Source organism: Siniperca chuatsi, linkage group LG5, assembly GCF_020085105.1.
Source record: "Siniperca chuatsi isolate FFG_IHB_CAS linkage group LG5, ASM2008510v1, whole genome shotgun sequence".
Lineage (NCBI taxonomy): Eukaryota > Metazoa > Chordata > Actinopteri > Centrarchiformes > Sinipercidae > Siniperca > Siniperca chuatsi.
Window position 1 is genome coordinate 31187153 of NC_058046.1, and position 55175 is coordinate 31242327.

Sequence of the window (55175 nt, forward strand, 5' to 3'; positions counted from 1 at the left end):
TTATTTTATACATACTGATCCCAAGGTGAAGAATGAACTTCCTTAGTTAATAAAATGTTCATGTTTCCACATAGGTAAGCTCCTTGTTGAAACACTCAGTAGGCTTTTGACTCAAATATTGTGCCATTTTATTTCGTTTTATTTTATTTCCATTTTATTTAATATTTAGCTTTTATTTTGTATGTAATTGGAACGGAAATGTGTTGCTTATTTTGATGAGCTTGACAGTAGGCACCTGTCAGTTTTCTGTGGAGAGGTGGACGCGCAGCAGAGGGCTCATCATGGCACCACTTGGACTAAAAGCCATTGTTGGAGAAAGTAAGTACTGTTTATTTTATCTATCAGATTATTTTTACTTTTGTTATACTACAATGTTGACAGCTGATGGTTATTATTCCAAAGCCGTGTATTGTGTAGGCATGAAGGGCTATCCCCATTACTAAACATTAATTGTGAGATATGAGCGCTGCTTGCATTATATAACTTTTACGATTATTGATCGATTGGACAATGCAGCTCCTGGTGACACTTGCGAAGTTAGATGCGCTAAAGACGCTCAGACACATCCGAGCCGTGCGGCTCGCCAAAAGGTAATTTCTCCAGATTGTTGTGTCAGTGAGATGAATTATACAAATATGAAGTTGTTCGCTGGTGTTCTGTTAGACTCTGATGGAAGTTTCTATCGTTCATTGACCCGTTGTTGGCGTTTGTCTGAAGTGTAAAAGCACGGAGTCCTGGTTTGGAGAAAATCCTGCCTCGCTAATCTTTGTCTGTGCGGATTAAGTGCTTTGACGAGGGGTGCAGGAGGACTCTCCGACTCTGACAGCCTCGGTAACAACTAAACAAGTGTTTCTGTCTACTGTCAGATGTATATCAGCACCAGTAAACTGCAGTCCATTATTAAACATTATGTAGTCATTATTTTAATGTAGCCATACATGCGTCAGTGATGTTTGGTCTCACATCACATGAAGCTCTCATGGGACTAAAGATGCGCACACTGGGAAAAAAAATCCAATCAACTTTATTGCCGATTTTTCTTTAAGGCAGATCATTCCACTAGAGTGAAAATGTCTTTATATCGGAACTTATTTAATGTTACACTTTTCCATTAGTGTTAGATTAAATGGTGCCTCTTTCTAATAAGGCACTGTGAGGGAGCTGGAAAGCTGGAAAGTTCGACACAACAGACTAATACAGGAAGATCACTTTTATGTTGTGCTTTTATTTTGGGAACCCCTACTAATCTCTCTCTCTTTGAGATCTACTTCCGGGGGCGTGTTTTCATGGACTGCACACGTGAGAATGCAGCCACAGGACTCCAGGGTTGCGGTAGAATAGTATTAATTGCTTAGGAAGGTTCCTAACTGAGTTAAATTACCCGAAGCTATTTAAGTGGCAGCCATGATAAGAGCTGTTTGAATTCTCGAAATGCTAAGGAAAGGTGCTTCAGTGCCTCCTTTCATATCTCCCTCCTTATCTAACTTCTTTGATCATGAAGCCTAATGTTACTCTTCTGTTGTTTATCAGTGAAGTGTATGAACTCCACTGCAGACTGGAGTCTCTGTTAGTTGACAAACAGATGCTTGTCTCCACACTGCGCTGCATTATTATAGACTAGACTGAACTGGTCATTGGTCACATCTCTCACCGGTGTCCAGGCACTGTCTCTGCCTCTTCATCTCCTTGCTGTTCTCATGCATCAGTTCTGTGTTGTTGACTGTGTAGTTGCTGCTTTGACATACAGTATGTTGGCGTTAAAGTTTGCTGTCTGCTGTAGTGTAAAATGTCTCAAATTGTTGTTAATAACTATTAGATACAACTTATCCTGGCCTTTCAAATTAATACAAAAAACATAAACAAACAAAAGCGTTTTGCTTGGTATTTCTTCAGTTTAACTGTAGACAATAGTCATTTGTATTTTGTATATGGAAATATTGGTAAGATTAAATTGTAAATATATATTTTAAAGTTATTGTGGGAGTGTCTATGTGTCCTTCGCTGTATAATGATGCTGGTAGAGACGTCGGTATGGGTGCTTTTATGCTAATTTATGCTTCCTTGCGTCCTCTCGCCACCCGTGACCCAGAAATTGTTCCCCCTCCGCCATCATGGAGGATCTTCCAATCCCATAAATACACCTCGAGGCGAGAGGAGGCTTCAGAAGGAGCTTAGAGCAAGGAAACACAGGTGTATCCTACGCAGAAGTCTTTTATAAAGTGACGTGACATTTAAATGCCACACCTCCACATGTGTACAGAAAATATAATAGAACACACTTAGATGGTGAGATGCAATATAACGCGCCATCACCTTGTGTGCGATAAATCTAACACTTTGCAATTAAATTATCCTATATATTTTGAAGTGTTGTGGCATCGCACAAAGTAGCAGTTTATTTTTTATTTTACAATACAATTGACATACACATATTCTTACGCAGTTATGTGGTGTATTATTGTGCAGATAACAATAATGCAAGTAAATAAATAGCCTAATTAATAATAACAAATAACACGTATACGTACATAAATTAGAAGATATAAAAGGAATATTAAATGATAATTAAAATTAACAACATTAATAATACTACTAATAATCGGCTGTATTAAACAATTTACATATATAAATGAACAAAGGCCTCTTGTATATGTAAGACTTCGTAATAAGCTATTACTGACGGCCTCATGGCACTGTATCGTACTTTGTTAATAAGATAGAAAGGTTTGCTAGGGGCTTTCTTATATTCATAGGAATCATTGCAGTAGAATCCTATAAACCTCTAATGACCCCTGTGTGTGGTAATTTGGTTAAACACAAGTATATTTAGGAATATGCACTTTGTAGATTTTGACACAGGTAATAAATACAGGATCCACCTTAAGGCCCTTCTCATTTTACTTGATTCTGTGCTTTAATCGTGCATATTCTCAGACAAATTTGCAATTGATTAAATTACCATAAACCAACAGACACAAAGTGAATACGGAGACTTAGGGGTCCCTGGGTGTCTGGAGCCCCAGGAAAGTTGCCCTCTTTGCCTGGTTGGTAATCAAGCCTTGTTGCAGGTGTCTGTCAGTTGAAAAAGGTGCATTTTCAATGTTTAAAAATTAAACGTTGAAAAAATTGATATGCACTAAAACAAGTGAGATAATCTCATTCTGTTTGCAGATGTTTTACTTTTTGAAGACATATATGTCATTATCAGTGAATGTTACATTAAATAACTTGATAGATATGTTTTGATAGCTGATGAGGGTGGCCAGTCTATCACATGTTCAGTACTGATGCCCTTATGCATTGGAATTTAAAGCTGCATTAATCAATATTGTTATATTTAAAATAGATCAAGGAAAGGAGTTGCTTGTAGTGACCAACCCACAGAGAATTATCACCAACTCTTTTTCTCTCTTTTTTTTTGTTTATTGGTGAAATAGAGTGTGACAAAAAAAGAGTGACACAAGATAGATAAACATAATGGACAGACATACAGACAATAACATAAAGCAGTTACAATGATGAATGTGATGATATGATAAGAGGGAGTAGAGATTAGGTTAGATTAAGTTGGGTATGCGTTTGTAGTGTGTGTGTGTGTGTGTGCATGTTTGGATGTTTGTGTGGTGATATGTATCAGTGTTTTGTGATCCTGGACAGGTTGGTGTGTAGAGTAAGTAATGTGTGGCAGAGAGAACGAAGGACATAGAATTATTGTTATAGTGATATTAAATATATGATGTAACAACAATATAATAATAATAATAATAATAATAATAATAATGATGAAATAATATGATAATAATATAAAATTTTCATCATTATATATAGTACAATATAATTTAACAATAACCATTGTAATAATTAACATTACATTGATACAGCAATGAGTAGTGAGGCTAGATCTGGCCACCGGAGAAGCGAGCAACAAGCTCCCCCACCCAGCCCCCCAGCAACACAACCGGAAGCCAGGAGGGTGACAGGAGGGTGTCTTTTTTTTTTTTTTTTCTTTTTGTTTGTTTTAAGTTTTTAGTTTTTAGGGAGATCTTGCTTTGAGCTGTGTCCAGACCCAGAGGAGGGCGCTGGCCTATTGCTGGTCTTCTGCCTTGTCCTGCCTTGGACCCCTCCTAGACCGTTTATCCGCTGAGGAGTGGCATTCTTTTTTTTCTTTTTTGTTTTTTTTTTTTACCTTGAAGAGGAAAGGCGGTAGGCCCCGGGTTGGGTAAGGAATGAATAATAAAACAAAGCGAAAGGAAAAACAAGAAAATAAAAATGTGTGTGTGTGTAGGTGTCTGTGTATGAATACAATGTGCTATGGTTATGTGTATCCAAGTTTTTTGTTTTGTCCTGTTTTTCCCCCCTCTCCTTTCCTTTTTCTAAACTATAATAAATAAATCAATATATAAATAACAAAATAAAATAAATGAATAAATAAAAAATAATAATTATGATAGTAATACTAGTAATAACTGCAATAATAATAGTAATACTAACAATGATAATATTAATAGTAACAACAATTAGAATTTGAGTAATATCACTGATAATAACAAAAATTTCTGATTTAAAAGAACTATAGGAATCAGTGAATGGATGAGAGAGTTATAGTTACCAAATTAGCTATTATGAATGTAATCAGATTCTAAAGAAAAAGGGGAGGATAGAAAAGAAGAAAAACTAACAATCCGTCTTGAGAGGGCCAAAAAAAAAAAGAAAATGTGGTGTGTGTGTGTGTGTGTGGGGATTAATAAAATAAATAAAATAAGTAAATATAAAATTATATAAATACAAATAAATAAATCCATCAGTATTAACATGTTATGTGCATGATTTAAGAACCCAAATACAGAACACAAGGAGGTGGTACTTGGATGAGGTAGTTTTTATTATATACTGCAAGCAGTCACTGGGGGATCTGAGCTCTTCCAGAGTGGCGAGGCTCCGGGGATGGAGACAGGGAGTGTAGGTTTTAGCTTGGCTTGAGTAGTGTGGCAGGCAGAACAGGGAGGGCAGCTGGCTTGTGTAGCGTGGCAGACAGCGGTCAAAACAGAGAACAAGTCCAAAAGCAAACAAATCCAACAGGGAGCAGGCAAAATACAAAAGTCCACAATACAGGCAAGGTCCAAGGAAACAGGGAGTCAGTCCAACAAAACTTACAGGTAACCAAAGTCCAGGATGCGTTACATGGGAACAACGCACAACCAAAATGCACATGACAAGGGCAACGACCTGACAAGAAACAAAGGAAAAACCCCGGACTAAATACACTAAGGTAAGGGAGACAACGAGACACAGGTGCAAACAATCAAGGTGGGGCCAACACAACTAGAGGGAAAGCAAACAAAGTTAGGAAGTAAACCCTCAAGACACACAAGGAGAGGAGCACGCTACAAAATAATTATGTGTGTACATATAAAATTGCTATATGAGTTATGTTAATAAAGTAGAAAGACAGGGAGGAGAAAAATTAACAGTCAAGCAAGGGTAAAGCAAGATGATACTACTAATAAATAAATATTGATGTGCCTATAAGGAGAAAATAAATAAAGAATAAATAAATATGCCTGTACGCATTGTTGGGTGTACTGTGATATTTAGGAGTTGGTTATCATGGCTGGGACCTGTGGTCATGTACATGGCATTGGTTTTTGGGTGAGTTCTGTTTTGAGTTTAGATGGTTTAAAAATGTATTCCAGGTTTCATATTGACCCTGTGATTGATATGAGAAGATGTTTTAGATTTCCAGTTTTGAAAGATTATTTTCTTAGTCATAGTTAGAGAAATGAGTAATGGGTTTCTGTATTTAATTGGGAGGGCGACTTGCGTATTATCTCCCAACAGGCAAAGTGTTGGGGACAATGGGATTCTGCAGCCCAAGATAGTGGAGACTCAGTAACTGCTATCCAAAGGGAGTGAACTGGTTGGCAGGCCCAAGTGGCATGAAAATAATCATCTGTTCACAATGCACTTTGGGTAGCACATACGATTATTTTCATGCCACTTGGGCCTGCCAACCAGTTCACTCCCTTTGAACTGGTCTCTCTCAAACCTGTATCTCTGGATTAGTGTATTGAATGATATGAATTGGTTGTTTTGGATTGGAGCTATCTAGCAGAGTTTCAGGAGCAGGACCACACCTCAATCATGCCACATCCGGCTTTCCAATAATTACCCACATAACCCTCTCCTCGTCCTCGCTCTCGTATTCTGCGTCAGAACCAAGACCAAGTAACATCGCCTCGAGCACACTAAGCTACCACTCTATAACGTGAATTACTAGAAGTTACTTCAGCCATCCACTTACCTCATCTTGAGAATGGACTCCATCTCGCTATCCCCATCGGACGATGAATTATTCGGATGGAGTCAGAATGATCACTTTCAAAGTTTCTGTCAGTCCAAGTCAGCAGACCCAGCATCAGAAGCTGAAAACCTCTCCACCGCCTCCATGCCTGAGATCCCACTTTCAGCAATCCTAAAGTTGTCCAGGAAGCGGGTCAGTCCAACAAGCCTCTTACTTACTCTGTATATTCCATGGTCTGTATTCCGCCCAGTTCATCTTTCCTCAAGATTCATGGACAAGCCACCTGACGAATCCTCTGCGTCACCCAGCCCACCTCCCTCATTGGAAAAAAGAGGAAGAGGAATTAAGATCAATCCATCGGCGTTGCTGCCAACTCCTTTCTTCTCTGAGGGTATACTGTAGCCTGTAATATTCACCCATTTTAACTCTGGTTTGGTCTCCACCAACTCCTGAGAAAAATATCTGGTTCTTTAGCTGCTAAATGCTCCACTATGCTCACCAGTTAGTCACTAACTTTATCTGTCTGCTGTTTGGTGCTGGGCAATTAGTGTACAGTCAGTTTATCAGCGCTTTTTCACTGAAAACAGCTGCCTGCTGCTGCTGGAAACGAGGTTGATGAGAGCCCTGAGACTGAACCAAAACTGCAACGTTGTGAGCCATAAAACCAAAACAATAAGTCTAAAGAGGCAAAACAGCTCTGCAGAGCTGAGAGGAACTGCAAAGTTGGAGATAACTCTCTGGGTTCATCACTATGAGTAACACCTTGTACATTACGCATTGTCATTTGATCCATTGTTGATTTAAAAATATTGATTATTGCAGCTTAAAATCATCAGGCAATGTTGGTACTGTAGACATAAGAAACCTGGGCTTGAGCCCTTAAGGAATTTAGGATTCTTACTCAAATAGTTGTTCAGTTGCATATTTACTAGAAAGAAGTGTGAGTTCCTGACTACCCAAATCCTTAGATTTTAGTATTATAATCTGGAATCTGTCCAGTTAGGCTGTAAGTATATCTGCAATCTACCATATCAACACAGACTGTGATTAACTCGAGCACACATAAAGACAAAAATGGTTGTTGCCAGTTTAGGGCTAGTTGGATTTTTTAAGTGTTGCTGTTTTTTCATACAACCTGGACACAGCAGTGCTTGTAACAAAAGAGTTACAAAAAGTTACAAAGAGAGTAACAAAAGAGTTTCCCCTCAGGGATCAATAAAGTATTTCTGACTGTGGCAGGGCTGGAAAGGTTACAGTAAGTCAGACAGTGTTGTAACTAATGTCTCAATGGACGGTAAAATCTCCTCTTCCATCATGTCTGCTTTTCCTGCAGTATGTTGCCATATGTAGTGTTTGGCAGCGTAGATTAGCTGCTCCCCTACATAGTTACAGCACGTTACTGTGATTTAATACAATATTATAAACCTGGATTAGACAGATCTGTCTTATTTATCCCATCTTGTTTATCCTGCCTGTGAAAGCTACATGTCAGGTGGTCTCCCATTATGTCATGGATACTTACACTTAATCCTGTTGACTAATTGGACAAACAGGACCATTCACTGATGTATACACCATTTACCATCATTACTAGCTTTCTTCGGACAGCAGGGTCTGGCTGACTGGAGAGTGTGGGATTTTAAATAACTTAAGGAAATGTTTTGTGATAAATCATTTAAACTTCTCCTTAAATCTTTGACAAAAATTAGAGAATTATCTCAAATGTAATATTATGTCATTTACAATTATTGTCATTAGCCACACTGTTGGCTCACTATTATCATATGGCCCCAATGTCATGATAATGTGCTTATGACACCTTAGGAGCAGCTCTTCAAGTGATGTCACCCTGACCTTCTGTAGAAACAGGACATGTTGACTTATTTTGGAGGATGAGTGCTTGTCTGTTTTTATCTCTCTGTGTGTGTGTGTGTGTGTGTGTGTGTGTATGTGAGCGAGAGATGCTGCTTGTCCGTGATGTCACGTCCGCTGACACAGAAACGGCCCACAAATAGTGATGGGGAGCAGTCGATGGGGTAAGAGGATTGGGAGCAGATTAGAGGCAGTGATTGCAGTGGACTTCTCCCTCCCAGCACTGAGTCCCTTCATGTTCAGTGTGGCTTAAATCCCCAGTGAAGGAAACTGGGACGCTGCTCATCAACACAAGTGACAGGATGTTATGAAATGCTGGATTCTGTCTTACAAATATCAGTTTCATTCACACCTCAGGAACGACTCATCTCCCTATGTTATTCTGTCTCTAATAAATTCTACATTGCTGATAATATTACAATGGGTATGGTATTATTTTGCTGTGTGATGATCCAGTTTCCTCATGAATGATCATGTTATTCCTTTGTCCCTCTGATTCTCTGCTGCTCGTGGAAAAGGATTTGCACAATCAGGGTGTCATGAGATTGTGTGCTTGTTTCAGTTTTTTCAGTATGTAAAAAGTTTTTGTCATCAAGGCTGTCTCAGCTCTTCCAAATCTGAGGCCATGGTTCTTGACCGGAAAAAGGTGGTTTGCTCTCTTCGGGTAGGTGGGGAGTCCTTGCCTCAAGTGGAGGAGTTCAAGTATCTCGGGGTCTTGTTCACGAGTGAGGGACGGATGGAGCGTGAGATTCACAGGCGGATCGGTACAGCGTCTGCAGTGATGCGGGCGCTGTATCGGACCGTTGTGGTGAAGAAGGAGCTGAGTCGAAAGACAAAGCTCTCGATTTACCGGTCAATCTACGCTCCTGCCCTCACCTATGGTCATGAGCTTTGGGTAGTGACCGAAAGGACAAGATCGCGGATACAAGCGGCCGAAATGGGCTTCCTCCGCCGAGTGGCTGGGCGCTCCCTTAGAGATAGGGTGAGGAGCTCAGTCACACGGGGAGCTCGAGTAGAGCCGCTGCTCCTCCACGTCGAGAGGAGCCAGCTGAGGTGGCTAGGGCATCTGATCCGGATGCCTCCTGGACGCCTCCCTCGGGAGGTGTTCTGGGCATGTCCCACCGGGAGGCGGCCCCGGGGAAGACCCAGGACACGCTGGAGGGACTATGTCTCTCGGCTGGCCTGGGAACGCCTCGGGATCCCCCCGGAGGAGCTGGAGGAAGTGTCTGGAGCGAAGGAAGTCTGGGAGTCCCTGCTTAGACTGCTGCCCCCGCGACCCGGCCCCGGATAAGCGGAAGAAGATGGATGGATGGATGGATGGGCTGTCACATTGAGAGCTCAGTATTCAGGTGTTTTCTGTGAACTCTTCCAGTGGGGACAAGATGATATTTGGATATACTTTACCAGCATACAGATATTTCAGAAATATCTTTTATTACAACTATTATAACAATACTGCCACATTATTTAAACTTTACATTATCCATAGAATAATTATTCCAGCTTTATTTGCAGTGTGACATTATAAACTGACATAATATTGTACTGCCATGGTGCATCTTACTAAATAAATTCATGCTTAAGTTTCCACAAACTAATTTCTTATTACTAACTAACTACTGACACAGTGACCCACAAATTATTTTTGCCCTGGGGCTCCCTGGGTTAATCCAGCTGTGCTGAAGTCAACATTACAATAGCCAGCATCGGAATCATAATCACATTTTATTACCAAATACGTTTAAATGAATGATTAAACTTTTGTGGTACTTATGCTATGGAAAAAATCAAATATGAGCCTGTGTGGCTCAAAACCCATTTTATAAAATGGGTTCCTAATATAATAATCTAAACTCAAACATCCACACACTAGCTTTGCAGTGCCAGGCTTAGCCTAGGTGGCGCCCTGGGCGAGATCTGACAATGGGTCCATTTACAAGTGCCCAACAATGCCACTACTGTAAATACTATGAGAAAGGCCACTTACATTAACTGAAAACTCCCTGTAATTATTCTGCTGACAGAATTTATTTTGACTATCCAGAGGAAATGTGGTTTGGAGATTTATTTTAAAGAAAAAAGGTCAGACACTATACAAAAGACCTTATTGTATATGCTTGAATCTGTGTGGAACAGCTCATACAAAAGTACAGAAGGCCATTTACCATTGGGGATTTAAATAATTAATGAAGGTAACTCCTGTGTGTAAAATTACGCACTGTGCATCAAGAAACTGGAGACTGCAGATTTGGAGAATTTTGAGACGTCTGAGTATGCGCCTAAGCCAAAAAGGCATGAAAATTGCTTGCTAGACGGAAATGCTAGTAAATATAATATAATAATATTGGCGACATGGAGGGCATTTTGCCTCCGCAATTTGCACGTATTGTTACGTTGTTTTTTCTTTCTTTTTCTTTCTTTGTTTCTCACTTTCTCTCTCCCAACTATGCACCCCTTCAGGACCCTGACGCCCCTAGCACTTGCTTATATTACCTCTGCCAGCAGCAGGCTCTGCTCAGGGGTCATCACACGTGAAACTTTGGTCAATCTAGCCTTGAAGATACTGTAGTTTTAATCGTCTAGGTTTTGGGATATCTGCTGATGAGACAGTTGCCACTTCCCCAAACAGTGGAGGTTATTTTTAAAATGACATTTGAAAAACTCAACCATGACATTGTAGAAACAATGTCGTGATAACTCAGGGTAATCAGTTTCAGTCAGTGATTATACTGACTGTATGATTGACTTTAGTGAGAGTACAGTTTGAAATTTACCATACCTGCAGCAAGAAAACAGAATTAGAAATGGATTTTTTTTTAAATCAGATTTTAAAAATGAATGTAAGTTACTGTCCATGCATACAGCATACAGCATGCTTTTGATGGTAAATCAACAGTGATCCTGGGTCTAACACTAAACTGTTCAGAAGGATTTTGTTATGTGAAGTCCAGGGTTTATGTTGATGTCTTGACTGAATCAAATGTCTCCTTCTTTACAGAGATAATGAACAATGTCATCAAGAAGGCAAGAGAAAAAGGAAAATGGAAGGTAGTGATCCTGTTATTCTGACCAAATTTGGCTTCATTCACCTGTGATCTTGACAATGAATATGAATAAAATCACTGAAGATATCACAATGAAATCCTTATAAAGGTGTGTGTGACTGTGTTACAGGTGCTGGTGGTGGACAAGCTGAGTATGAGGATGGTTTCCTCCTGCTGTAAGATGACAGACATCATGTCAGAGGGAATCACCAGTAAGTACAATCACCCACGTCACCTCATCTCACTTTGGTTGTAGCTTTGAAGTCAGTTTAATCACATTTAGTGCAAGTAAATCTCATTCAGTTCTGCTAAAATAATCTATTAACACCCACAACCCTGTGGAGGATTAATTTCTAGAATGTGTTCAATTGAAATGTTTATGGATGTTCATGCAAGGAAAGTGGAATAATGGTGGAGGAAAGAAACTTTGTTGAAACAATGGATCACATTAGCTTGTGTAGAGTATCTACTTCTTTAATGCCTTTATTTATGGAAGTGTCGCTTTAAAGGAAATGTTTGCTTTATTAGTGAATTGCGAAGATCGATAGCTCATATCTGTGCAATATCTGTGACAGGTGTTGGTAGGCATTTTTTCCCTTTGGACAGAGCCAGGCTTGCTGGTTCCCCCTGTTTCAAGTCTTTATGCTAAGCTAGGCTAACCACATCCTGACTCCAATTCCATATACACAGACATGAGGTAAGGGATAATGCCTGACAAGTTGTTCCATGGTTGTAATGGATGACGTGGGGACCTCCGCAGATTCCATTGGAGTCATGGAACATACAACTTGTTGGGTATTTTCCCTATTCTCAAGAACAGAGAATAGCATGAATAGTACCATGATATTAAAACTGTCTTTCCAGTGGAGATAACATTACATAGCACTCTCTCTCTCCCTTACACAGGCTGTCTCTCACCCCTCACTCTGTCACAGGCACACACAGATGTGCCTTCACTGTCTCTCTCTTACTCCCTAACTTTTACCTTAACTTTGACTTCTCTTCATCTTTCACTCCTTTCATAACATATCAAACACATAAAATTTTCTTGGTTCTCACTGAGAAGCTATTTATCCTTTTTCGGTTGTTGTTGGTGGTTACAAAAATAACCCTAGCTAGTAGGGCACCTCAGACATTTGGCACACATGCCCATTCATGGTTTAGGGAAAATCGGGCCCGATTTGACCCTTACTTACTGGGCCCACCTCAGAGAACGGTCCAATCAGATTGGAGTTATGATTTTTCAAAGTTTTGGGCCTGTGTTCCCATTTGGCAGCATTTCCCACTTTGTCCAACAGCTCAAATGGTACCACCCCCGACGAATGGCCGTGTACTTTGGTGTGGGGGCTTGTCAATGGCCCCTCCACAATCTCTCAAAGTGTCAAGTTTCTATGTACTTGCTGTCCAGAGTTATTACAAAAATGTTGGCAGGACATTTACCAAACATGACCACCAATTTCATGGTATGCCAAATGTCACAGTTGATTTAGGGAAAGGACAATTGGGAAACTTTCTGCCACAGCATGGTTTGGCAACCATGATCACCCCATTCCAACGTATTCCAAATGTCAGATTTTCTTCATTTCCTAATATTCTGACATTTGGCATATCATTGAATGGGGTGGTCATGTTTGCCAAATGTCCTGACTGCTGTGGCAGAAATGTTCCCAAATGGACACAGACATAAAGGAACTGAAAGGTCAAAAGGTAATTTCACTGGATCTTGACCCTTTTTACTTGAGCTAGAATGTTGCAACCTTTTCACACTAAAAGTTGGTGCTGCAGTGAAGAGCTGACATTCATTTGGGGGTTCTTGATGCATGTTTAGGCTCCCAAAAAACAGTACAAAGGTCAAAAGGTCACCAGGTTTCCTTATGTTGTTTTGTCATATTTACACATTTCAAATATGCATATTTTCTCGTAGAAAGGTCCCAGAGACCCCAGATTTTGCACACACAGTGTGGGAAGGGTCTAGAACAAGCCCACCAAATCCATTCCCTGGCATCCAGAAACAAATCTGTTTTATTTGAAATAATCAAGTGAGGATGGTGTGAGGATTGTTAAGTTATTTTAGTATGTTGTTGCCATGCCAAGATGAGTCACATCCATCTTTGTTTGGAGCCACTAGCATGTAGCAATGCTGTGCGGGCAGTGGGACACCCCTCATACATTTGAATTGGAAATTTTGATAAATGAGGGGCAAGTTATACCCAAATGTCAAATATTAAAATGTGCATATTTTCTTAGAGAATCGTCCAGAAGGACTGAAAGTTGCACCAAACATCCTATTCTGCACCTACATTGACCATGTAAAGTGCAGACTCTGTAGAACCTTTGATTAGCTATCTTCTTTCTGGAACATCAGACTTAAAGAGCAAACTATTATGGAGCATACTTCATTTTCACAATTTCAACAATACCTCATGACAAGTCTTTATTTTAGGGCTTGTCCAACAGCCACTTTCATGCCCAGTCTGAATACTGAGCAAATTTTCAACCAGAGTTCAAGGCCCATCCCCCACAGGGCTGCGCCCAAACAGGAATATTTATGACACAGCGGGCAGGACATCTGACAAGCCTGATCATCCTATATAAAAGTATTCCAAATGGCAGATTTTAGACATTTTCTAATATTTTGCCATTTGGAATACCTTTGAATGAGGTATTCATGTTTGCCAAATGTCCTGCCTGCAGTGGCAGCAAGTTTCCCAAATGTCCTTTTCCTAAATCAACTCTGACAATTGGCATACCTTTGAATGGGGTGATCATGTTTGCCAAATGTCCTGCCTGCTGTGGCAGAAATGTTCCCAAATAGCATTCCCTAAATCACATCTGACATTTGGCATACTTTTGAATGGGATTGTCAAAACTTGCCTGTTTGGAACAGGCCTATTGCTTGGCCTCCAGTATTACTGCTTCAACGCATATAAAAATGAATACTGTTGATTTGAGGTGTGAATGAGTATATACATATATATACACCAACAACATGAAAGAAACTAACATTCTATTATACACAGATATTAAAGGAGCAGTGTGTAGGATTTAGTGGCAGAATACCGCTTGCCTCACTCCCCCCCCCTTCCAAGCGTATAGGAGAAACTACGGTGGCTGTGAAAAACGCGAAAGAGCCAGTCTCTGGTTCTCTCTAGAGCCAGTGTTTGGTTTGTCCGTTCTGGGCTACTGTAGGAAACATGAAGAGGACCTGCTAGCTCTGTAGATAAAAAGACTCATTCTAAGGTAATGAAAACACAACTATTCTTATTTTCAGGTTATTTATACACTAATGAAAATATACTTATCAATAGTATATTCCATTTCTGCCATATTCTGCAAGTAGAGCCCCCGAAATCTTACACACTGCTCGTTTAAGTAGGCCTACTGTAATTCTGTGTCAAAATTTGAGTTATAGGTGCTGAGATAAAAAGTGTTACAACCGTCCCTGGTCTCCCCTATTGCTGCTTCAATGCATAGAAAAATGAATACTGTTGATTTGAGTTGTGAATGAGTATATACAACAACATGAAAGAAACTAACATTCATTCAAAGTTAAGTACTGTAATAGTTAATCTTTTCTCATTTCTTGAGGGCTGCACTTAAAAATAAAATACATAACAGAGTTTTAGAAAGAATGTGCATCCGAAAATAAAGTTGATCGATCGTATTGGGCTCTCAGATCGTTTATTTTCTGTGCCTTCAGTTTGGATCATTTGAGTGGGTATATTTGCTCAAAAGATTTGTTCTTATATGAAACATAGGCTAATGGTTTTGAACTGCATTTATACCTGTAAGCGCCAGCGGGGAAAATTTACCCCGATAGAGAATGCAATCATATTCGTCCTATTCATTTTGCGTGTTCAGATAAATGTTATATTGCCTTTTGTCTACTACTGTGCTTGATAGAGCTGTGTCAAGTCATAGGCTAGCCTTTAATTTGGATAAGAGAAAGAGAGTTATGAATGCAAAAAAAAAAAATTGACTTGCTCTATGCACTGAGTTAAGGAGAGGCTTCAGGACTGAGCGAAGTGTCCTGGGTTGATTGACAGGTCATCATCTGACAATGATCCAGAGCCTTTGTGAAAAGTGAATTTTTTTAAAATGACACAGTTGTGTTTTGCAGTCCCTTCAAGTGGTGTGTGGCTCCCTCATTATGTGTTTTTTGACCTGTGGAGAGTAGGAGTTTTCGACTGCAGTGTGGAACTATTGTTTAGCAAAAGTGGTCGTTTTTGTTGGGTAAAAATCTACTTTTCAATAAATATTTTTGTATGCATAATTGTTTGGATGCATGCCAGTCCGAAACAAACAAGCAGGAAGAACACCTTAGATTATTATTCTACATTATTATTATTATTATTATTATTATTATTATTATTATGATGTAGGCCGATTAAAAAAATCACAATCAATGCATTCTAATAGCGGATAAATTTTACACATTGGTGGTTTTAGGTATACCGCAACTCCTGGTTCTAGTGTTAATGAACACTCACTATTTTCAGTAGTTTTTATGCACCTTTAGCCATTTCCAGTTAGACCAATATGCAATTTCATCACATTTTATCCTGAGAAAGAATATCCACTCACACTAATCCATTCATTTTCAGATTCTAAGAAATGCTCCACTCCAGCAATGGAGGATGGTCACCGCTTCAACACCGGTGTATAGGCGTGTTTATTTGTGCTTTAGAATGTAACTGCTGTGAAACAATCAGAAAATAACGTTTTATTTCTCTGATTCATCGGCTTTGTTGCTACCGGTGCTCCTTCTTTTCATTCACTCTCTAGGTCGCTTGAACACCACTCTCTCTCTCTCTCTGTCTCTCTCTCTCTCTCTCAAGCAATACACCCGCCAAGTGTGAAGTCGATCGGATGAACGGTGGTGAAAAAAGGATAGGACATACATACAGACAGACAGACATAGATTCCTTTCTTGTCTTCAAGACCAGTGTAGGAGCTGTTTCCAAGTGTGACTGAGCCTGCCTGGCCTCTTAACGAGTGGTGCCATCATGTTTGGTGTCCTCTCTCTCACCCCAGGCTGAAGGCATTCACAGAGCATTAAGAAGCCTGCTTCATTTGGATATTTCACTTTTTTGTAATAACTCTGGACAGCAAGCACATAGAGACATGAAACTTTCAGAGATTGTTAAGGGGCCCTGAACAAGCACCTATGCCAAATTACACCCATGGGACCACTCCCCAGGGAGTTATTTAAAAAATATTTTTTGAAATGTGCATATTTTCTCAGAGAATGGTTCCAGAGCCCCCAGGTTTTGCCCACAGTTGGGCAGGCCTGGAACAAGTCAACACTACCACCTCCCCTCGGTGTAATCTTGAAAAAACAGATTGCACGTTTTGAGTAACACAGCTGAGGAACGTGTGAGGACTGTCTGGTTTTACACCTTCTGTGAATCTGGTGCAGATCGGAGATGGGTTTTTTTCTTGGGCTTAATTTGGCTAAATGATCCAAATTTGGGCCTAGAATGGGCGATTTTTCACTTTGGTGCATTTGCCCTCCAAATGGCAGAAATGCGTATGTCATAGCTGTCCTTCTATACTGTTGAGTTACTAAAAATTTATTCACACCTTCCAGTCAGATTTCTGAATTTCCAGTAGCCATGGTATAAATTGTTATAATTCTTCCCATCTAACTTTTACAAAGAAGAAAAAAAAGCATATTTCACTAAATGAACTGTTCCTTTAAGACAGCATAATTATTTCAACAAGAAAGAATAATGATTTGGATTGAACTGCAAAAAACCTTTTGTGCAGGAGTTTCACATTAAATAAGCACGTAGGTAATAGCACTGGCAATGAATCTAAAAACTCAACAAAGAGAGTAGTAGGTTTGTCTTTTCTCATGAATATTTTTTTTACTGACGTGTACCTAGTTTATAACATTATACTAGACCCTAATTATCTGACCTGTTGTATCCCTCCATAGAGAAAAACTGGCAAAATTAAGAATATACCACCCAAAGTTCCCTCCACTAAACATTTCTAAAATCAAAGAATATAACTTATTTTGTTTCATTTCAGAGTGTCATAAGGAGAAAAGTGTCACAGTTGGTCCAGAAAGCATTTTTATGAGACTAAACCCTGCTAGCAACTCTTAAACTAAAGGCTGAAATGATCACTACACCCAACAATGCAGACATGTTGAATGGAAGAAATAACACACTGACCTGACTTAACTATTAACTTTTACTGGCAATGATATACAGAAGTATTCAAAATTGTTTAGATGCCTACTTTGTCAAAGAACACTGAAATAATATTTCAAAACTTGATGTGATGAAGAGAATGACTGTATGTAGCTCTCCAGCGAAAACCTTAAAATGTTTTCTGTGGGTCAAGGACAGTTCCGTTTGTACAGAGATTCTGCATAAACATTAACACTGACTAATCTGAGGGCAGTGATGTTTCTACAAACTACAAGTCAGAAAGCATAGTTCTAATGTAATCAAGCTGATGGATGAGTATTGATTATTCTGTTTTCCTGTGCTCTCTAGTTGTAGAAGACATAAACAAGCGGCGTGAGCCGCTGCCCAGCATGGAGGCCATCTACCTGATCACACCCTCAGATGAGGTAAATCATACAGGTCCTGTATGAGCTGTTTATAATTCATTGGTACAGTACATACAGTCCCCCATTAATGTCTCATTGGCTTACAGTACAGTATTTTGCAATTTTGTCCAGCAACTGAGAAATACCACATTATTGTCATTTAAATACTTAAAAATCCTGTTCCAATGGTTGTCATGGTTAGTTTGCGTCATGTCATGTTATGATAAAGTAGGAAACACTGTGTTTTTATTCAGTATTTCTTTCCACTAACTTTTGAACAGAGTGAAGAATTGTCCAAACTGTCATTCCCTTTAACATTCACAATTCATAAACTTAAACATTGTTCTCTGCTGTCGCAGTCTGTTGAGGGTCTGATTGATGACTTCAGAGACCCGCAGGCGCCGAGGTACCGAGCAGCTCACGTCTTCTTCACCAACAGTGAGTAAATCCATTTCACACCAGCAAAATATAGATTCTACTATTTGAAATACACAAATCCAGTTTCATGTTAGGTGATTGTGGTTAAACCATAAGGGGCTGCAAAATGTTCTTCATGTCCCACTTTGTACGGCAGGCTTTTGTTAAAAATCTGTCTCCCAGCCAGTGTTCGAATCACACTGTGGCTTACATGAATGCGCCTGCCTATGTGCAAAAATATATTATCAATACATTTCAATTCATACATATTTAGCCTGGGGCAACAAAGAAACAGAAAAATGATTCACTGTTGCAATGTTTTTTTAAATCATTCTCCACGAGAAACAATAAAAATGCCAATGCACAGTGGACAGGCAATGGTTTACGTTACTTTGTTAAACAGGCCAGAGCAGGTTGGATAGCCATAGCAGGAATAGACAGCATTGTGTTTATTAGACACAAATTAGTGCTTCACTATTAGCCTATTATATATTTCAGGAATATAAATATACAGGAAGATTTACATTTATACAGAATAAATCCAGTGGCACTAAAAATGACTATATTAGAGCTCTCCCTAAATTTCTCAAGCGAGGCGTTCTCCCCCATATTTCGAACCCTGCTCCCAGCCCAGGATGAGACAACTGATGACATCATCAGGGCTATTTTTTTTTGCAGACTTGACAAAATTCCTCCAGAGCCACAGAAGACATTATACAACTATTTTCACAGGTTATCTAGTACTCCCTGTGACTATTAAACTGACCTTTGTGTAACATTTGTTCCCCTTTAAGAGAACAACCTTATTTTCTCTACCAATATAAGGTGAATTTAAATATTTTCTAATTTAAGAAAGTAACAACATTTAAGATTGACATAACGCTGACATTCTTTTATCTAACTACTAACTATCTCAGTCAGTCACCATGTTTTTCCGTGATTCTCGGCAGCGATCCCAGACTCGTTGTTTGGACTGTTGACCAAATCCCGCGCCTCCAAAGCCATGAAGGCGTTGACTGAGATCCACATCGCCTTTCTGCCCTATGAATCTCAGGTAAGACACTGTCTAGACTAGGATTAGACCACAGCAGCTGCTCATAATCATCTGCCTAGGATATGATGAATGAGGTTTGGAGGGATTTCAGTGAACTGTGAGGTGGTGAGATGTTGTGTAGTGTTGGGACCTCACCACATGGGAAACAATAGAAGGACCTACATGTAAAAGTGAAAACCTGAAACAAAGAAACGGACGAGCTGCCATAGGAGCGCAGAAGAAGCATGAACCCCTGAGGGAGCACTCTCCTCAGTAGCCGCCCAAGGATCAGCTTTGCTGTTGAACCCATTTACTGCTGTGTGCTTCCGTGCTTAGAGCGTTCCAATGTTTGTATCGGTCCCAAGCCATGGGCCTTGTGGTAGTTTTTCAGCCACTGTCTTTGAAGCCACCATATCTGCGCTTTATCGGACCAGTAACACGGCTGCCGAATACAAGTTTGCTGGGATTGTGTCTTGCCACAGCATTTAGGATATTATGTACCTTGCTTTGTGTGCCTTTTCCTCTCCCTCTTCCATTACTAACCCACACACACACTTACACGCCTTACGCACAGCCACACACATACACACCTCAAACCCACAAATAGCGTGGTAGCCTAACTCAGTTGTGCTCCAGGCCATCCACGCAGTCATCCCCCCCCCCATCCTCACACACACACACCTACCTGCATCACATGCTTGCTGATTGTATGCTTTTATTGTGCTTAGAGTAGATAATAAACATAATAGTGGTTTATTGATTATTGATAGGTGCTGAAAAGTTAAATAAACTCTATTGTACCTTTAAAGAGCACTTGCCTGTGGTTTTTGTGTGTGTTGTAATAACAGCAGGTTGTGACGGTCAGTGCTCAGATTCACCCTTCACTGTCCACCTTATTAATGTAAAAAAGTATTTTGAATATTTAGAATATTGCCATTTCTAAGTGGACAAATCCCTTTTTTGAGGCTTTTTTCACGTTTTGGTTATTGGTCCCTGATCTCAGGGTGGTGCCCTGTAATTATTAATCCACATTAATAATTTTATTGATATTAATAATTGTATTAATATTTATAAATATCTTTGATAGTTGCTAATAACTAAACGTGCCCTACCGGATTCCCAACAGTAGGGTATTCTTATTGCATTATGTGAATCCTGTGTGTGTGTGTATGTGTACTGTACATCATCACTTAGGAACTGTTTGAACATTTTGGAGGATGGATGGATGCAGCAAAACTTTAATCAATCAATCAATCAATCAATCAATCAATCAATCAATCAATCAATCAATCAAGGCCATCTATTAGCAGTCCTTTCATGAGGTCTTGAATTGCAGTACTACTGGCTAAAAAGGTTATCTGACAGAACGGACATCTACTTACATTTTTGTTTCATTGCATGTAGCAAACTTAGTACCTCATATTAACCACTTATCGCTGCAGGTGATGCCCCAGATTTATGAAATATCTAATAGCTAATCACTCACATGTCTACACAAGTACAACACAGTCTGTTTAAATCACAGTATCATTGATACACATGTTAAATATAAACCAGTGTGTTACTGGTGCTGTTGATGAACACACCTGGACAGGTGTTTGTCAGTGTAACAGGCTGGAGGATGACCCGCATTATATATTATATATATACGCATTTTCAATTTGCTCATAAAAAAGAAAAATATCACAAAAAAGGTTTTTATGCTTGGCTGAGGGGGAAAAGTTGGTTTATCAATAAAAGCAAAATGAGACATAGTGCAATGGAAACAGACTTGTTTAATAAATCATGACGTAGATGAAGCATGCCGCTCCATTGAAGAGACAAAAAATAGCGGCAGACGAAAGCATCAGATCTGTGTGGAGCACTCTTTCTCGAAATTCTTTTAAAATTTGGGTTACATTTGAATGGAAACCTAGCTACTATGTTGTTGGTCAAAATGCACACACACTCAGGTGGAAACTGAAGCATGTGCAACAGGATGCGCATTGTCTCTGGCGTCCTTATTGCTCTGTGTGTGTGTTCTGTGTTTTATTGAACATCCAACATGTAGCCACTGGGTAAAAAGTTAATATTGAAGATAGAGAAATACTTAGTGTTTGATTGTTCATACAAAACAAGCTCATCTTCAGACTATTCCAGGTGTATGTGCATTCATTTGGATACAAATAGGAGCTGTTACAGGCACAGCCTATTCCGAGATCAGCAACAATGACCATTAGTACTTTATTTGTGCTGATTGCTGTTCTTTTATCTTTTTTGAGGCTTCCACCTACACTAACCTGGTTACTCCCCCCCAAGGTCTGACTGAAGATTTTACCCTTGACATCTACTATTAATGCATAGTTGTTCTGCTGTGTAGCTGCCTCTTTGTCACTTACTTTCTTACTTAGAGAAGCTGGCTTGCACTTTGCTACCCATTTAGTGATCCATGGTGGATAGGTATTAAAGGACGGTGTCATACAACTTGGGCTTACCTTTCCCTTCAGTATAAATAACATTGTACTCACCACATTAATAGCTGTGATCTGGTAATGCACAATCTTAGCCATACCTTAACCATATGGTATTCACCATTTGTGGATATTGTGGGAACAACGTCCTTCCTTTCAACAGAAAACATTTTGGCAATGCATCACTGAAAGTATTTTTTAGCAGAATTGTCCAGGATCAATGTTTTGTTTTCAAGTGGGTTGGCAATGTTGAAAGAAAAGGCTAAATTAAAATGCAAAGGTGGGGAAACAGCAAGCCTCCTGCCCATCTTGTAGAAAAAAATTCAGAGTACCCTCTCCTAAGTAAAATGATAAAATATCGATCCCCCTGCCTAACGCCCTATGATGATATTGAAACAGTTCCTCAACAGAGGGAGGAACTGTGCTGAAGAGGACCAGGTTGACTGTGTTTTGTGTTAGATCAGCTTTAGCCTTCAATCCTCTGCTGTTGTCCTGTAGTTTTAATCCTGAGAGGGAGGGACACATCATACCAGCCCCGCCCCCCTGCCCTACATTCATCCCTTTACCTCATGGCTGACAGAACCAATGCTCATACTCTGCAGCCAATGGGAGCACAGATAAGATGTGTGACAAGAGAAAGCACAGGGATTGTTACCATGTGATGGAGTCATAACAGATGGGTGCATGTATATGTGCTTTGCAAGCGAGTGTGTGTGGAAAAGGGTTTAATTAGTGTTAGCTTTTGAGTGTCAGTGCAAATATTTTTAGACAGAAGGTTTTGGTGGCCAATATTTTTTTATTTATTGTTTTACCTATAACCATTTTCAAGACCAAATAATGATCTTCTCCTCAATAATTCTCTTCATAGCTTAGCCATGTAGGTCATCATAGAACTCTAAAACAAAGCTGAGTATAATAAAGTATATTTATGCATACAAATAAAGCCATTCTTGCTTTCGATCAATTCAGGTCAAGGTATCCCCATAAACAACCAGTGTAGCATTAATCAATTTAAATGTTGGGGCAGGAATGAAGTTGAGATTGTTGTCTCTGTCATGTCTTCTTTGTCCAGGTCTTCTCCCTGGATAAAGTGGATGCCTTTCAGGACTTCTACAGCCCCTTCAAGGCTGACGTGAAGAATAACATGCTGGAGCGTTGTGCTGAACAGATCGCCACCCTCTGTGCTACACTCAAAGAGTATCCTGGAGTCCGATACAGAGGGTGAGACCGAGACCAGCAACGACCACTCATTTCAAGAGTCTTTTTTTCTTTTTTTCTAATTCTAATACCTTTATAGCATTGGTGTGATAGAGGCTGCCAGTCATCATGTTTTGCAAGACTAGACCTCTTGTCGTATTGACATGTGTCAATATTCCACTCCCATTTTTTCCCATGGATTCTGAACATTTACAAATGGCCACACTACTTTCTCTTCTCGTTTCTGTCTGAAACGAGAAATCTAACAGGATCAACAGCAGCGTGAACCAGGCCTTTATTTTGAATTGGCTTGTTTTAGAGACTGTCCTTTATTTCTAATTTGCCCTGTTACCCAGTTAATGTAATCTCACAACTTCTTTCATGTTCAGGATTTTCTTGATACATTTAGTGTAATGTATAGTTCCACAGCACTAATTCCATCAGTATAAATCCAGAGTCATGTCATACTCAAAATTTGAGATTCTCCCCTCTCACAGAAATACTATTTTCATTCACTTCAATTATTTCCAGTCGCTTCCATAATGCTGTTTGGTTTTGTTTTTTGGATGGCTGTTAAGATACTGTCAATGAAACTGAACACTGTGCAGATGTTTCAAATTAAAATTCTTCCAGCAGCTCCAGGCATAATCCCCATCCTTTCCTGATGGGTCCTTAAAGTGAAATACCTGTTTTATAATTTGTAGCTCAAAAGCAAAATAATGAAGAAAAATTTGAAGTGACTGGAAATAATTATTGAATGAAAACAGTATTTCTGTTAGAGAAGAGAAAATGAGAGCAGCAGAGTGGTGAGTATGACATGACTCAGTTGTTGTGCTGATGGAATTAGTGCTGTGGAAATGTATATTATACTGAATTTACCATGTGCAGGTAATTCCACCCCCCACACCCTCTCCTTCAATATCTTTGCCTTTATTGGCGACTGCCTCATTTGTTTGTGCTGACCATCGCTATTATTTGAATACAAGCTTTTATCTGACAATTCACAGTAATTAGCCCACCACAATGTTTACAATACTACACATAGCACATGTAAACATATTCAACTCACTCAGGTCAATGCAAAGTAACACTCTTTCTCAGAGTACACTTCCATTCTGAGTTTTTCACAATTTCTTAAGTTCATGTTTGAAAGGTTTGTAAAGTTTAAGTGCAGTGTTCTCGCCTTGTTGTTCTACCCATACAGACATTCTTAAGGGAATGCTGATCAGTAGACGTATCATCAGCATGTTCAGGTTAAAGAGCTGCTTTTGTATGATGCTGTGTGTGTGTTTGTTGGTTCAGGGAGTACAACGACTGTGCAGTTCTGGCCCAGATGCTTCAGGAGAAGCTGGACGGCTACAAGGCTGATGACCCCACCATGGGAGAGGTAGGGAATTGGAGCTAAATTACTAATGGGGAGAACCAGATGCATCATTGAAGGGGCCTCTCAGATAATGACAGTAAAATAAGTCTCATACTGTATACTACAACTCCAATTTTGTGGATTTTTATGTTTTGACTTCAGCTGAAGGATTATATGCACTGTTGGTTTAGAGACACTTTCAAATGGAACAGTAAATAAGGCAGTGGGGATGTTATGTTTTCATTCAACAGCTGTAATGTTATGTTTTTTAAAGGATGGGAAGTAGTGTGGATACCCAGTCTGTGGTTAGCAAAATGATCAGACGTCAGTTGACCAGATCCTGTGTAATTTAGTAAAGAGTAAAGAGTACAACTTATCTGTCAGTCCTCCACAGTGTGTGCAGTATTTTGTGTTTGTGCTGATGCCTCCAGGGTCCAGACAAGTCTCGTACTCAGCTGCTCATTCTTGATCGGGGCTTTGATCCCGTGTCACCTCTCCTGCATGAGCTCACGCTGCAGGCCATGGCCTATGACCTGCTGGGCATCGAGAACGACGTCTACAGGTAAAGACGCTACTAAAGGAGATCCGACAGCTGCCAAGTCACTGAGCTCAGGGTGCAGCTGTCATTTCAATATTTGTCTTTTATGTTGTTTTGTTTTGTTGACTGCTGTGACTGTCTGGTTATATATTTCAGTGGTGGCAGGGTGGCCCTGTGTGTTAAATACAACCCAACATCTCATCAATTCTGAAAAATTCTTCAACAATAATTTAAACCATATATTTGTTAGGAAAATTACCAATATGGTAAAACAATGCCCTATCTTAGTACAAGGAAGAAGCAAAGAAATTACTGCACTGCACAACATAAAGATGATACAATTCTTCAGTGTTGATCTGCGTTGGAAAAACATTTCATTCCCACTGGCATATTTTTGTATTTACCTTAACAAATAGAAGACTCTCTCTCTTAGATATACACATACAGTCTGTAAACCTCTCTGGCCCTCTCTGTCAGTTTTGAGACCAGTGGGATGGGAGAGACGAGAATGAAGGAGGTAGTGCTGGACGAGGATGACGACCTGTGGCTGACTCTGAGACACAAACACATCGCTGAGGTGTCAACGTGAGTGGCTTTGACTTTCTACACACGTACACACTCATGGCATGGATAAACAACCACAGGAGCAACTTCCTGTACCACAAATCTACAGCTCTGTCACACACCTGTCGCAGAGCATTACTCCTCTCAGGAATCAGCATACAGAGAACCTTCTCAATTTTCATTTATTAACTCATTTTTCCTGACTTTCCTTGTCCTTCTCTGTCTCTGTCTCATTTGTCTGCACAGGGCTGTGACTCGTTCTCTGAAAGAATTTTCTGCCAGCAAAAAGATGAACACTGGAGAAAAGGTAGAGGACACACTGTATCACTCTGCTCTGGTTTCAGGATCTGTTACTGTGTTTCTGCTCCCAACTGTCCTTCACACACAGAGGTGGAAGGAGAGCCAAAGTATCATGCAGAAGTCCAGTACTTCACTTAAATTTTAATAAAGTAATTGTAAAATTATGGGCACCTAGTCAACAAAAAGTAAAACATTTATTGTAAAATATACTTAAAGCAGCTATAATCGATATATGAAAAATATGTAAATGTAAAAACAATGTGACAATGCGAAACGGGTCTCTGGTAGTAATGAACCTCCAGAGAATTATCACCTGAATCTGCAGTTCCTCTCAGCTTTACAGAGCTTCATAGTGGCTTTCAGTTAAGTTTAGTTGTCTGGCTGCAACTTTACTGTTTTGGGTCACTCTCACCATTCTCATAGTGTTGTTTTCAGCCGCATCATTTCTCTAACTAGTTACTAGTTAGAGAAAAAACTCTAAAATCCCACTGTACACTACTTGATCAGCACCAAACAGCAGACTGACCAACCCGTTGTCATTCCCAGGTCGTCAAATAACGACATTTTGTCACGCCACCTGGCGTCTCAAACAGATGCATAAGATACCCTTTCAATTAACTCCAATGTAAAACCATCCACGCCAATATTAGAAGCTCAGAGGAACTGCTCCAGCCGTCCATATTAACCTGACCTCGGCGTTATAAGATGCTGTGAGCATCAGTCCCATTGGAGATGGATGCTTTTACATTGGGGTTAATTGAAAGCCCAGTGCGTCTCATACAGATGCTAAAGGGTACCTTGTGCGTCTGTATGAGACGCCAAGGGGCATGACAAAACGTTGGTATTTGACGACCTGGGAATGAGAACGGGTTGGACAGACATAGTTAGAGACTAGCTGGTGAACAGGAGCTGGTGGAGACCAAAAACAGAGCTGAAAAAGAGTGAATATTGGACTTATATTCTCGAGATGGACACAAACACGACTCTAAATGAATGATGGTGATAAAAAGTTTGCCTTATCAATTTAAAAGGTGATGACATGTCACTGTTGTGTTCACAGCTTGTTTTTGCAGCCCCCCCCAAAAAAGACTGCAGGTTTGAAGACAAACTTACCTAAAAATACTAATGATTTTCCTTTTGATCTTTTTTTCAAACTTCCTGAAAGTGGGCACCAGCCAAACAATCATAGCCTTGGCAAGGCTGAATTTACTTTGGAGTGACAGACATGTATGTCTTGTTCATTGTGTTCTGCATGCTGGTACGCCGTAGGCCTAATAGCCATTAATTTGAGTCAAATACTATTTCATTCACTAAGGCAACATCGAGTGCTAAATACGATCCAAGCTTACAAGTAGGAATCATAAATAATGGGCATTTCTTTTTAATGAGATGATATCATAGTAGGAGTTCTGAAGATTTTGCTTATCACCAAGATTTGGATATAGTACAGATACTGTAAGCCTCTAATAGTCTAATAGGCAGAAATAAAGTAGTGACAAATTTTTTGAAAGAAATGAGCCAAGAACTCCATTAAAGTAGCTGGTAATTTCAGAAAACACAAGACTTTGTCTCCACTTAAACTTGTCAGAACTACCTTACTTAGCAATTGGCAGGAATAGTTATGCAAAAGAAAAAGAAATGGTGCTTTGTGAGGACGCCAATGGGCCGACCTGGTTTTGGTCTATGTGGGCTATAATCACCACTGGCCACCTCTTAGCTCAGCTATTGCTGGGCACAAGTATGAGAAAACTGGGCTGGTACCTCATGAAAATGACATTTTCAATGTGACGTGAAGCCAACAAAAAAAATAAAGGCCCCAAATGTTTGATTGTGTCTTAAAAGGTTCATGCCACAAAACAATGAACAGGTAATCTGCATTCCAGAGATGCCTCTCCCAAACACATCTATCCTATCTGGCACACCTATCCAACCGCCAACCTGCTGGAGGCCATGTCTGACACACTCACAAAAACTGACTTTCACATCAAATTGTGGTAATATGAAATCACATACCAATAATACTAATTACTAATTAATACTAATACAGTTAATTAACATTACCTTCACATTTTAGTGCAGGTTTGACACAGACGATTTTACCACTTAGCACTTGTGATCTGATACAGAACTTACTGAGAGCATATGACAAACTTTTCACTCCTTGATGGATGTAATTCAAATGTGCAATTCCTCACATTCCTCAGTCATTAACGTGTAAAATGTTTGACTTTAAAAAAGAAAACATAAATATAGTCTTGGGAGAAGTATTCAGATCCTTATACATACGTGAAAGTATCAATACCACAATGTAAAAATACTTTGTTAGAAGTAAAAGTCCTGCAAAGTATATTTTGTTGCAGGCAGAATTGTCCCTGTCATTGTATGGTATAATTATAGAATCATATTATTGGATTATTATTACTCATGTAAGCAGCATTTGTAGGTGCTTGAGGTAAAACAATTTTACATACTGTTGGGTACTTCAATCCAGAACAATATGTCTTATTTTATTAACAGATTATATGTTTTGTATGTAAAATATTAACGTGTAATGTAACTAATAACTGAAGCAGTCAGATAAATGAAGTTGAGTAAAAAGTATGTTTGCTTCTGTTATTAGTGAAGTAGAAGTACCTCAGAATTATACAAAGTATAGTACTGGAGTAAATGTATTCTTTACACCACCATGACTGAAGGTATTAGAGGGTAACTGTTATTCATCACTCCCACCATCACTAAATTATATCACTTATCTGTGTCTTTCAGACCACCATGAAGGAACTGTCTCAGATGCTGAAGAAGATGCCTCAGTATCAGAAAGAGCTCAGCAAGGTAGGAGCTGAAGTGTTACTGTACATCTATACAGCAAGAAAAAAAATACTCTCACCTGATAATAAACAGGTGCTAATAATTTGACCGCAGAGATTCAGAAAAACACTTTTTATATACTGGACCTGGAAGCTGTCAACTTTATTTTGAAAAACATTCTTCCTTTAATATTGTTTTCTCTGACCTCAGTATTCAACCCATCTCCACCTGGCTGAGGACTGTATGAACCGCTACCAGGGCACTGTGGATAAACTCTGTCGTGTAGAACAGGTAAGTCACACAGACACCTCTGTTATAAAGTTACATCTGTCTCTAGACTGTGTAATATGGAAAGTAAGGCAACTTACCTCAATGTAACATTCCAACGTAAGCAACCAATGGCAGCATTTATGTATGAGTGGTGTGGGAAATGTGCATATTTGCTTTCTTTCAAGTCTCACACGGCTCATGGAGGATATTATTTTACTTTAACATGATTGCCACAAGTTGCACCAAAATCACACTTATTCTCTGAGTAATAACTCTGTCAAATCTGAACACACAGACATGATACACACATTTTTAGATTTATACATTACATACATTTATTCATGATGGACATCTATTATCTCTGATGTCTATCACAAATAAATGTCAGTAAATCCAAAATCGCAGACGCTCCTTATAACTCCAGATCTTGCCTGAAACTAACACATCTTAAGCTTACTAATTAATACACTGTATCTCGTTTTTACACAAACAGAAATGTAAAAATGACAATTTGCATTTTTAGGTTGAGGCACTGTACATGCTTGAACAATTTCTTGACAAACAAACACGTATCCATCGTCCAGCGCTTCTGTATAGCATTTTTAAACTTCCTGCTGACCCATCTAGACATAATTGCAGCCACATACAGGCTCTCCTCTAACATCTAAGCTAGATTTCTACACAGAAACTGCCGATCCTATGTATTGTTAAAATGGAATTTATGTGGAACTCATGTTGAGCTTTGGCCTCTTCTGCCCCCCATTGTTTTTAAGGATCTGGCGATGGGCATAGATGCAGAGGGAGAGAAGATCAAGGATCCCATGAGGCTCATTGTACCGATTCTACTTGATGCCAACGTCAGTGTGTCTGACAAGATCCGCATCATTCTGCTCTACATCTTCCTTAAGAACGGTCAGATATCCACTCTCCTGTTCCTGTTGTTTTTCATATCAACAAATAACATTTGGAAGGAGGGAAATTTCTGCATGATGATGAGGGAAAAGCCCACTCCCAATTTGTATGCATTCATATTTTGTTCTGTTTCTTTAGTGGTAATCCATTCTCAATTTTCCTTGTGTTGGCATGCATTATACCATATTTGTAAATGTGTGTGTTGTATGGACTGAAAATCTATGCTGCATGTGTTTGTGTGTCTTTGTGTGTCAGGTGTGACTGAGGAGAACCTGTGTAAACTCCTTCAGCATGCCAACATCCCACCAGAAGACAGTGACATCATTTCTAACATGGCCCACATGGGTGTTCCCATTGTCTCTGAGGTGAGCTGTCCTGGCCCAGGACCTCAATGTCTCATCATGAACCATATTAACCTCAATCTTGAGCAGGTTGTCCCCTGGTCCTTAAAACTTCTGAAGGTGTCATAAAATACCTTTCTTCCTAGTTCCTACTATGCATAATATAGCAGCATGGTTCTTCTAGTTGCTATTCCAAATTGGAAACAAGATTCCTCAATCTCAAAGTTTCTGAGTTGCAGTTACGTGTAATAACCAGTGTTATGCAAGTTACTGAAATTTAGTAATTAGTTACTAGTTCCTGTATATAAAAGTAATTAGTTACTCAGGAAAATAACTTTTGCGTTACTTTTAAATGTCTGCTTCAGTTCTCTTATTAATGCACACAGTTGAAACAGAATCGACTTTTGGAGAAACGCAACCTGATGTCATGCTGCGGTGGCCAATCCGGCGATCAGACTGGTCAAACTGCTTCACAGTCCTGAAATATCACTGAAACCAGGCGCTATCCAGGCGGAGTTAATGGACCAAATTATGATACTTGGTTTATTTAGTGTATCCAGCTTCGGAGTTTGTCTGGCTTACAGTCTATGCTTAAAAATAGACTGTTTGGTTTCTGTTAATTTGTTTGAGAGATAGAGAGACAGCGGTTGTCAAACAACCTATAGATGAATGAGGTGAGGGAGCGCCGGTAGTGTGAAAGTCGGTGAATCAGAGAAATAAAAGGTTTTCTGATTGTTTCACAGCAGTTACGTTCTAAAGCACAAATAAACACGCTCACACACTGCCGCACAAACCTGCGGCTAATGATGGCGTGACCTGATTTGGTCTGAATGAACTGGTCGGGTAACATTAGACCGAAAAAACCTGGTAATAGGCTGTGTTTGTCTGCTGTCTTCTGCTGTTGTCTACCATGTTCAGGTAAGACAAAAGTAACAAGCCCATTTAAATTTCAGTAATTGTAATTGCGTTATTTAATTTGAAAAATTAGTTACATGTCTAGTTACCGCCAAAAGTAGTGGAATTACAGTAACAGATAACACATAACGTAGAGTTTCAGAATCACTCATCCTTAAAAGGATAAGGCTGTGTTATTCTGTATTTTTCTCATTATCAACAAATCCCATGAAATGACTCAAACCAACAATGTGTCAGTCCGTTTCTCAATACCTTGTCTTCCCTACCCTGTCTGTGGCTCTCAGCTCCAAGTCCTTTGGTTCCCACTGAAGACGTAAATGTTTTTAAAAACAGCTCACAAATATGGTTTAATTTTTAAATAAGGCTCAGTAGTTTCCTAAAACAGCTGGTCACTAGTTTTTAGCAAACATTACTGAAACAGGAGGAAATAGTGCAACGGAGCCTTATCAGTTGCTCCCTGGGACCAGCCCGGTTTTACATATACTGTGTTTTGGATATTACATTAAAACATACATCATATTGTTGGGACTCCACAGATGAATTCATTGATTTGTGTGACTTCAACTGAACTCTATTAGGAGACCGCATACTCTTTCGTTCTGTAAACAAAAAGGAGAGCCATGGAACTCAGTCTCCCAGAATCACCGGAGGTTCAATTCAATGAGAGAGGGAGTCACAATGCAAATAGCGACTAGAATTTTTTAAATAGTAGAAATGTAATTGTAATGTTAATATTAATAAATGAATAATAATAGGAATGACAGCTATAAGGAAAATAATGTCAGTATTAGTAACAGAGCCAATAACAACAACTGTAGTAGCAGTTGTCAAGCAGGAAGTGGCCCACAACCACAGATCCAGTCTCTGCAGCTCCGGAGGCAGAAATACCTGCTGAAAGTGACAGGAGAGATGAGTGTAACGAGAAAGCACAAAACTACGGGGGAAAGATGATATTGAGTTAGTAACATGCAGTAATATGATAAAAATGCATACAGATGGAGAGGGAGAGAAGGAGAGAGGAAAGAGGTGCATCATCGGAAGTCTCCTGGCAGTCTAGGCCTATAGCAGCATAACTAAGGGATGGTTCAGGACTCACCCAAGCCAGCCCTAACTATAAGTTTTATCAAAGAGGAAAGTCTTAAGCCTACTTTTAAATGTGGAGATGGTGTCTACCTCCCAAACCCAAACTGGGATCTGATTCCACAGGAGAGGAGCTTGATAATTGAAGGCTCTGGCTCCCATTCTACTTTTGAAGACTCTAAAAACCACTACAGTCCCTACATCCTGGGAGCACAGTGTAGTCGGGTAATAAGGTATTATGAGATCTTTAAGATACAATGGTGCCTGACCATTAAGAGCTTTGTAGATGAGGAGAAGGATTTTAAGTTCTATTCTGGATTTTACAGGGAGCCAGTGCAGAGAAGCTAATAATGGAGAAATATGATCTCTTTTCCTACATGTGCCGCAGCATTCTGGATCAACTGGAGAGTCTTAAGGGACTTATTCGGGCAGCCTGATAATAAGGAATTGCAATAGTCCAGCCTAGAAGTAACAAATGCATGCACTAGTTTTTCAGCATTGTTTTGAGACAGGATGTGCCTGATTGTTGCGTAGGTGAAACAAGGCAGTCCTTGAAGTTTGTTTCATGTGGGAGTTAAAGGATAAATCCTGATCAAAGATAACGTTGAGGTTCCTTACGGTGGTGCTGGAGGCCAGGGCAATGCCATCTAGAGTAACTATAATAATGTGTCAGGTCATCCAGGTCTGTATGTCCTTAAGGCATGCTTGAAGTTTAGCTAACTGGTTAGTTTCATCTGGCTTGATCGATAGATATAATTAGTTATCATCCGCATAACAATTAAATTTTATGGAATTTTTCCTAATAATATTGCCTAGAGGAAGCATATATAAAAAGTTGAATAGAATCGGTTCAACCACAGAACCTTATGGAACTCTGTGACTAACTTGGGCGTGCACGGAGGACTCACCGTTAACATGTACAAACTGACATCGATCTGATAGCAAGGATTTAAACCAGCTTAGTGCGGCTCCTTTAATGCCAATTACATGTTCCAGTCTCTGTCATTGTATGTGATGATTAATGGTGTTGAACCCAGCAATAAGATCTAACAAGACACATACAGAGACAAGTCCATTGTCTGATGCAAGAGGATCTTGTATCCGGGATTTTTCATTGGTTGTTTAACCTTACAAAAATGCTTAAATTGCTCTGGTGTTCTTTTTCATAGTGTGCCTATTTATAATTGAGAAACTACTCAGCTTTGTTTGTCTTTGTTGTTTCTTTGTTTTGTTTTTTTAAATTTATTGTAAATTCCATTCCAGATTCTATTAAAATCTGATTCCCTGTCATGATGGATTGTACGCACAAAATGGAAAAACTTCTGTGGGTCCGGCATGAGCTATTCAACTGTATGCACATGCTGGCTAATACTGAACATGCCAAACTGTGCGCTGCCCACAGGGAAGAAAAAAAACCACATTGGGGTGTGAAAGGGAAAAACTGTTGTGGGCCCTGCACAGGCTAACTGTAGTTTGCCCGTATTGGTTCTCTGTGCGCAAGCCCAACTGTAGGCTGCCTAGAGAAAACCCAAAGAAGGATTTTGTGTTGGTAGTAAACCCTCAGTGGACCCCTGTGAGCATGTTTCTTGAGATGGGACAAATTTGTAGGCATCACCAGAACTGTTTCCAGATGACAGTCTAACACCAACCTGAACTGGAAACTTCTCACTGTAGAAGCATGGTTTTTCAAACTTACCTGTGTGCCTATAACACCCATGTCTTTCTAAATAATTTAAATAAGTGAAACTGTGCCTGAGATAACAACCATTACCTTAACCCGGTAGCACAATATCCACCTTTTTGTAGGACAAATTATATTTTAAGATTGAATATGAGCCTAAATAACTTTGAAATTGCATTTCCTGCAAAAAATCTGTGTGAAAGCTGAAATTAATTTGCAAAACACTGAAACAATCTGAAATTAAATGGTCAAATGCATTGCATTACACTGCTTAACAACCTGGAAGCTCAACTGCTTTACCTAAAGAAGCTAAGAGCTGAAATACATTGCTAGAAAAGCTAGAAGCTAAACTGTAATACTGTCAATGGTTTTCCCTTATATTGTAAGAAGTTGTTGGGAAAAAAAGCACAATATTTCAATTAAAGCTGCAAGCAGCGATGAAATTTATCTCTTATCAAACACAGATTGGACAATGTACACTTAAGTTACAACAACTTCCTCTTTCACAGCAAATAATGCGTCACCATGACAACAGTGTTTTGATGGAAACTCTCAAACTGCACAAAGAAGATCTTAAGACTTCACTGAACAAATTTGAGGTGGATCTGGTCAACCTGGTAGGAGTAATTTGTAAGAGTACAGGGCCTGTAACTTCCTGTTGCCAGTAGGTGGTACTATTACTATTACTGAATATTGGCATGTAGATGTCAATGCCCTTCAAAAAAAAACCTCACTTCACATCACTTTAATCATGAAGATCTTTAGATTGCTCTGAAAATTTGATTAATCAGATTTAATTTTCTATGAGGAGTTTGTTAAACTACGGAGCCTGTAAATGGCAAAAAAAGGCCTAAAAGTGCACCTTCAATTCAAAATTCAAAAAATTTGTTGGGTTTAGGGTATGGCTCCGAGAGGCTTTTTTTTTTGTATGTCCAAGCCCCAACAATAGTGTTGATTTGTGAGCATTTATGCAAAACTGACCTTTAAAGACACAGGTTTAAAATTGTATAATTTCAAAACGGATTGATGTATTGAAATTTTCTTTATAACTTTAGATCAGACAAGTCTGTAGATGAACGTGCCAAAGTTTCGGGTGAATTGGATGAAATATGTGCCAAAAGAAGCAAAAAATGTTTTTTTGTTTTTTTTTAAACCAAAATGGCAGAACTTTTTTCCAGGCGCAAATGGGCATGGCCTATATCAGTAGACTCAGCATCATCCAAGGAACATACTGCACAAATATTGTTGTGTTATGCATCACGGTTGATGAGTTATTAGCAAAAACGTAAAACACGTAATAACTGACCACATGGTGGTGGTATAGGTACTGTGTTTTTATATGTTAAGCATTTACAAATGGGGCAGCGGTTCATAAAGTATGAATGCTTTAGCACTTGTAGTTGTTGAGGTTTCAGCTTTTAAACATTGCTCCCATAGACTTCCCAGTATAAATTTGAATACTTTAACATGTACGATTTGACGCTGAAACGAAGTTTGTAACACAAACGGTACAAGAGTAGTTAGATGCCAAAGAATTTCGAAATAATAATAATAAAAAACATACTGCCAGCACCTGGCTTCTAACTCCCAACCTCTGAATCTAAAATGTTCCAAGTCAGTTCCCATAGATTTTCATTGTAAATTTTAACACTTATTAAAAATTATCTAAAATAGCAGTAGCGGTACAGGAGTACATAGAGGACAAAAAATGTCTGAATAATGAACAACAAAAAGATAACTATTTTTTAAAATGCATATCAATCTAAATATTGAACAGTATTATTAAAGAGCGCAGGACTTGCAGTGAATGATGAGGACTTGAGAACACAGAAAATCCATAAATTGCCACATTATTGGCAAGTAGGTTTGGGCCCCCCCCCAAGGATTCAAACCCTGGACCATGAAGAATATGTACGGTTTGAAGTTGAAACGAAGTTTCTGGGACAAATGGTACAGGAATAGTTAGACACAAATAATAATAACTAGACTGCGTAATCTCTCCAGAAATTGCATGTGAGAGCTGGAAGCTGTTAGGTCCACCTGCTGCCGCTGCAAGCTGCTGCTCCAGCAGCAATTGGTGCCACCTACAGGTAAAATTATATCAAATCTACAGATGTTTTGAAGTTGAAATTAAGTTTGTAGCACAAACTGTACGGAGTGGTTACACACCAAAGCATGGCGAAATAATAATATATAATAAAGACCGAAGAGAACAAAAGTGTGAGCTTCTGCTGAATCAGCATTCACACTAATAATAAAGATTACAATAACAATAATGTGAATGCTGCTTAATGAGCATTCACGCTAATAACTGTCTCAGTGAGTTGATCTGCTGATGTGTGAATTGTGAAAGCACGTGTGATCAGCGTTTTTTCTTCACAGGGCACCGCCAAGAAAGCAAAGAAGCTTGAACGTAAGGAGCGAATCAGTGAGCAGACCTACCAGCTCTCCAGGTGGACTCCTCTCGTCAAGGATCTCATTGAGGTACTTCTCATGTGCTATTACCATGCTGTATGCAGCATGACTACACATTAATATTGGGGATTAGTGCTACTGGACATTTTCTGTTAATGAAAATTTATATTTAACTACCACAGATATGCATCTTACAGTAACAACGTTTTAAGAATGTTATATCAAGTGCTTATACTTTAAATGTAATTTTTCTTAAAGGGACAGTTCACACCAACATCAATTTTTCTTAAAGGGACAGATCACCCCAAAATACATATTTTTCCTTTTACTTTCCTCTTGCTATTTTCTTTCTACCAATAGTTCCTACATGAAACTGCTCACAAGAAGGTCTGTGGATTATCTTGAGTAACTGGGTCATGATGGTTTTTTTTTTGGCTCTCTGAGCACCAAAAGCTGAGTGCCATTTAGTTCCATTATATTAGAGAAGGCAGACATCTCTACTGCTGATAGCTCCAAAACTCGGCAACACACCAAAACAATCTAGATGGATAAATAGCACTACAGGTCAGAAGAAAAATATGTATTTGTCGTGTGGATGTCACGCAAGGGAGCAGGGAACACAAGGAACAGGACCCAAATGCAGACTCAGAGGCAGAGCAGATGCCGTTCACCAATTTATTACAGGGAAAGGCTTACATGGATAGTCAGCCAGGCAGAGGTCCAAATTGGGAAGGCAGTTCAAGACAAGCAACCAAATCAGACAAGGAGCAGGCAATAAACGAAATCCAAAAGTCCAGGCGAGGTCCAAGCAAACGCAGAAATCAATCCAAGAGACTCAGGAGAAGCACAGGAAACAAGGCTGGGACACCTGACATATAGACCACATACCACTGCAGTAAACAAAGACAGCAAGTAAAACCACAAGACACACGAGGAGGGGAGAACACTAAATAAAACAGGAAACAGAACAAAACCCCAAAACTATGACAGTATTTTTGATTTTGGGGTGAACTCTCCCTTCAAACCAATGGGGTAAAGTAATGTGTCAAATAAGACAAACCGTACTACACCTTATTGTGCTTTGCTCACACATTTAAAGAAATAATTTTATAAATCATTACATTTTTAGTACGATTGATGTTAGTGGCAGTTTGTGTTCACAAGCCCACTTCCCTTATGCAAGGCTTTAGACCCATTGGGACTGGATTTATTTCTCTAGGGGAGGTGGGGTGATTTTAACATTACCTGCCCTGGTCAGTGTAGTGTCATTTCAATCCAGTCTAGATGCGTATGTGGATCATTTCACACCCACCCCAGTGATAATTACAGCCACAATTACCCCCAGTTTTTGGCAAACTCACTGGCCCTCCTGTAATTTAAATCCAGTCCGGAGCGACTTCCTTGTATTTTAAAGTGGATCTCTGAATTTCTTATCTGGACGTTGAGCAACTCCAGGTATCACCAAACAGATAGGACCTGAACCACACAACCTCCTCTCCTCCATGGAGACCTGGAAAGAGGACAATTACACAGATTCACAATAGCAAAGTTCAAGCACACAGGTAGGAGAAAATAACTATCACACACAGAGGGAGAGAGACACAAGGACATGCACACAAGGGAAAGTCTCTCCAGCCAAGAAAAGCTTGTGGTCCAGACAGCATTAAAAAACAAAATGCTCAAATGCTTGTTGTTCAGTTGTACTACAGTCAGGATGTTTTCCTGACATCTGGTGCAAAGGGCTCATTTCCCCCATTGATAAGAATGGGGACCAATCACCCCCTGGTAACTAAGGTGCCATCTGTGCTAGCAGTTGTCTAGGTAAACTATTCTGTAGTATTCTAAATAAAAGAACACTAGATTTCCTTGAAAACTCTTGAGTAAAAATCAAATTGGCTTCCTTCCAAAACACCACACCACCAACCATGTATACACCCTTCACACTTTAATTAACAAACCTGTACACCAAACAAAAAATGGTCAGAGGTGTTCATCAGGGCTGCAACTTAAGCCTAACATCATTTAATGTGTATATAAATGAACTTGCCGTATAGTTGGATCAGTGTGCTGCTCCTGGCCTCTCCCTCCTAGATAGAGAGGTGAAGTCTTGGTTTTACGCTGATGACCTTGTTCTGCTGAACAAGAACTACAGCAACAGCTGGACATAGTAGAAAAGTACTGTCAGAACTGGGCCTTGGCAGTAAATATGAAGAAAACTATGATTTATGATTTTTCAAAAATGCCCCAGATGCCAGGAGAACAAATAACAGTTTACCATTAATTATCATATCATTGAACATAGTATGAGTTACACCGACCTTGTTATAACCATAACAGCATCAGGGAGTTTCAACATGGCAGTGAATGCGCTAAAAGAAAAAGCTTGAGGAGCTCTAAATGCATTTAAGAGAAAATTTTATAATTTCCAAATTCCAATTTAAAATTTGGCTTAAAATATTTGAGTGTCATCCAGCCTATTGTGCTGTATGGTCGTGAAGTATGGGGCCCACTCAGTCATCAAAGCTATACCTATTGGGACAAACATCCAACATGTAGAATTCTGCAATACATTTTACACATACACAGAAAAACACCAACAAATGCTCACAACAGCACTGCTTTCCAAACACCAGTCAGAGTAAACCAAATTATAACACAATGTAAAGAAACATACATATAAACAGGGTCAGTATATATATATATATATATATATATATATATATATATTCAATTTATTAGTACGGTGAAGGGATGTTTGGCACCTTCCAACCAATGCCTCCACTCCTCCAGGGCCAGTTTGATGGCAAGCAATTCTTTTGCCATCAATTCGGTTGCCGATGTCATAATTTCTCTCCGCCGGGCTGAGTTTCCGGGAGATGTAAGCACATGGATGGAGTTTGGCCGGGGTGCCCTGCCCCTGGGAAAGCACCGCTCCTACTCCTGTGGTAGAGGCGTCTACCTCTACCATGAATGGTCGTACGGGATCAGGGTGAACCAGGAGCGGTGCACTGGTGAATGCTGCTTTTAGAGCAGTGAAGGCCTCGTTAGCGGCAGGTGACCAGGACAGAGACTTGGGCTTGTTGCAGAGTAGATTGGTCAGAGGTTGTGCAATGGTACTGTAACCCTGTATGAAGCGACGGTAAAAGTTGGAGAAACCCAGGAATCTCTGTAGTTTCTTGATGGTGGTTGGTGTTGGCCAGGTCCGGATGGCTTCTATCTTCCTCTCGTCCATCTGGATGCCACTGCTACTGATGTTATAGCCCAAGAACTGCACTGAGGGTTGATGGAACGTGCACTTCTCTGCCTTGAAGAAGAGCTGGAATTCCCTCAGGCATTCCAGGACTTCCGCAACGTGGTGGCGATTTTCGGCCAGACTCCGGGAGCAGATCAAGATGTCATCGATGTAGACTAACACGGACTTGTGGAGAAACTCCTGGAGCACCTTGTGGATGAAATCATGGAATACAGAGGGGGCGTTGGCCAGGCCATACGGCATGACTAGGTACTCGTAGTGGCCGTGACAACATCATGTATAGCAAATTATTTATTTAAATGGTGTAAGTGCCACAGAATAATTTTCAAAATCATAAAGTATGGCATAAAAACCAGTGACAAATATATGCTATAAATGTGTCAGCCATGCCAACCACAAACATGTTTGGAATTTTGGTGGAATAATTTATCATTCGTCCTTTCCTGATGCAAATGACATCAATAAAGTGCGTGTTTTGGTCATGAAAGAAATCAAAAGTACAGGAACAATAAATCAAACGCACCCTTCCAAACACTGTGTGTGTTTAGGAAGTAAAGATGCGCACCGTTATTATGCCAGAGTTACAGAACAACCCATGGAAGTCGCATAGCTTGTTTGACAAGCTGACCGTGTTGTTGGAATAAAACTGAACATCATGAAACATCACAACTTATTTTGTCTTGTCATTTTATTTGGGAGATTTTTGCAAGAAACGACTGCCTGCCAAAAACCCACAGCACTCGATATCAGACAGTCAGCTGCAGCAGAAGTTGATGTTAGCCAGCAGTAACTAACAGTAACAGTAACAGTTTTGGAAAGGCAGCCCTCCAGCATGGATTTAAAAACCCACAGGTCTATTATTAAACTATTGACTGTATATAAATACTATGGCACAAACACACTGGAACAATTTAGAAGCAGTTTATACGACAACGTCTTTATGTTGACCTAACGTTAGCGGATGTGTTTTCTTGTAGGAAATGCATGAATTTCATGAATGATGAAATATAAAGAAATAAAATACACAAAAGCAATAATTTAAAAAGCCAGTCAGGTAAAATCAGGATATGCTTTCTGATAAAAATTTGTTTTGAGAAGAGAATTATCAACCAACGTGTGGTTTCTCAAGTAACAGTTTAACCACAGCAGTCTTAAAGCTAGTAGGGACAATGCTAGTCGTAAGTGACAAATGAACAATATTCAGCATTGTAGGTCTAACAAATGACCAAAAATCATTAAAAAGTTTATGGTAGGGGGGTCAAGCAGGCAGGTAGTTGGTTTTGAAGCTAACACCAGCTTAGACAATGTTTCATGTTTCTCTTCATACATATTTTGAGACTAACTGGGATTCAACATAACAGAATTTACAGAAATATTACAGACCACATCTTTCATGTTGCGATGGTGACAGTGAGTTGAATTACCGAGGAGCACAGTGAATATTTCATTCCCCACCTCCCCCTGTAATGTTAATCCCGTCTGAAGGTGACTTTAGATAGTATTTTGGGTGAGAGCTGTAACATGGGTGAGTTTCTGGTGCCAACTGTAGTCATTTTAATGTGTTCACACAGGACGCCATTGAGGACAAACTTGACCCCAAGCAGTACCCATACATTACCCAGCGACAAGTATCTGCCAAAGCCAGTGCTCCAGCAAGGTGTGTAGTCTTTTAAAACCTACACTTCAGGTAACACATTACTTCAATAAATGACTTCAATAACTAAAAAATATAAAACTAAGTAGATCTGAGCCATTGTTATTGTTTTGAATTATAAAATAAAATTATTAATTAAATACCAGTCTTACAATATCTACCTGCACTGGAAAAAATCACTACCTTTCAATGTTTGCAGTAAATGCTGATCTATTTCCTTGTTTCACATCTTGCAGTGCTCGCTATGGTAACTGGCACAAGAACAGGGGCCCCACAGAAATGAAGACGGGGCCCAGGATTATCGTCTTTATCATTGGAGGGATGACATACAGCGAGATGCGCTGCGTGTATGAGGTCACCCAGGCCAATGGCAAGTGGGAGGCCCTGATCGGTGAGTTCAGTGGACAGAAAGAGTAAATCTGTCTTTTTGCAAGTCCCTCAACTAATACTAAAGTGCAATACTAAATTAGTGGAGTACCCCTGTATATATTTTTTCATTTTCAGTAAAATAGCACATACAGTATACAGTATTTGACCCAGAATGTTATTCCTGTCAAGGTGTCTTCTAAAACTAAATTTCAACATTCATGGGACTAAACTCTACTTTGATGCAGTGTAAGAATAGTAATGATATGCTAAAAACATTATTCTACATACTTAGGTGGAATACAGTTAAAATGTATTATTAGTATGAATTCAGAAGAAGTGTTTGAGCTAGTGAAGTATTAACATCTAGTTTTTATTCAAAGACTAATCCCTGCCTCAAGTTGAACTGTCTAATTTAACATGACAGATTTTTCTACCTCAGTATTTCACTGTGATTTGGTATTCATTACATATAGAGGGTTGACAATACATGTTTGATCCATGACTTGCTAATATCCTGGTATGAATGGATAAAAGCTGGATAAATCCTGCTGAGTGTTTGAATCTTGCTGATGTGTTTTGAAATCTTATTTATGTTCCATGCGCAGCTGATTCAGCAGACCTTGCATTAATGACATTCTCTGTGAGAGCTGGTATGTTGTTGTGACTCTCAGGGAATGGGCACAGTGTCAGGTACAGGAAGGAGGAGAGAACAAGTGAATCTGCAAAATCATTGGCAGTTCAGACTTCAGTAGGACTTTAATCAAACTGACCTCTCAGTTGTATTTGGCAGATTTTGTAAAAAATCTGTGAATTCATTTTTTTTTTTTGTCACTCTAATGTATATCTCACGTAATTAACCAGCTTTCATCCAGGATTCAGTCCTTGCTGAGCTTTCAGGCTTGTGTCCCCCTTAGGTTCCACCCACATTCTCACACCCCCTAAGTACCTAAAGGAACTACAGCACCCAGACTTCCTGGACCCCAACACCCAACCAGAGGGCACAGAGGAGCCGCCTGCAGAATGAAAAGACATTTGGAAGTAAATACACAAGTCATGATGTGATTTGTGAATCCCTGTATTCCCCCATGTCAACCCACCTGCCCATAGTCTTACCTTTGAACCATTGATCCCTGCAGTATTTGTTGTCAGTGATTTTCACTGACACTGAAATGCTGCCTTATTGTTTGTGAAGTAACTGACCCTGGTCCTTGTGTTTCATATCTATATCTTGAAGGAATACATCAGCGTTTTTGGTAGACTGTCCTGATGGTGGACTTACCTGTTAAAGAATATATTCACTGAAATCATCCACGTATTCCTGGTAGATTACTGTTTTCATGCTAACACTGCATATACATAATGTTGAGAAGATGAGAATTTGTAGCACATAAAGCTTAAGATAAATAATCTGAAGTGGCTATAGTATCTATGGTAGTTTTGTGTAGGAGATTGCACAAAGTATGTTCAAATAATGTACTAATTTATAGCAAATGAGATTAGTTGATTGGAGACTGTAGAGCTGTATTTAGTAGAGTCCCACTGATGTAGGATTGTGCACAATTTTGCACCGATATGCCTATGCAAAAGTACTCAGAAGTCTGCTTTCTTAAACAAATAACTTTATTAAAGAATATTTAAGTTAAATCTTAATCTTTAAGTTAGTCTTTAACATATTAAATAATTTTACATGTACATTGTCAACCAATTCAAGAAATGAACACTGAGAAAATAAAGAATAAATAAAAAGAAATAGCTACATAATATCAGAACTGTTCAGTATCAGTCAATTACTGAAGTAGCAGAAAATTCCAAGGAAATACTCAAGTAAAGTACAAGTACCTCTAAATTGTACTACAGTACTAAATGTACTTAGTTACATTCCACCACTGCTCTCTACTAAACCACATATTCTCTACTACGTATGTCAAGCTAAGAGTTTCATGCTACAGCTTTGTTCTGATTCTGAACAATTATTTCAATGGATTGAACTCCAATCAGAAACACTTTTTTCTTGCTTATCAAAACATGTCATCTTTAGCAATATTTCACTGTTAACGTAACGGTCCCAAACATTAACTCTTGGTTCGCTGCTGCCTAGTCAAGAGATAAACAGCGCCTCTGCTATAAACATTCAGGGGAAACGTTCAACGTATCTGTTGAAAAAACAGGCTCCTGTGACTCCAATGTGGGGATGTTATTTATTTACTTTCCAGCATTGCATCTCACCAACTAGGTGACAATGTAGCGTGAGGTCAACACTCAACAGACTCGAACTACCACCGCACCGTCTGCTGAGCTGCAGAATGATCAAGAGATGCTCTGATGCTTACCTTTCAATCTGCTACTGACAACATAGACAGTCAGGCTTTGCTAGCAATACTACACCACCAAAAGTATGTGAACACTCAAACAACATCTTAGACACCCATATGCAGCTGAAATGTGTTCCAGTTGTGACACAGCTCTGTCCCGTCTACATTACAGTTCACATGTCCACTGGAAGCATTTCAAAAGCGGGTCTGAAGCAGCAGACACATTTCCTATATTGTTTAGATGTTTAACAAGCATAATTACTGTACAACAGCACACTATCTTATCTTTATTTTGTACCTGCATTTTCTTAATAGTGGGTAAGAATGTTTCATATCCAACAGTAATATATTGCAAAACAACGTTGTCCAATGTTTAAGGGTGCTGTGTTTGACAATTTCTGTAACTTTCCGAAACTAACAATCCTTCACATTCACTCCCACTTTGCTGTGATTGGCCAGGCGTGTGGAGATGTGAAAGTAGGCAAGATTTGAACTTTTCTTAAGCTCTCTTTTTTATTTTTCACACGACTTCTTCCAACATTTTTTGTGTGTGAACATAAGTGAAGCACTATGGATGCCTTCAAGGAGAGACCGTCTGAAAGTGTGTGCTGTTATCCCCATTTGTGCGATTCATGGCATCGAGACTACAAAAAGACAGTTATTGGAGATCAGAGAGGGAATTGGGTGCAGCCAGAGAAGGCTGTCAACCCATTTTCCAGTTTGGACATTTAGAAGAGGTAGAAACACTCTTGACTTTAGTTGGATGACATGTTGTATGAACTAGATATTTTCAGGCATATTGAACCCCTAAAGTGCCCAAACCATGAAAACCAGCCACAGACCAAAAGAACCAACACGTTCTTACTCCCAACTCGTCAATTACTGCCACTTGGTCAGTAGCCCTCCGCTTCAAAATATGACACTGTAGGTACCCCTTAGCATCATTTGTGGACACACAAGGTCTTCGCGGTCAAGTTAGCAACAACAAATATGCTACGCCCTCTATCAGAGTGTATAGATCGACCACACATGCCTTGCTGCCACAACGGTGGCTTCTGACTACTGAGGGACAGTCAGCTCACAACTATCATACCGAGGAGATTTATAGCTGGCTCCGACCAGGACTCTGATCTGGATCATATTTTATGGAGAAAATATTTTCTGGTTTTCCCTCTAATGACCTCCAGATGCTCTGCCTCAACTCTCTGCAATTTACGGAGTTTACTAATGAACAGATAGCTTCACTTGCTGCCAACTGTAATGTTAGCTGCCCTCAGCTAGTTAGCCATGCAGCTGCAGTCTGATTACCTGACTCTCCCCAGAGTGGGAGCTCGGAGCACTGGCAGTCCAAAGCACCTGTACTACAGGAGTAAACAATGACACTCCCCCGGTGCTCAGCTAGCAGCACAGCTAAAGTAGGTAACCGCTAACAACAAGTAGTTAAAGCCATCTGTTCATCAACAAACTCTGTAAATAAAAAAAGCAGAGCAACCAGAGGACATCAGAGGGAAGACCAGAAAATATTTCCTCCATAAAATATGATCCATTTTTTAAGTTATTAAAGTTGTGTGTTTTTGTACAGTAATCAGTGAGGCCCGGTCCCCAGAAACACTCCGCTCCAGCAGCGTGCATCGTTTTGCCAACCTAATTCTTGTCTCATTTGTGGTCTGATAAACAGTAAATTCATCATATTCACTGCCCATTTCATAGGACCCACATGAGTAAGTTGGTTAACATGATAGAGGCGTACTGAGAATAACCAAGCTAGCTTATTAGCTGAAGACTCAGGCCCCTCATTTGCATAATGAAGCAGAAATGTATAAAATAGAAAAAAAAAAGAAATAAATTACTTTGGGGAAATAAATGGGGGGGGGAAGGGAAAATAATACATACATAAATACATAAACAAATACAAAAAAAATCAGTAAAATAAATAAAAATAAATTAATTAATCCAAATAAATGAATAAATTAATTAACAAATTAATAAATATAAGGAAAATTAAATGGGAAAGTAAATATGGGAATAAATACAAATGTAAATTAATACAGAAGCAATTATTTTAATTATTTTTGGTGCATTTAATCACATATTAATTTATTTATTTAGTCATGTATTTACTTATTTATTTTTGATTTTGGCAGTTCCGGTCCTCCATAAGCCTTGGTCCCCTGCTATTTTCCTTATATATGCTTCCATTAGGTTACATCATCAACAAATTCGATACAATTTCCATAGCTACGGAGACGACACTCAATTATACATTTCAAATGGCCTATTGTCCCTGACTGCCTGTTTGGCCTCGATAAAACAATGGATGTGTGAGAATCTTTTAAAACTTAATGAAGATAAAACAGAGATACTGGGTAGGTCTTAAATGTAAGAGAGAGACACTTTTTAATAGGCTTGGGAACCTGGCTCACCAGACTATACTGTTTAGCATCTCTTTGTAGTCTTTGTAGTCACTTGCATCCCTTTGTAGTCGTGTGCATTTCTTTGTAGTCATTTTGTATCTCTTTGTAGTGGCTTTTATATGTTTTTAGTTGTTTTGCATCTCTTTGTGGTCGCGTTGTGTGTCTTTGCAGTCATTTTGCATCTCTCTGTGGTTGTTTTGCATCTCCTTGTGGACATTTTGTGTCTTTTTGTGGTCATTTTGCGTCTGACCGCTTCCTGACCCCTTGGGCCCCTGGGTCTGTGCTTGGTAGGTCTTTTCAGTAATCACTAAAGTTCATGTAATGAAAATCGCTGACATTTAATTATTGAGTGGTCAAATAATGCTAACTTACTACAGTAGTAGCCAAAATAGAGTATAAAATATGCTAATGTAATAGCAGTAGCACCACAGTCAGTGATTTACCAGTGACACATGCATGATTTTTGTGTCTACACTATATTCTCTTGTTGAGCAAAGGGCCAGAATTACATACAGAATACAGAATTCACCCTCATTACATGGACAACCCTATGGCTTTACAATGTAGGGCAGTTACTCTGGCCAGGCTTTGATATTGAAACATCATAGTACATAAATCGATCAGAACACCCACTAACCTTAAAGCTAGGATGGGTAACGTTGGAGAAACTAGCAAGAGACAGCTAGATTTTTAAAATATCCAACCAAAAATGCCTACCCCCTCTTTTCAGGCCACTCAGCGCAATGAGTGCACAGGCAGAGTGTGCACAGGTAGGCAGGTAGGTAGGTAGACAGGCAGGTAGGTTGAATGAAATGATTGGATGGGCATATTATAGGCCTGCGACAGCCACAGATACCGTATTTTTTTTCTGTTTTTTTCCCAGAGCATTTGGTTTATTGATTGCTGTCAGGATGTAAAGTGAATTTAAACAAATAGCAAAAAATGCTTCTGAAATACATTACCTACCCTAGCTTTAAGTAACGACATTGTGTGAATTCCTAATATGATACAAAATGTTTGTCTCTCGTGTTTCATTGAACAACCTTGCTAGCAGTTTTTTTTAAAGCCAGGAGGGTTTAATTTTCTAAAAACCACTGTTCAATACAACAGTAATCTATAACTATTTTCACCTTGGTTGCTTAGTTTCTGAATAAAACCTTCCATAATGATTTTTTTCTCTTAATGTATCTTCCTGTCTGACCTGTGGTGTTGTGTTGTACCTCATATCCCTTTTTATTCCCTCCAGGGCTATCATTGTGATTTGTAGAAAGGGTTCATCAAGGGTTCTTTGTAAGACTAAGGGTTCCATGAAGAACCCATTCCATCCAAAGAACCCTTTTTGGAAGAAAGAGTTCAAGGATTGTTGAAAGCATGGGTGTTAAAAGATCCTCACCCTCAAGTATTCTCAGCTTAATTTCTACGTTTACACCAGGGGTTTCCAAACTTTTTCAGCTCGAGACCCAAAAGACAAATTTGGTGTCTTTCTGGGACCCAAACTTACAGAAATGCATCATGAATTGCCATAACATCTACATTTATGAACTACTGATAAAGAACACAACAAACCTTGAATTTAAAATGTATATGAAATGTATTTATTTCATTATAAAAGTACATCACAGCAGTAATCAAATTTGCTGAGTGTAATGTTTCTCACCACCTCGTAATGAACTTGGAATGCGCACTGAAACGTTAGAGGGCTTTTAATTTGAAACAGATACAGGAGGTGTTTAGTATGTATTAACAGCATAATGCAGTAACTTTAACAGGGCAAATGGGAGCAGATCAAAACAAGGCTTCATAGTAAAATATTGTAGTGATGACCCACATTTCCCATCATGCCTAGTGCTGGACTGAGTAGTTTAAGTTAGCTGTTTTACGTTCCAAAATACAAATGTTACTTTTTTGTTGTTGGTAGCCTAAATGCCATTTTTGTGCTGGTTTGTAGTTTTTACAATTAGTGAGGTGGCTGTTACATGGCTGTTTTCTCTCTCATTCTGCGCTGCCTGCCACAATATGTCTAATTACATTTATCAAACAGAGGGAATGAGAAATAAATACCCTCTAATACAAGCCTGTTTAATAAAGGCCTATTATCTTCTGCAGTTGAGGTAAATAAAAGCCCTGGTAACTATTTGAGGAAATACAGTATGCATTTCATCTATAGAAAACCTTTGGAATATAAAATGGTTCTTGGTAGAACCCCCTGGGTGGGTTCTTGTTAGCACCCTTAGAAGGACAAAAGATTCTGGATAGAAGGCTCTATCCAGAATCTTTTATTTATAAGATTGTATAGTAGTGCAGTTCTTTCTTTGGCACTTTTCTTCCTTGTGCAGCCACGTCCTTAAAGGGAGGAATGTCACTGTAACTCGAATACCATGCTAGTTGAGGAAAATCTTTGTTAATGTCTCACTGCTTATTTGTCACTAAGTGTTTTATCTTTCAGTCTTTATACAGAAAGTTTTATGTACATTGTTTTGTTGTCATCCTAATCACTGACCAGCCACCAAAATGAACCATGTGTTCAAGACATGATTTGTTCTCTGTGCGCAGCCAGGACCACTTATGTTGTTACAGCATAAACAAGCACTGCAATTATATTAGTGATATTACTCTTACTTATCCATGCAAGCATGCCTAGATAGGTAGGTAGGTTACAAAACCTTCTGCAACTATAGGCCATATGACAATACAGTTATGCCGGGATCAGGCTTCACAATATTTTTGTCTTAAGAGTTGGTCAGTGTGTCAGATTAGGTGAAGTTGTTGGCACACATGGCACATGTACAGAGGTTATGGGTAAGGTGCCATGGACCAACTTCCCTGTTCCACCTAACAGCACCTACAACATGTGTTTCTGTGTGTAACCAGAGTTTTCTGAATAAAAGTGAAGCAGGGACTACTCATGGTCACTGTGTGGTGAAGTTGGGCTCTGTTTTTTTCCTTCCCAGTCAGTAGAAAGAGGGTGAGTGTGTGGGTAAGCAGGATTGTATTGTAAGTGCAGATTCAAAGGCTGACGGTGAGCAGAGCAAATGTGCAGCAAGCAGTCACTTGTTAGAGATTTGATCAGCTTGCTGTCAGCTGAGCAGGACACAACAAATAATGTGGCTGTGGACTACCTAGCTACCCTAGCCTTAATTTAACCTGTGCTATGCTGAGTGATAGTAGAGCTTTGTCTTCCAAGAAAAACAGAACCACCACAACAATGCACAAGAACCATAGCCTGAAGCTAAAATTCATAAAGTAATGGACACATTTGCTTTACACATTGGCTTCATCTGTTGTAATGAAAAACTTTACCATGGCCTATAGATTTCTAAATTTCAAAAATGACATACAGTATCAGATGAGCTATATGATGTGTGAGCATTTTTAATTGGAGTAAATGGGATGCCATCTTGCAACATAAGGTCCAGTGTGTAACATTTAGGAACATCTATTGGCAGAAATGGAATATAAAATTCACAAGTATGTTTTCATTAGTGTATAATCACCTGAAAATAAGAATTGTGTTTTCATTACCTTAGAATAAGCCATTTATATCGACAGTTTATATCGGGAGTGGGTCCCCAGGCCGCCATGTTGCACTGTCATGTTTCTACAGTAGCTCAGAATGGAGAAACCAAACACTGGCTCTAGATATGGCCTTTTGCGAGTTTCATGGCCACCATAGTTTCTCTTACACACTTGGAAGGGGAGGGTGAGGCGAGCAGTATTCAAATGTTTGCAAACTGCAATTTCACCACTAGAGGCCGCTAAATCCTACACACTGCTCCTTTTAATACATCCATGGTAAAGTGAAATGGATGTTTAAAACAGACAGTTTGGATAATACCTTTGCTGTTTAGCTGGGTGGAGCTATGCTTGGAATTACGTACATGATGTCACAAAATGTATGGACCAACAACATACATTGCCTTGTGTCTTTCAGGATCAACTGACATCTTCATCCCATCTCGCCTTCTAAAAGCCCTCAAAGACTTGGAGAAAGAAGAGCAGACCAGTTAAGAAGCTCCTGTAGTGCTCTCTCCTCAGCTCTCATACAGCAGTAACACCAAACTATGACTTCTCCTTCCCTCCCCCTCCTCTCCCTGGCATGACACATTAAATATAATACTTGATGTTGTCAAGTGTTTATGATTCACTTGCTGTTAACTCATAAACCAAACTGTGTTTTAAATCATATCATCATGTGTTAAATTTTATGAGTTGATGTTGTTCAAAGTTTATTGGAAGAGACTGGATTTGTGTTGAATGAATGTCTACTGTATATTGTGGGATGTTAATTTCTTTAGAAAATAAAATTAGTATAGATAACTGGATGAGATTCAGGGATTTTGGGCTATAAATGAAAACTGGTTAGAGTGTACTGGGACAATTATTCCACTTCTTTACAGTTGTAATTTTATTGAAGACTCATGGATTTGACCCATTATCTGTGTAATCACTTCTATTGTATGATCTCCCCTACCAATACACAACCTTCTTCTTATTTTATTTTGTTGGAGCATACTAGTTTTTATGTAGTGCTTTCCATTTAGTAGTAACCATGCCATAGTGTACAAATCATCAGATTTACAGTGATGTGTCTGACTTTGGAAATGCCAACATTAAGCCACCCTGATGGTATATTTACCCGTAGATCAAGCATTTTGAAAGAAAAATATACAGTATAGTTGGATTGTCTCTTGTGCATTGTCTCAATACTCAGCAGTGTATTTTTTGATTATTTTGTTTAGTGATTCTCTGTAACTAGTAATCCACTGTGTATGAAGAGAGATGTCAGTATTTTGAGAAGTCTATGCTTTTATGTCCACATCCATGAACAATAATTGCAGCAGAATGTGTGTTAAGCTAATAAAGTGGCTTCCATTAAACTTTTCATTTAGTTTTTGTTTAACTCTGCTCTCTCCCCTGTGAGGTCAAAATGAATATGGAACCATTATAAGCACTCTGAAGTACAAGGTTTGAGCATACAGTATACTGCAGATAGTACCTTTTAAAGGGCTTTAAATGTAAATGGACTGTACTTGTATATTTCTAGTCTTTCTGACTACTCAAGGTGCTTCACACGACATATCACATTTACCCCCTTCACAGGTGGCAGGTGCTAGCTGCTCATCAGTTCAAAGAAACTAATTAACCATTCACACACAAGTACAGCCCTCAGGGGCAATTTGCCCTTCAACATATAAGCTGGGGGAAGCTGGGCTCGAACTGCCAATCTTCCGATTGGTGGATGACCAATTTCCAATCTGTTCCGCATACGACACCCTCTATCCTCAATTACAGTTTTTTCTAATGGCTTGAGCACATTTTTTGTTACTATTGGCTATTTTTGCAAAACTCTACACATAAATAAGAAAACCCTTCACCAAATCAGCAAAACATTTTAGCTCTTTTGCAAAAGCTAATAAACCTTGCTTAACTCTTCAAACCTTCGTAAAAATGGTATTTTCGTATCAAACAGTTAACACAAGCCATCACATTAATAAGCACACAATGTGCCAACTACACACTGATGGTGTGAATATAAAACACATCTGGCTTTTGCTTTCTCTGTGCACAAGCTAAGTCAGTTTGAGGTCATACTTTTGTCATAGTTCTGTAAACATACAGAGATCCAAACGTCAAGTATTGGTGTTTATTCACACATATCAAAACAAAACAACAAGTGTTTTTCCAAGACAAAACACAAAATAGTAATTTCACTGAGAAAAAAAAAAATCAGTTTACATCGTGTCGTCTCTCTGGGTCCAGCCACAAAATTTCGTCTACATCACATGCAATGTCCTCTAGTCCAAGGCACCGGGGAAAATATCTTCTGGAATGCCGTATCCAGGTCTGACATGATGCCTGGTCAGTATCCCCACATGCCTCCTCCATTGCCTGTAAAAGGGCTATGCGTTGATGGGGATGACGGTCATAGACCTTCCAGCGCCAGGCAGAGAAGAACTCTTCAATTGGATTCAAGAATGGAGAGTATGGGGGGAGGTTGAGTACAGTGAAGAGCGGGTGATCTGTAAACCAGTTGCGGCCCAAAGCAGCCCTATGGAAACTAACATTGTCCCATATGATGACATATCTGGTCTGCTCTGGTCTCTGAACATTAGTGAGCATGTCATGTAAGGTGTCCAGGAATGCAATAATGTGTGCAGTGTTATATGGGCCTAGGGTTGCATGATGGTGAACAACACCATTTTGACTAATAGCTGCACACAAAGTTATGTTACCACCATGTTGTCCTGGGACATTGATTATGGCACGGTGTCCAATAATGTTCCTGCCACGTCTCCTTGTTTTACTGAGGTTAAAACCTGCCTCATCCACAAAAAGCTGCTCATGACCCATGGCATCTGCCTCTAGCTCCATCACTCTCTGGACAAGACAAAACAAATGCAGCACAGCAGGCTCATGCACAGTACTCGTCTGCACTTCCAGATTCAGTACCAATGATACTGTAGCTTACATAGTCATATCGCAGTTGTTTTACACGTTCACTGTGGAAGGTGGTGTCATCCTCAGTTATGCGCTGCTGAACTTCTCGTAGCCTTATGGAATTATTTGCAATCACCATATTGACTATATGGGTCTCTTGTTCTGCAGTGAACATTCTTCCTCTGCCCCCAGCATCTGGACGTCTTGCAATTCTGTAAAGTAACAATTTCAGTATTTTTACATGTATGGTATTGTTGTGTTTTGCATTAGAGTATGGCAGTGCTACAAAGCTTAGTGCAAAGTGACTGTACTAACCGATTTTCATTTCGAAATGTCCTTATGATGCTTGCTACAGTGTAGCGGCTCAAGTTAGGCTGAACCCGCTGGCCAGCTTCCCTCAGGGCCATTCCATGGTGGATTACATGGTCCACTATTGTAGCTCTGATGTCATCAGTAATTCTATTTCTTACTCTTCTTACCCTTCCTCTTCCCTCTCCTCGTCCTCCTCTTGCTCTTCCTTGTCCTCTTCCTCTAACTTCACCTCCTTGTCCTTGTCGTCCTCTCCCTCTCGCTTCTTTACCTCCACGTCCTCTTCCTCCTCCTCTTCCTCCTACTTCTTCACCTCCACGTCCTCTTCCTCCTCCTCTTCCTCCTACTTCTTCACCTCCACGTCCTCTTCCTCCTCCTCTTCCTCCTACTTCTTCACCTCTGTGTCCTCTTCCTCCTCCTCTTCCTCCTACTTCTTCATCTCTGCGTCCTCTTCCTCCTCCTCTTCCTCCTACTTCTTCACCTCCACGTCCTCTTCCTCGGCCTCCTCTAACTCTCACTCTTCTCACTCTTCCTGCTCCCTCCATGGTACTCCACATGGATAGCTTTCCTGTGGCTTATTTATATTGCTTCGGCTGATTGCAAAGTGAACTAATTATCTAAAACAGTTTTCACATGTGACAGTGTGCCAGCCAGTTGTCAAAATAGTGTAAATAATAGCCATACATGTGTATAGTTTTGCTAGGAGTGTGTTAATCATTTGGAAACTGAGTGTAAAGCAGTGAGTTGTGTTTACAGGTCCGCAAAAAGAGTGCTGTGCAGTGGATTGTACCTACAGTTTTGCAAAGTGTGTGTTACAAAATTGCAAACTGAGTGCAAAGCAGTGTTTGTGCTTTTAGTTTTGCAAACTCAGTGAGTGGTTTTGCTATAAGTATTAATAGTTTTAGAAGTTGTGCTATAAGAATCAGGGTTAGGGTTTAAGCATTCAGAAAAAACTGTAACCCAGTCTGGATAACCAAACGGCATATTATGCATATGCCCCCAGGGCCCCAGTTTCACTGCACAGCAATTATATGCCCATCCATCCATTTTCTGCTGCCTATCCAGGTTCAAGACTGATGCTGAGATGTTTCATGGCCAGATGGGATATAATCCCTCCAGCATGTTCTGAGTCTACCCTATGGTTGGACATGCCCAGATAGCCTTCAGAGGGAGGTATCCTAATCACATGCCCAAACCATCTAAAATGGTTTCTTTCAATGCAAAGGAGCAGCAGTTCTCCACCAAGCTCTTTCCAGGTGTCTAGGCTCCTCACACTGTCCCTAAGGGTGTTCTACCAGACTGATGTGGTGAAGACGGAGCTGAGCTACATTCCAACCCTAACATATGGTCACAAACTTTGGGCAGTGAGATGAGAATGAGATTAATGCAAATATTTGAAAATTCACTGCTAAAGCACAATATAAACTGAACTGATGAGGGCCTCAAGGTAGGTCCTGCATTTTTTTATATCACGTGGCCCTGTTTTGTAGAGGGGTCCTGTGTCATAATCAAATTTTATAACCTTTACTATTTCAATACATATAAGCTTACTTGGTATATATTCCTAAATAAATGTATGTGTAGTCAGATTGTTACAAGGTCTCAGCTAAGCTAATGGTTTTTTCACACCTGCACTTTTTATTCCGGTTAAATGGGGCGGCTGTGCCATAGAGGTAGAGCAGGTCGCCCACTAATCTGAAGATTGGCGGTTCGTTCCGCGGAATCCCCCAGCATCCCCCAGCCCGCATGTCGAAGTGTCCTTGGGAAGATACTGAACCCCAAATTGCTCCCGAAGGCTGTGTCATCTGTGTGTGTGAATGATTAGTTTCTTTCTGATGAGCAGTTGGCACCTTGAATGGTAGCCTCTCCCATCAGTGTATGAATGTGTGTGAATGGGGTGAATGTGACATGTAGTGTAAAGTTCTTTGAGTAGTTGGAAGACTTGAAAGGCGCTATACAAGTACAGGCCATTTACTATGCGGACCAAAACAACCGCACCGAGAATGCCGTGAGGAGGTGGTCTCGGTCCGGTCCCAGACTAACTCTGGAGCGGTTCATTTGTGGTGGGAACATGATCCAACCTCGATCCGACTCAACTACCATAAACTACCATTAACATATCATGCTTATCAAACACATCTTTGGTTTAACATGTTGACAGATTAGCATGTTGTTGTACATGCTGAATATTAGCTCCCTTGTTCTGCTCAGTCGTCTGAAGGCAGCACATCTTCTTTGCAAAGTGTGAAGTGCATTTGGCATTTTGTTGGTATAGTTTTGCCTGGTATATTGCCCAGATAATTACCACGGTTATGAGAAAATGCCAACTGTATCGTTGCTCCATGTTAACTTGCATAGCA

General features: G+C 39.6%; 1 protein-coding gene across 3 annotated transcripts; it reads left to right on the plus strand.

The window, feature by feature from the left end:
- The first annotated feature begins 209 nt into the window (after positions 1-209).
- Positions 210-50950, plus strand: stxbp1b (syntaxin binding protein 1b). Of its 3 annotated transcripts, none has more exons than XM_044195635.1 (20): positions 210-318; positions 11172-11221; positions 11348-11429; positions 17727-17803; positions 18142-18220; positions 19150-19253; positions 22755-22903; positions 24182-24266; positions 24674-24804; positions 25258-25365; positions 25591-25651; positions 28411-28476; positions 28663-28743; positions 29496-29634; positions 29890-29999; positions 36034-36135; positions 40891-40976; positions 41210-41364; positions 42257-42380; positions 50000-50950. In XM_044195635.1, exons 1-19 carry the CDS (start codon positions 216-218, stop codon positions 42364-42366), a joined length of 1878 nt encoding a protein of 625 aa, XP_044051570.1. In that variant the 5' UTR covers positions 210-215; the 3' UTR covers positions 42367-42380; positions 50000-50950. The 3 variants fall into 3 exon arrangements, with proteins under 3 accessions (XP_044051570.1, XP_044051571.1, XP_044051572.1); XM_044195637.1 differs by lacking the exon at positions 210-318 and adding an exon at positions 9468-9522; XM_044195636.1 differs by lacking the exon at positions 42257-42380 and having other exon boundaries at positions 221-318.
- Positions 50951-55175: the final 4225 nt, after the last annotated feature.

Excerpts from the sequence above, each read along its gene's own strand:
- stxbp1b (XM_044195635.1), top strand. The coding sequence starts at position 216 with ATGAGCTTGACAGTAGGCACCTGTCAGTTTTCTGTGGAGAGGTGGACG. Across the intron at positions 25,652-28,410 it reads AGATGAACACTGGAGAAAAG|ACCACCATGAAGGAACTGTC; the intron begins GTAGAGGACACA and ends TGTGTCTTTCAG. Across the intron at positions 41,365-42,256 it reads CAAGTGGGAGGCCCTGATCG|GTTCCACCCACATTCTCACA; the intron begins GTGAGTTCAGTG and ends TGTCCCCCTTAG.